Below are 72089 nucleotides of genomic sequence, written 5' to 3'. Positions count from 1 at the left end.
GAGAGGATTACGCTTGTAGAACCACATCTGAGAAGGCCCTGCTGTCAATCCTCACAAAAGACTCATCCTGAATAGAAGAATACAGAACAGTATTGCAATGTATTTGACTACTGCAATACATGATATTTATGGAACCATATCTCTGATAAGGAGTACAGTAATTCCAGTAGGCTCCAAATTGTTATTTGGGACTTCCTGTAGCTGTCTATTTCCTCAGTACTTTAAAAATAAACTGGCTTCCAACTCAAATTGTTGTTTTAAAAAACCTTTAAAGCCTGAAATAGAACCAGGATATATTGTCAATTCTGAAGCTGCCCATTAATTAAGATTGTCACATGAGGTCCATCCCTGGGTCACCTTCCAGAGGCTGATAGTTACAGAAAGAGAGAGAAAGCCTTCTCTAGGTTGGTATCCTGTTGCTAAATTCCATCTCCCAGACAAATTTCACAGATTCCTCCTTTTAATAGCTATTAGTTGCAAATCTTGATGGTTTACTAATATTAATGAAACATCAATTGAATTTAATTAGGTTTCTCTGCTCTTTGCTGATTTTTTGGACAATTGTGAGAAGATATATGATTAGGATGAGATATGCCAAACATACTGATAACGAAGAAATATTCTATAGGTCATAACCCTATGCCAACATCATAGCAAATTTCAGAACTTCTAATAGGCACATAAGCTGCCATAAATAGTTATGATCAATGAGCTGATCAAATTAAAATCTAATATTTCAGTTTAACTCACTGGTGGATTCAGTGGGTTCCCCCCAAAAAAAACCCAAAACAAACCACAAAGTCATTTGCCTACATAATGCTTTTTCAAAGACTCACATTTGACACTAGAATGGATCACATTTGCATTATTTAAAATATTAAAGTAAAGGTAAAGGGACCCCTGACCATTAGGTCCAGTAATTAAAGACACTATTTCCTGTTTTAAATAGCAGTGGATTTGATACAGGCCCCTTGCAGTGGGTTGTTGGGTCAAAATTAATAAGATTAATTAGCAAAGTGTTCAGCCAGTTCCTTTTATGTCAAAGGATATAATTAAAGTGGCAAGGAATAATATAATTTATCAGTTGAGTCATGCTGGATGATTATGATCTGCATAATTTAAATATAACAGTAGGCCATGCTGCTCACTGCTGGCAATACAGCAAAACTAGCTAAAGCTACCTATTGATGTATTTTCATTACCATCATCTCCAAATTTATTGTGTGGCTGGATTGGGAAAATGTTTACTGCATGAAGAATGCATTAAAGTTCCAGAATTAGAGAACAATTGTGCTGATGAAGCTAAAGGGCATACTTAATTATTTAGAAAACATTTTTCATAATATTTCTAAAATAGAGAGGGAGGTTTTTTTGGGAACATGTGTCATCTTGAACTTTTTCTAAACTCTGGAACTTTATCAAGTATTCACGGTAATATAATGCTTTTTTTCACTATAAGTATGGCTGCACTCATTACTTGGTTAAGCTAAGTGGGAAGTGACCCTAATTAACATACCTCTCTATGGCATGGATCTGGAATCAAAGAATCACAGGATGGTTTCCACTTGCACAACAGACATCCCCTTTCTTCTCCTCTGCAGCAACTGTGCACCCTTGGGAAACTCTCTGGAGCAGAATTTGAAGGTGCATGGAGGGGGGAACCCAATTTCATGAGTGCAACTCCATACACTCATTGTTGGATCCAATTTATAGGGTTGCATTCAATGTAGCACTAAGCAAGCTGTTCTGTCGGCACAATGATTTTTCCCCTTCTGCAATGGTACAATTCTCCTCTCTTCTCCCTGTGCACTCCTACATCTGTTCTTGTTAAAGTTACAAGCACAAAAATACAAAATGTAAGAAAATACAAAAAGCAGCTGGAAAACCCCACTTTCTTAAAAACTTAGAAACTAGAAACTGCAAACAAACAAACAAACAATCAGCACCTTCCTGACCCACCCCCAAACACAATCTGAAGCAGATTTGGGGGACAGCACAGAAAGTGTGTGCGTGTGTGTGTGTGTGTGTGTGTGTGTGTGTACATGCATTAATGGTACATTATTTAAAACAAAAAGCTACTGTCAAACTAAATATGACATTTTTTTTTAAAAAAAATTAAGCATTTAAATGTATCCTCACCAATTGATTCACCATTGCAGACATTTCTAGTGGCCATGACTGACACATCTAGTGGCAAAAATATATCTTTCATTCTGTGTGCTAAGTCAATCCACACATATGGCTTTTCCAAATGGCAACTACTGCAACATGGAACAATTTCAAGTAGCCTCCGCATACATTGTAGACCAGGGATGGGGAACTGGTAGCCCTCCAGATACTGTTGGACTACAACTACATGATCCTTGACCATTGTTCCACACCTGATGGGAGTTGGTGTCCAACAACATTTGGAGAGCCACAAATTCTCTATTACTGTCATGGGTCCTTGCCCTGAAATCAGATTGTGAAAAGCACTAGACAAATGCCAACATCTCCTATGTTTTATGTCACTCATCTACTCTAAAGATCTATAAGCTAACTATCTATCATCTATCTATCTATCATCTATCTATCTATCTATCTATCTATCTATCTACAGGTAGGTTTGCCATGTTTGTCTGCCCTAGTCAAAACAAAATAAAAATATTCTTTCCTTAGAGACCAACTAAGTTTGTCATTGGTATGAGCTTTCGTGTGCATGCCACACTTCTTCAGATATCTATCTATCTATCTATCTATCTATCTATCTATCTATCTATCTATCTATCTATCAATCTATGTACCTATCTAATCTATGTATCATCTATCTATCTTATTTTCAGCCAATGTAACAACAATAGCTTATTCATTGTTCTCACTTGTATCACTGATATTCTTCTCCATTAGATAAGGGGTTAAATATTTTAAGATAACCCTTTATAGTTAAAAACACTTCCATTTATAAATTTTCTTCTATAAAACAAGGACTGGTTTTAAAAAGTCATGCAGAACATTTATTCTGAATGCAGACAATAACTTTGTACTAGGGGCGAAATAAACTTTCCTCGAGATATTTGTGGATGGTCAATAAATCATTTAATCTACTTGAGTTTATTTTGCACAATAATGTCCAACCAACATGGGGATATGCCTAAATCTTCTATTGACATATAGTAAACTCTCTCATTAAACTTAATCCATTGTACTGCAAATGTCACTCCCTCAAGCGTTGCTTCCAATCAATATCTTTTACTCTCTGCTACCCTGCCAGATAAGATACAGTTTACATACAGAGTATTGGCTCTGGTTCCATTAGAAGATAATAGCACACACATTGAAATCCTCAAGGAGTTTACAATGGAATAAAAACACCCAATCTGACAGCCACCAAGTCCCCCCCTCTCTTTGGAAAGGTATAGCAATCATAGGGAGGGGGAAACTGTTAGGTTTCTCTCTAAAGATATTTCCTTTTGCCTCTCATGTCCCAGTTGTACAACATGGTTTTGTGTGTCCTCAAAATACAAAGAAATGGCATTGTTGAAGCTTCTCACTTGATATATGAGCAATATATTGTGCTCCACTAGATCATTGAGTATCATGATAAGGGCAAAAAGGACTTCTCTTGAGAAACTGAAAATTAAACCATTTGTTACACATCTCCTTTTTCTTTTTACATTTCTAACAACAATTGCTTTAGGCAAGAGGTGCATACAACAGATGCTGCAGCCAAACAACACTTTCAGATTAATTGTATAATGTTGTAATCCTTGCCTGTATGCTGTTTGTCTTCAATGAAGTTATTTAAAATATCAACTGCAAAACAGAGAAAACACTGTTTAAAAGCTAACATGGGTCAGACAATAAAAACAGCAAGGAAAATAATAATAAAAGATTGCTTTCAGTTTTGCGAGGAGGGAGGTCAAAACTGGATGAACTTAATTATAGTTGCATTAGGGTTCTTATTTACATAAAGACAAATGTTTTACAAAATGTTTAGGTAGTTAATAAACATACTTAACTTATGGCTACAATCCAAAGCATAATTACTAAGAAATATATCCCATTAAATTCAGGGGACTTCTGCGTAAACCTTTATATAATTAAAGTTAAAGGGACCCCTGACCATTAGGTCCAGTCACGGACGACTCTGGGGTTGTGGCGCTCATCTCGCTCTATAGGCAAAGGGAGCCAGCGTACAGCTTCCAGGTCATGTGGCCAGCATGACTAAGCCGCTTCTGGCGAACCAGAGCAGCGCACGGAAACACTGCATAAGAAGTCACTGAAAATGTCAGCAGCACAAAAGAGAACAAACTAAGGTTGCTAAAAAAGAACAACAGGGCTTGTTGTTACTTCTGTTCTTCATCACCCACATAAAAAGTTCTTATTGGCTTCCTGAAAGCAGAACTTTCCGTTTCTGCTATTTCTCTCCCACAAAACAAGCAGCTCTTAATGGCCTTCTCAAAAGAGCCTTTTTGGTCCTGATTCCATACGTTTGCTGCTTTAGTACACGTGGCCATGTATTTTCAGTGGATTAAGTCTGTGCAGCCAAAGGAATACATATACTGTGTAAATTTACTGCTTCCATTGATATCAGTGGGAAGCTCATTGATGCAAAAATTCCTCTATGTGTAAGATATTATGGGTTCAGACTGCATTAATATAGTAAAGTAACTTGCTGATAGCATTAATAACCATAGATTGTGATATTTTTTTTATTAAAAATGTTTGAGGGAAATTCCATAGACTCTGTTCAGAAATGATACTGTTACACTGACAGAATATGAACATCAACTTTTGGAAAATCCTGGAGTGAGTAAGGGGTTTCCACTGTAATGTTTGAGGGTTTTGTTTTGGTGAAACTGCTGCCATGTAAGATAGACTATAGCTACTGTAGATCTATTAAAGAAAATAATTAAATATTTTAGATGAAAGCATTGATTTATTGTATTTAGAAGCTAGAAAATAAAATATGAAGCAGCATTGGATAGTCTGGATTAGGGAAAACACTGAGGGATTTTAGGGTTTGTTAAAAGCGTTTCAGTAGAAGAATGGTGGGACGGGTTTACATTACCCAAATTACAGCTGAATATCACTTTGTGAATTCTTTTGGGGGAAATTTGGAAGTTCTGTCAGAGAAGATGTTAAAAGTAGTTGCAAGAATTTAGAGAAGATTTCCTAGGCAGGTTTTCACAAGTTCCTTTATGATATATTTCTAGAAGAGATTTGGATATACAGTATTATGAGGTGAATAATCAAATCACTAAAAATGGATGCTCAGTGGGTAAACATTAACAGATTGATGTTACGTTGGAAAGAGACACTGAGATGCCATTGGAGTCAGTCCTGGGTCAGCACTCTTTGGCTCTTAAATCAATGATGGATGAAGTTGTGTACTTAGCAAAATTGTGACTGATGTCAAATAGTAAGGTAGTATAAATTGTGCTAGGTGGTGAGCAAAAAATTCAGAATGATCTGAAACTGCCAAGCTGGGTTCATAATGAAATAAAATCTGACAAGGACAAATGAAAAGTGTTGCACAGAGGAAAGAAGAATCAGATGCAAGAGTATAGAGTGAAAGATCACTTTGTGGAGAGAATCATTGCTAAAAACAACAACAACAAAATCATTTCTGAGGAGCAGCACACAAAAATATGCCACAGTAAGCTATGTTTAAAGCAGTATGCCCTTTAAGGCCCCACAAAGCAACAATGCAACTTGGCTTGACACTGGGACAATTCAAGGACAATATGGACAGGCGAGCATCATATACCCAGCACATATAATAATAATCATCACACCACTTGACTTGGTACTGACAAATCAAGGTGGATGCATTAAAAAATGGAATTGGATTCTGCTAAGTCTTTGAGAGTAAGAAGGTATGCTTCTAACGAAGCATATAAAAAATAGGAGAGTACTGTTGCACTCAAAACTGTTTTGCAAGCTTCCATAGGCATCTGGTGAGCCATTGTGAGAATAGGTTGCTAGATGTCTTGGCCTGATCCAGCAGGGATATTCTTATGATCTAAAATAGGCGAGTGAGCTTCCTTGGAAATATCTTGAAAAAAAATTCCAGTGTTAAAATATTGCAATAATATTGCGATGATAGGAGCCTTTTGGCTTCCTTGATTTGAGCTTTATGAGTCTTTATTGTAATAATATTTTATTCCTTTTTCAATATAGAAAGTTACATTCGTTACTCAGCAATTATATTCCAATTCAGTAACACTAAAGACTTCCTGTTCTCCCAACATCAATGTTTATAACTCAAATTACATACAATGACATTTAAGCTCCCATCTTATCTAATTTCACCCTCTTGTAGTATTTCCCACTCACTCATTTCCATTTCCCAAATATAGGTTGAAAGCAAGCATTTGTCCCTCCCTTTGTTACCACCTACCAGTTCGAAAGCACATCAAAGTGCAAGTAGATAAATAGGTACCACTCCAGTGGGAAGGTAAATGGCATTTCCGTGTGTTGATCTGGTTCGCCAGAAGCGGCTTAGTCATGCTGGCCACATGACCCGGAAGCTGTATGCCAGCTCCCTCGGCCAATAAAGAGAGATGAGTGCCGCAACCCCAGAGTCTTCGGCAACTGGACCTAATGGTCAAGGGTCCCTTTACCTTTACCTTTGTTACCTTAACGATGCATACTTAGAGGGCCATTACCAAGAAACTTGTCTGCTACTCCAGCAATTGGCTCCTTGTTGGATCCAGGAATTAGAAGGAATTCAAACACACAGCCTAACCTCCCCACTCCCAAACTCACAACACTATGTACCGTTAATTACTTAGAAGAAAGTCCCACTGAACTCCAGGGGGAATTCCTCCCAGGTAAACATGCACAGGGCTACAGCCTTGATTTCCCAATTTTCATGCAAAATGTTGTCTTTATTCTCCCCTTACTCTGCTTCCATATTTTATGGAAAGTTCTGAAGGGGGGTTGGGGAAAGAAGCATCTGAGAAGATAAATGGCTAATCTTGGCATATTATGCTTAAGAGTGAGGAGAATAGCAAGCACTGAAAAGGGCTAAACAATGTTCCTTTTTGAATAAATACCCCTGATTGATATTTGCTGCAGTAGGCCAGGTATTATAAAACATGATTAGGTCTGGCGTACTACTGATGTATTATAGATGGAGGGAAAGTTAATGGCATAGTTAGCCTGGGCTTGCTTGCCTTTCTTTTCTCATTTTCTAAGCTGCAGTGGCATAGCCTTTAGCCAATAACAGCAACTCCCTACTGAGCTTGCATTAAAGTGAACAGATGAATGGCAGCATTTTAAAGCAGATCTGATAACCCATACATGCTTGGAAGGGTTTAAAGTGCCCACATTGAACAGAGAAAACTACTGGGCACTTGGGGATTGCCATATTTTTTCTAGGAAAAAGAGAGAAAAGAATAGAAAATATGTTTAGAGATCAATTGTACCACTGAGAATATTCGAAGGAGGTTGGGTGGGAATCAAATACTGTAGGGAGGAAAGTGTTTGATATCTTATTATCAACAGCAGCCAGCAGAGAGGGATGAAGCCTAGGTGAAAGGTATGGTGTCATGTAAAATTTCTGGGGCTCATGAGAGTTGTAGTCCAAAATATCTGGATGACACCAGACTAGAGAAAGCTGGTATAAAGACAACACTCTCCCAGCATTGCTCCAACCCTGTGTGGCATTTGTGTGCCCCAAAATGGAGGAAAGACTAATTGTTATAACTGCATTCTTCTAAGTAATAGCCACATATCAGTAATAGCCACAAAGACTGCATAGTGGGGTGGAACTGGGTGGAACCATATTTGAATTGATGCCCTTTAGGAATAACACCCTCAGTTGATTCATTATGACCTTGTTGCACTACTCTTAGCTGCAGCCCTCTTGAAGGTTGCAATCCACTGAAAAGCAACAGAATTGTCCACGGAAGGCTGGCTGCATTGCAACATCACCCCATATGGGAGAAAGTAAAGCTAGCTAGTTGCACAGCACAGAACTACATCAAGGATGTAACATTTTAGTACTGGATGAAAAAGAACATCATAGAGATAATGGTCAACAAGATGGGAAGAAATGTCAGCACATCAGTGGACCTTTTGGATCACATAGCAACCAAAGGAGCTGTCTTCCCCTGATCCCTAACCTCTCGCTCTATTGCTTTATTCTGGTTTCTTTCCATCTCTGCATGACACATGACATTCATTGTCATTGCACAGCCCATGCTTGCGCTCAACTGCTTTTTCATTCTGAAATTGTTCAGAAGGTGCACTTGGATTTTATCAATATTGATCTCCTTGTTTATTTTTGAGCATGATAGTCAAAATCCTGATCATAGGGATCTGATTATGCAAGAATGGATAGATTTCACGAGTTCAAGAATGCTTTGTTTGCACCTAGTGTCAAAGTTATTTGGGTGCATCTATTATCTACCATCTAAAAATGCATAACTATGCAATCATTTTTTCCTCTCCAGGGTGCTGTGCTAAATACAATGGGATAGACCATAAGACAAATGGTAGTGTGATGCAGAATTCTATGTTATTTGCAGGTGTGATTAAATTCAAAATGTTTATCAGAATTTGGAATAGGAACACAAGTCTCTTTTAATTTTTTTTAATTTCATTTAGACATAAGACATGCAACAGTTACATAAAATGATAATCAAAAAGCAGTATATGCTCAGATAAACATTTCTGATTATATTGACAAAGTTGTGTTATATACCATACTTTTCTGTGTATAAGACTATGTTTTTTTACTCTAAAGTAATGTTCAAAATCTGGGCTCATCTTACCCTGTTGGTATACACAGATATTCTCCCCCCATTTTCTTAAATCAGAGCCTCCAAAAGCCATGGGGGTGTGCAGGGTTTATGTTTGTAGCATAGAGTGTATATGTATTTTCATTTGGTTGATTTTGTATCAGTATTTGTTTGTTTGTTTCATTTTCATTTTCTGTACCATATATTTAAAAAATAAAAAAAATAAAAACAAAGATTTATATGTTGTTGTTGTTGTTTTTTAAACCACCACCTGAGAGTTTGTTAAAAAGGACATTATAGCCATGGTATTTCAAGATTTTCCAGTTGAATTTTCATCTCCTCAACAGTAAGTGGTCATCCATCTTTGTAAAAGTCTTTCAAATAATAACTTTTTTTTTCCTTTCCACAAATCTATATTATAAGTTCTATATTTATTTCTAAAAATCTGGTGGAACTGTATGGAAAAAAAATGAGAAACCTGGGGCCAAGACCTTTGCCTGGTTTTTCCAAATTTTGAAAGTTGTAAGTGTGGATAGATTAGCAACCAGTGTAGAGTGGAGTTTGGTTTTTTGTTTGTTTGTTTGTTTCATTTTCAAGTATTACTTTTGTAGGGACATCATCTATTTCCAAGTTCTCTAAGTCTGTCATGTGACTATGTCACTCTTTTTTCAAAGAGGGCCAGATTTGATGATGTGAACATGCATGAGGGCTGACCTAAGTTGAGCCTTTTTTAAAAAAACAAAACAAAACAATTTTACCCCAAAGTTGTTGAGCTTTTTAAAGGATTTTTACCCTGGGACATATACTGCTACGGGAGCCGGATTAAATCGACTGGTGGGCCGGATTAGGCCCCCAAAACTTTGGAGATGCCTGGACTAAGTAAATAACCATTATAATAACTGTTTAAATTTGGGATTTCACAACTTCCTACAGTTGGATATAATACAATTTTGTTAAGTTGTCTGTGCCATTTGGACACAATCAAATCTTTCTGCTATCTTGGCTCAGTCATTTAGTACAACTTGGTGGATGAGCCAAGGCCACATTGTTGTTGGAGAAATTCATGACATTATGTCCCTCCCTCATGTGGTTCTTTCAAACAGATTGAGGGTGGGGAACATTTTCCACTTGGCAGGCTGCATCCTTACCTCCCTCTATCCCAGTGGGCCACTTTGACAGGTGGGTGGGGTTGCCAACCTGTCATTCACCTACTGGATCTAATTAGGATGCTAGGCCAGAGGCTCCCCACTTCCGAAATAGAGCATAAGCATTTGAATGGAAAAATGGCCACAGGGATGCTAATTCACATGGTTACTATAAAGCAGGCATAGGCAAACTCAGCCCTCCGGATGTATTGGGACTACAACTCCCATCATCCCTGACCACTGGTCCTGTTAGCTAGGGGTGGTGGGAGTTGCAGTCCCAAAACATCTGGAGGGCCAAGTTTGCCTATGCCTGCTATAAAGTATAGATCTGCTCAGATTTAGCCAGCTATTGGTCTTGACCAGGCATCCCCAAACTTCGGCCCTCCAGATGTTTTGGACTACAATTCCCATCATCCCTGACCACTAGTCCTGTTAGCTAGTGATCATGGGAGTTGTAGGCCAAAACATCTGGAGGGCCGCAGTTTGGGGATGCCTGGTCTTGACATTGCAAATTTCTTTTGCAATCTGGAAGGGTTTTGTTTTTTTCTTGATTGTTCAGTTTGTATATACATGGCTAAGGTGAAATTTGAATACGGCTTTTTCATACCAGTAAGCATTTTAAAGTAATGTTCAAGTATATATATATATATATATATATATATATATATATATATATATATATACAGAGAGAGAGAGAGAGAGAGAGAGAGAGAGAGAGAGATGATGAAACAATATATATATATATATATGTATATATATATATATATTGTTTCATCATCTGTGTGTTTTTTTATGTACTACTCAGAAATGAAAATGATTCAACAGTATAGAAATGTTTTATATATGATGTTTCCTTTTTAACTCATAATTCCACCTAAAAAATAAAGTGTGTCTAGTATAAAAAGTGGCACTGCTCCTGAATCCAGTATCTGGCATGGGGAGCTAGTCAGATGGAGAGACTTAAGTATGCCTTGCTCTGTGGTGGATTGCAGTCATTTTCGTTTTGCAGGCAAAGTCCCCTAGTAGAGGTACTAGTGATGCACTTCAACAATTCAAAGGATCATTTTCTCTTTCTCTTTCTCTTTTTTTCTTCTCAAGGAACTGCTAAGAGATCTAATAGCTCCTTGAGGCTTACAAGAAAAAAGGATACACCCCAGGAGGTCCTCTTGGGTTCCTTCCATCAGGTCAGTTATATGTCCTATTTGTGGAGAAAGACACAGCAGCCTCATGGTGCAACTGCTGTGTGCCCCACGACACTTCCTTGATTGATGGCAGGTAACAAAATACTTAAAAGCAGGGGGCAGAAAGGAAATAGGTCCTTTCAAAATCCTTGCCATCTTTCTGCTATGTGTACCTGCAACTTTGAAACTTTTTATCTTTTTGCCATAATTTTTTTATTGAAACTTTTTCCTCATGCCATACAATAAAAAGCAAACTAATCTAAATGAGGGGACCCAGGTGGCGCTGTGGGTTAAACCACTGAGACTAGGGCTTGCTGTTCAGAAGGTTGGCAGTTCGAATCCCTGTGACAGGGTGAGCTCCCGTTGCTTGGTCCCAGCTCCTGCCAACCTAGCAGTTCAAAAGCACGTCAAAATGCAAGTAGATAAATAGGAACCGCTACAGCGGGAAGGTAAACAGTGTTTCCATGTGCTGCTCTGGTTTGCCAGAAGTGGCTTTGTCATGCTGGCCACATGACCTGGAAGCTATATGCCGGCTCCCTCGGCCAATAATGCGAGATGAGCGCGCAACCCCAGAGTCGGTCACGACTGAACCTAATGGTCAGGGGTCCCTTTACCTTTACCTAATCTAAATGAAAACAAAAAAGGGAGAAAATAAAATGCAAAGTTGTCTTTCAATGGTAGATCTTAACTCTTGTCTCACAAAAGAGTGGATCCTCTCACCTCTCATCTGGGGGTGATCTTCCCCTTCTTCTCTCAGCTACCCACCCTGGGAGCTCTTCCCTTTCCTGTGTCCTTCACCAGCCATCCACCACCTTCAAGTGTGTACAATCCCCAGAGTTATGTCAAATAGAGGACACATGGGGGGGGGGAGGAAAAAAAGGAAAAAGAGAAGGAAGAGAAGGAAGTTAAAAATTATAAAACAATATTCCATAGTTATTTACTTATTTTATAGTTCTTAATAATAATAATAACAATAATTTATTATTTATACCCCGCCCATCTGGCCGGGTTCCCCCAGCCAGTCTGGGCGGCTTCCAACAAAACACTAAAATACAGAAATCCATCAAACATTAAAAGCTTCCCTAAACAGGGCTGCCTTGAGATGCCTTCTAAAGGTCTGGTAATTGTTGTTCACACATAGTTCCATATCTTCTGATCACATTTTCTGTCGGCTCTGATTTTCAATCCATTTTTTCTTTTTAAAAAAGATCCTTCCATTTCCGCTTCTTCCATTCTTTTTTCCATGTTTCGTTCCTCTAGGCACCAGTGTGAAGATCTTCTCCATTTCCTCATTTATGGCCTACAATTTTACCATTCCAATCTCTCCTTTATCAATATTGTTCTCCACAAGCTTTATGTCGTCCTTCCCTGGTCCATTAGCATCCACAATTCTATCAATGTCAGCTCTGATCTCTTTTAGTTGCTCATCCAATAATTACTGTAAGATGCCAACTCTCCAATGGAGTGTCCAACAACGTCTTTGTCATGCTGAATGTTCTTAGACTTATTAAAGTTCAATTCACTTTAAGGTCTTTACAAAATCTGGCTTAAGAGCATCAGTCACCAGTCTTCACCATAAGGCCTTCACAGTGTTCTTTATCAAACCACATCCCCACCCACCAGGACCCTGAAGAATTCAGTTTCAATTTGAAGACGACACTTCATCAAGGAGAAAGAAATAAAATAAAATAAAATGAAGATTTCTAACAATCAGAACACCCCTTAGCTGTTAAAAAACTTTCTTGGTCAAAAACAAAACATGCTTTTGTTTTGCTTTCATCCTTTTGACTACTCCTAAGCTAACAGTCAGCTCACACTTCAGAATTTCAACCAGCAGATGGATCACCTCAGTTGTGTTTGATAACAGTTTCAAAAGTAATTAGAGAAAGGGAGAGCTTTGCCAACCTTATGCCCTAAGAGCTGACCCTGAAGGCTATAATGTGTTTTTTGAGCATCATGGAGGTTCTTCTGCTCTAAGTCACTCACCTGCATCCAGGTCCCCAAGGCTTCTCAGTCTCTTGGCATGGAAAGTGGCTTTTTCAGAGCATCAGAGATTCATCCCTGGTTCTCTCTATTTTTCCAGCGAGAATGTGATAACCAAGATTCATGGCTTGCGTATCATTAATCACCATGTAATTATACGCGTTGAACTGTCAACAGAAGATTTCTACTCTGCCATTTTCCTCCCCAGAACTTCAAAACTTTGAAAATCACAGTTACACAGATGGAACACAAGTGTGGATGAGCTCTCTAGGTCTGCCTTCTGTTGCTATCTCTGCCAACCTCCACGAGTTGGAAGGGGACTGTTTGATGCCTGCTTCTACTCAGGTGTTCTGTTTCTATTCAAACAGGTGCCTTATGTAGGAATGGGTAATATAGTGTCTCTCAGTTTCTCATTTTTCTACTCTTATATTCAGTTCTCCACATTCCCAAATTAGTTTGCATTTAAAACTAAACTACACTAAACTAAACTAAAAGCCCTCATGAAAATTCATCAGCATTTTAGTATGTTTTTTTTCTGAATATATACATCTTTGAATGCAATTTTTCCCAATGTGCACATTTTTACAATGCAATTTTCCTTAATAAAATGCTTTTTCGTATCTTTTCCCCACTAATATATACATTTGTATGCACACTTTATTATATGCATTTTTTGCACACACTACTTGGCTAGAAGATTGCATTGGAAAAACCAGGCTAAGTTAGGCACAGCATGGAACACAAGAACATAAAAGGAGCCTTCTGGAACAGACCATCCAGTCCAGCATCCTGTACTCACAGTGGTCAACCAGGTACCTATGGGAAGACCACAAACATGACCTGAGTGTGACAGTACTTTCTCCTTCTAATACTTCCAGCAACTCCTATTGAGAACCATAGTTCCTCTGACCATGGACACAGAGTATAGCCATCGTGGTCATGCCATTTTCACCTGTGTGTTCACACATAAAGCCTTTCCACCCCACTTTCAGCAAATATGAATTTATTTATTAACTTTATATCCTGTCCTCCCCCCTCCAAAGGAGCCTAGGACAGCAAACACACCAGCAATAAAACAATCAAAATGTCTAAAATCAACTGAAAAAGAATTGCAATACAGAAACATCCTGGAAAGGAGCTCTATTTAAAAGATTTGTTGAAAGAGGAAGGCATTTGTTAGGCATGAAACAAAAGAGATGGTGCCTGTGTAATATTCAAGGGGGAGGAACTTCAAAGGGTAGGCACCACAACACTAAAGTATTGTGCAGAATGGTTCTCCTGATAATATGGTATCTGTTTAAGGCACTTGCCTGTAGAGTGCAGTGATTGATTAGGTGAATAATGGGTGAGGAAATCTATCAGATATTCTGGTCCCAAGCTATTTACAAAAGAACTCGAAAAATAAAGATTTGGATGATTTTTTAAAATTAAAATATATAAATTCATATGCATATGTTCACAGCATTTTCTCTCAAAGTACACCTATCAAATGTTAAAATAAAACACACACACACACACACACACTCCCCCCTCTCATTTTAGCCAAAAATGGTGGTGTAACATTTGAAGTATAAAATTTAGTGTTCTGATCTGCATTCTGATCTAGAAGGTGCAAATAAGGTCAATTACTAATGAAATCCACAAAAATCAAATTCCTGAAGCATCCCTAGCTGGATCATTGAGTCCCATGTGTTTGTAATAGCCCTTGAAAAGCTATGTAATGACTAAGAAAAACAGTAAAATTGCAGACTTGCACTTGAATATATTTTTTAAAGCATAGTTTATGCTTTATTCCAGGATAGTCTTGAAGCACAATATTTATACCCAAACCAGTTTTGTGACTATATTTTCCCCTCAATTCTATCTCATTGGGAAATATTGTTTAATTTGATTGTTTCATATTTTCCAGTAAATAGCTTGCTGGGTCCAAAAATGCATTTTAAAATATTAATGCGGCTGAAATGATCACAAACACAACATGTTCCAAAACTTGTTTATGAGTGACAGAAATAAGGTGACATTGTTAAATAATTTACAAGGACTTTGAGGACCTTGAAGAAATGGGAAATGGTGTATTCAGTAGGTAGTGTAAGAAAATCACAACTAATTAGGGAAGGAGCTTTCAAATTAAATGTATTGGTTTTGGGGGATAAAGAAAAAAATACAGATCTGCAGAAGGATGTGGTTTCCAAAATATTTTAAGAATGCTGCATGATAATTGCAGCAACTGGTAAGGAATGGAAAATGACTCCTTCAAGTCCATCTCCTGAGCATTCATATTGGTGAGAAAACAGGTCTCTGAGTTCAAGTACCTTGATAGATGCCATTTAATAGATTAGCTATTGAATCTGATAGGGACAGATTCAGATTTGTCTTGCTGTCCCTCCAAACCATCACCAACTTCAGTTTCCTTGATGGTAAGTTCCATCTGTGGGGCTACTTTTAGAATTCCTGTCAAACTAACCCAACCAATCATGGCATTCAAACCACAAATGACCTTTCCAAAGGCATTGATTCTGCTAAATATTCCCTCTGTGGGTGCTTGAGGCTCACAGGAGAAGCAGCAGTAGCACATGGTGCAGTGGGGTGGAGACACTTATCTGATCTCCTAGGAGATGAGTCACGCTACTTACTGAAACAAGGAGGCAGAGGGAAGAGATGGCCAAGGGGTGGTGTAGTGAAAATGCATCAGCAGGAGCCCCAGATTGACTCTGCTAGTGTGTTTGCCTCATTACCCCTCCCCGCTCCTCCCAGTGAGAAGCAGTGACTCACTTGCCAAGTGGTCAAGTAAGCACTTCTGCCCTGTCATGTCATCCCGATTGGGAAATAGGCAGTGCACAGGTTGAGAGTTCATGTCAAGCTGAGAGGATACAGAACCTTGGACAGCTCCAATGGGCTCTACTAAGGCATGCTATCTCCATAGAGAGCTAGAGTCAACTGAAACATCACGCCAGCTGATCAGACATAGTGTTTGGAAGGCTTCATTGCCCTGGAGGTGTGAAAGGGTTCTCACCTCATTTTATAACCAGTGACTTCTGCTAGGCTGGGGCCACAAGAGATATTTGAGGGGATTCCAAGAATGATGGAAAGGCTGTGTCTTCTGGCCAATAAGGTACTGAATGACGTACTGTTGCTTCTTCCTGCAAGAAATCATCATTAAGCTTGTGCCCATTTCAACCCTATGATGCCATATTTTATTCCATGTGATTTTTTTTTTATTACACAGCTATTTCTTTGTAGTTATGTTCATCTGGTAAATGGCAGCAAGATAAGGGATAAACTTATTTGACAGATACCTTGGTGAACTACAGTATCAACACAGACACATTACAAGACATCACTCTTTTCCTTGCATTGTTGTTGTTGTTGTTATTTAGTCGTTTAGTCATGTCCGACTCTTCGTGACCCCATGGACCAGAGCACGCCAGGCACTCCTGTCTTCTTTTCTTCCACATATCCTAAAATTTACTTCAGAAACTCCATTTGGAAGCTATGTGCTGTGCTGCACCTCATGGTGATTTAAGACCTGCCATTTATCAATCCAAATATCTCTTAAGAGAAAATACAGCTTAAACGTGTGAAGCACAAAAACACATTGAGTGGTAGATAGAAAATTTAGATCAATTCTCCTGTTTAGACCTCTTCATGGATTTGAAGCACACCTTGGGCTACATTTAAATAGAAGAAATCTATTTAGAACTTTAGCAGCTTTAATAGCTGGAATTTCAAGAAATCCCTTTTAAGGTATTGCTTTTCAATCAGCATATATTTTTATACTCAGTAAGACCTGGCAAAGTTTTAGTTTATTTCTGGCTATTGCAGGTTTGTCTTTTTAAACAGAGAAGTACTGAACTGACAGTTTGTTTATTTAGTTAACTGAATTTTATTTATTGTATGCTGCTCAGTGCAATATGCTCTGCTTTACAGTGAATAGTGATGCAGGTGGATCAGTTTATATTGTTGTCAGCAAGGTAGGCCCAGGCATATATTCTTGGATGACAACAATGATTTACCCTTGAGAACAAATCAGGTCTTTTAGAATGAAATCATAGTACCTCTTTACAGTTTTGTTCTAAGGGGCACTGGTGCAGGAAGAGGAGTGGGGGGGAGCGCACCGCCCCCAGCAGCGCAATTCTGGTGGGGTGCCATTGCGGCTGCCCACCCACCCGTGCTGGGCGCCAAGCCTCCAGGATGTGTGCCATGCCCCTGTGGGCAGCTCGCCACACCCCTGGGATGTGCGCCAGCCCTGCCCCCACTGCTCTCTGCCCCCCTGTGCCGGAGCATGAAGCTCCACCACTGCTAAGGGGCAGTTGAAAAAACAAACGAACCAAAAGCTACTTTGATTAATTGTGCTTTCTTGATCTTCATAAATACTTATCTTAAATGTATTTAATTGGAAGCAACTCCACTCATTTCAATTGGATATTCCTAAAGAGATATCTGGGATTGAAGTTTCAATCCTTATTTGTTAATCATGAAATGCAGGAAGAAATACAATCCTTAGGGGAGGAAATAGATAAAAATAATCCCTCTGGTTTTTGAGATATCAAATCTTGTCGAAACATATATGTATCTATTTTCACATCCAAGAAGGCTAGAAACTTGTAGGTTTTAAACAGCAATAGCAACAAAGATTATTGTGAATCTGAATTTTGTAGTCAATTCCAAATCCTGCTGATTTTCAGCATATGTTTAGAACCATAAAAGACATACTGTAGCTTTGGTATTACAAAAATAAGATATCAAGGAAACTTGCTTTAGAGCCTGAAGATATTTAACTGCACATGAAATTATAACATAAGGCTCCTTTATTTTGTTTTGAACCTAAGAAAGGAGATTTATTTTTCTCTCATTCTGTACCAATTTCACAATCTCATGGATTTTAGGTCAATTTCAGTAATGGACATCTATGCATGCTTCCCCAAGGAAAGCACTAGGAACTGTTGGCATGAGCACACATAGTGAAATGTACTTTTGTGCTTTGCAATGCATTTTTTTGTACACTTTATGTTCTCTGGAGCCCTTTTAAACCGCATGTGTAAATGGCAAAGGGAAAACTAAGGTATCATTTCACAGTCGCAGTTATGAGCAGAGAACTCCGAGAGGCATGAGAAGCGAGGGTTCAGTTATCATGGAAAGGCAGTTAATTACTGGCTAGATTTACAAGGCTGCTCAAGCAACGTATGCAGTGCGTTTTCTAAGCATTATTAAGAATGTAAGCTTAATATTGTTGTGTCAGTACAATATTGAAATTATGCTCTTGGGGGTACATGGTGTTTGGAACAGAAGGGTTGCTTCCTTCCCTCCCACCCTCCAAGCATTTAAAAAAGAATGAGTCAATAAAAGCAAATTATTTCCAAAATTGGCTTAGCATTTTTATGTTCCTTTGAAGCTTCTGGCACATATGTGCAGCCTGGTATTGCAGAGGAAATAATGATGTTTGAAATGGATGAAATTCCAGTACAGCTACTGGACATTGTCTTTTCAAAACAAGAGAAATCTTTACAAGTTGTTTCTAAAGGTATTTATTGTGGAGCAAAATAACGGCAAGGTCAACTGGAGATACTTGCACATAAATATGCCTGAGAATGTGCAAGGGAAGAATGCTATTCAGAGTTGTTATGGAAAAACAGTTGGCAATGAGCATTGCATAGTTTCATAGCAATAACCTGGCACAAGAGATAGAATTGCAACATCAGTTACCTGCCAAATGCATATCAAGGAAAAATAATGATATGAAAAATTATTATTATAATGATAGACCTGCACCTGTTATTTTGCATTGTAAGCCAATGTTGGCTACATTTCAAAAACCAAATAAATGTTGTAGCTGCACATGAGAATTCACTGCCAATCAACCTGGTCTCTTTATTGCCCAAAGCTGAATGTTCGCAAGGCTACAGGTTTTCCATCTGTTACTGAAAAGAAGAATACTTGGGGTGTAGTCCTTAAAACACCTTCTGCAATGCAGTCTCACTTACCCAATAAAGGCTGCATTTTGCATTTCCATGGGAGAACTGTGCTCTGCCTTTCTGTATATTTGCAATGTATTAGGGTGAACATAATGCAAAGTTAGCCATTTTAGAGCTATGATTCAGTGAGTTTAATTAAGCACTAATCTAACTGACAAACTTCCATCAGTGTTACAAAGGGGCATAATAAGATCACACAATTAAAAACTGGCATGCAACAGCATAGTGATTTGGACTTAGTTCGCCTGAATAGAATTCACGAAGTCAAAAGTCACTTCAAAAAAAGGAAAAGGAAAAAATCCATGACCAAAATAGTTATACAAAATGTGAAATTTCAAATGTGTTCTGTAATTTGAAAATCTATTACGAGTGTAGCCTTGATTGTGGCTTCATCTCTATGCTAAAAGTTTGGTGAAAGGTTGACCACAGCTGCTAGCCCTTTCTCTAAAGCCTACTTGTTTGGAGTAACGTCTGAAAGGGGGCCTTCTGTGGCTGCGTAACGACCATTACAGTGCATAGCCCTAGGCTCTCTGCATACTGGGAAGACAGCTGTATGCTCATAGATTTACTTTTCAGATCTCACAGTAAACTTGTTGTATATTCTTGGGGTTTAGGCTGACAGAGACAGGCCTTCTATCTCCTTCATACATTTAGCATGGACATGTAGAAAAAATGTTTCAAATGGGTTTGTTTTCTGGGGTATATTGCTCAGTGGGACTTCCCCTTCCTTTCCTTACACAGTAGCACCCCCCAATATACTTTGGATTATATGGGGGGCCCTCTGAAGCAGATTTGGAGGCATGGGGCAAGAAGAAGAGGGGAAAACCTGCTCACATCATATTGAATAACATCCTATGTTTTCAAGTTTTTCCTAGTCTTACATATTTTTCAATTTTTTTTCAAGCAGTGAGAAATCATCTCAACAACAAACTTATGCTTTCCTGAAGTTTGGCTGTAATTCTACCCTTCAGCTGTTGCTGTATATTTAAAAATATTACTGATGTATCAACCAAACAATTACTAAAAAGGAATTCTAATCCACCTTGCATGATATGCAAATAAATAACAAAGATTTTTCCATATAATAAATTATGGAAATAAATAATGCTCACTGGCAGCTAGCGAAGAAGACTCAATTCAAACTTTGGGGTATGATTCCCGTCAACCCCAGTCAGCATGGTCCAATGATCAGGGATGATGGAGGTTGTAATCCGCAACATCTGGTGGTCAACATCTGATGTGATGTATAGTTTGTACCTTGGTGTATCTACGTGCTAACATTTCAAATGATTTAATGAACAGGAAAGGTAAATAATTCTTTTTCAAACCAACTGCATGCCATTTGCTTTGAATTTTGTTTTCTTCATAGTGCTCATTCATTGCTTCCACACTGAGTTGACAAATTACACGAATCATAACAAGCTTTTGATAATCGCAGTGATCATCCGAATGTATGAAGCTGCTGGCGATAGTCACTGCATGGTGAGTCTCCACAGATGATTCTTTCTGACTACCTCAGGCAGGCTCCCTCAAAATGAAAATCAATTTTCTGAGAAGTAATGAGTGCAACAATTCTCCACATGGTGACTGACTGATGTTGGCACTCTGAACATGTGCTTGAGCTCACCCACAGAGGATAGCCACTCTAAATATTAACAACCCTTTTAAGGTGTGATTTCAAAGGATTTCTTCAGTCATGGTTCAACAGACCAGCTTTTGATCCTTTTCCAGTGGGTTGGCTGCACAGCACAATTTGGTAGGACTTTAGCACAAGGCAAAATGAATGAGATTAACAGTTACTTCAAGGTTTATGACTGTCATGATTCTGGATTAAATACGCCCAAATGTAGCACACTTTCAAGAAACAGATTAGTGCCAAATATTTCCACCATGGCAACATATTTTCCATAGAATGGATTACAGGCTGAACATGTTGAATACAACTGTTGTGAATCTTTACTCTCTCTCTCTCTCTCTCTCTTTGCTGCAACCTGTCTCAATTTTTCCATTCTATTCCTGAATACAGTAATTGTTCATACGGAAGAAATTAGAAAAACAAAGCATTGAATGTATGCACCAAGCAAAGAAATCTAGAGACTCAGATAAAGCTAGGAAGACTTAAGGCCAAACAACAGGGAGGACCAGAGTCAGTGGTACAGTATCTACATGTCGTAATGCCTCAGGACAGGAAAGAATCCCAACAGAAATGCTGAAAGCTGGCTTCAATTCCTCCCTTGTGACACACCTTCACAGCCTCCTCTTGTAGTGTTGGAAACAAGAATCTGTGCCACAAGACTTGCACAACTCTAGCATTGCAGAACAAAGGTGACTGTCATGACTGTAACAACTACCATAGAATCCCCCTGCTGATTACTGTGGGGAAAGCCTTTGCCTGTGCAGTTCTTAACAAATTACAGTCACTTGCTGACAGGGTATATCCCGAGTCACAATGCTGCTTTAGAGCTCAGAGGTCAACAGGTGACATGATTTTCTCTCTGCACCAATTGCAGGAGAAATGCCAAGAGCAGAGATGTCCCTTGTACATCACCTTCATAGACCTGTTGAAGGCCTTTGACCTCATCAGCCAGAAAGGACTCTTCAAACTGTTCAACCAGACAGGATGCCCACCTAAGCTTCACAAGATGATTGTGTCCTTCCATGAGAACATGCATGGCAACATTCAGCATGACAGCTCATCCTCAGACACACTCTCTATAAAGAGCAGTGTGAAACAGGGCTGTGTTTTTGCTGCAACGCACTTTGACATATTTTTTTTCTCCCTGATGATCTCCAGTGCCTTCAGCTCAACTGAAGGCAATGTGTATTTTCATTTGAACATTGACTGGGGTCTGTTCAACCTAACACGTCTCCATGCCAAGACAAAAATGTGGTGGGTCTTTATCCAAAAGATATTGTTTGTAGATGATGCATCCTTGACAGCACACTCCACGGAAACTCTACAGAGACTCATCAACTGTTTTGCCCAAGCCTGCGTGGAGTTTGGCTTCACCATTAGCCCGACGAAGACCAATATCCTGGGTCTGAACGTCACCAGAACTCCATGAATCAGCACTGGTGACCACATGCTTGAAGTGGTAGACAATTTCGTCTACCTGGGTTCCACCATAACCAGCAATCTCTCCATTGGGAGAATGTGATGCTAACATCCAATACCAAGAAGGAATTCTACCAGACTTACGTGATGAGCACACTGCTTTATGAGTTGTGAATTGCCACCAGAAGCAATGCTTCAAAGCCTTCCACATTTGGGGCATAATAACACAGAACTGAGTCTCAAACAAAGATCTGCTCTCCCAAGCCATATTCCCAGTATGTTTGCACTCCAGTCTCAGGCATGTCTGTGCTTGCTCGGTCATGTCTACAGAATGAAAGATGGAATCTGTTGTTGTTGTTGTTGTTGTTGTTGTTGTTGTTGTGAATTGAGTCAAAGGAATTTATATCTGTATTATTATTGTCTGTATTTGCATTAGGATAAAGTAACTGCCTTTTGGTTCCAGAGATTACAGCTACTATTGGTTCATTTAAGCTGCTGTATTTGGATCCTCTGTCTTATTGGTTTCCTCCAAAAGGAAGCACTGTGATTGCCTGATATTGTTCCCTCCAAAATGTATCCCTTTCTAGCTAGTCCCCTGTCCCTATAAAAGTAGCTTTGCTCTCCTCAGACCTCAGTCTTGTTTAAGGAAGTGTTACTAGAGAACTGTCTCCAGCATATTATGTCAAGAGAGCTGAAATCACAAACCCCACGTCACAACAACTGGCGATGAAGGTGGGATCCGGAATGCTGAGGAGCAGTTAAACGCAGCCCTGCCTCAGAGTCTGGATTGCAACTGAGAACAAGACTCAATGGCCAGCTGAGAAGACGACCCTGCCCCCTTAGACCTCAGTCTTGTTTACTTTAATAAAGAAGTGTTACTAGAGAACCGTCTCCAGCATATTATGTCAAGAGAGCTGAAATCACAAACCCCACATCACAACAGTTGTTGTTGTTGTTTAGCTTGAAAATTCACTTGGCTTTCCCTGGTTTGCTCTAATAATCAGCCTTTACTAAACATATGAAGACATTTCCAGAAAGCTTCTGAACTCGTGGAATAGAGTACCAGCAAAAATGCTAAAATGAATTCTAACCCACCTTGCATGATATGCAAATGAAAAACAAAGATGTTTCCATACAAAGTCTGATAAATTCCCTCTCAGAACCAAATGCTACTTTGTAATGTATGTTTACTGTTTGCTATTTCTCAATTCATAACATCATATGTGATTTTACAGCTCTTCATAAAGTGAAGAAGAAGATTTTTCACATTGCATTAAAGCGCTGAAGTCAGAATTACAGTAACTGTTAAAATGTAAGATCTAATTTTGAAGAACTGGAATAGTACAGGGTTGTGGAGGAAATGGACTTTGTTTATACAGTCTCTGCTTTTATTAACTGTTGTCTATTATACTGTATGAGAATACATATTTTTCTTGTCTGTTAAATTATTTAAATTCTCCTCCCCTGCCCACCCCAAACTCAGTACAATGTTTGGAGGCATTTCGCTCCACCCTCCAACCCCACAAACAAGTGTGTTTAGGATTGCATCCTAACAGCAAACTTCAGGTCACATTTCCTCAAAAGTCCTACTGAATTCAAAAGGGGAAAGTACTTAGGAGTACAGGCTTAGTGATTAATTTAATGATAGCCCTATTTAGGGCCCACGTTTTGTGTGGAAACCATGGGATTTAGCAGTTAGACATTCTATCTCATAGAACCATAGGATTGTGGAGTTGGAAGGGACCCAAAGGGTAATCAAGTCCAATTTCTGAAATGCAGGAATCTCAACAACAGCATCTATGACAGATGGCCATCCAACTTCTGCTTAAAAACCTCCAAGGAAAGAGAGTCTATCACCTTCCAAGGGAGTCTGTTCCATGGTCAAACAGTTCTTACAATATGTTGAGAAGTCTTGCAAACCATACTGAAAGCTTTGGATCAACAAATGCTTCCTTGTTACTCTGTTGCTATTTGAAAGACTGGTCTATCTCGGAATGGATGTCTGCTCTACTCTCATTAATGTCAATCTGGATTAAGCTAGAGATTGAGGCCCACAGTGATGGTGTATGTTTCATTCTCTTCAGTGTCAGGAAAAGTTCTGAACAAACCATCTTGACACAAATATGGGTCTTCTCAGTGGATGCTCCCAGACTTTGGAAATTCCTTCCTAGAGAAGTTTGCTGCTACATAATACCTTCGTAGTCCAACAGGCTTTGGGGAACTGACTGTTTTTACCGAAGGGGTTGTTGTTTTTATTTAAATGTTTAAATGTTATTTTTATTGTAATTATCTGTAAGTTTTTAAAAGAACATATGTGTACCGTATATGTGGTTAATTGTTTATTAATTCATGTTTCCCCCCATGTTTGTTAGCTTTTCTTATTTTAACTGTATGCTGCCTTGAGTCCCTGTCAGGAATATATATATATAAATGCATATATAAATATGTGTGTGTGTGTGTGTGTGTGTGTGTGTGTGTGTGTATAATACTGTACCTCAAGGATCACCTCTCCCCATAGGAACATATGAACCAACCTAGACCATGTTAATCATAACCTGAGACCTTTCTTTATGTGCCTCCTCTGTGAAAAGCCTGGAGGGTGGCAACATGAGAAAGGGCCTTTTCTGTGGTGGCTCCCCACTTGTGGAATGCTATCCCCAGAGAGGCTTGTCGGGCACCATTGTTACATATTTTTAGATGCCAAGAAATTTTTTTTCCTGTATTTCCTCAGGCCTTTGGCTAATTAATCTGTGGCCTTTTAAACTGGGAGGGAGTTATTGTTAGTTATTATGATTATATATATATATATATGTGTGTGTGTGTGTGTGTGTGTGTGTGTGTGTGTGTGTGTGTTTATATTGTAAACTGCCTTGTGATCTTTGGATGAAGGGCAGTATAGAAATTTAATAAATCAAATTAAACAAAGAAGTAATAATTATAGTAACAACAACATCAACATGGAACATTCTGTAATGGAAAAAAACAATGAAATCCCTGCTTACCTGGAACTCTGGGTACACATTGGAGCTTCATGAAGCTTTTGAGCTCAACCAATGCTTGTAAAGATGATTGTTCACTGAGTACTTAATTTTACAACATACTTTTATATGCTATCGTTCACCCCCTCGCTATTCTTCTATTTCTATCTTCATTTTTAATCAGCGGCTAACTCCAGCTAGAAATCCTGACAATCTCTTTCTTTTAGAATTCCCAGTATGTCACTTCTGTCAGATAATAGAAAATTCTCTTTCATTCGTTTAGTCACTGCCATCCTCTAGGAGTTAGACAAACTGTGGGAATCAAGGCTGGTATTTTGACTGAGCTAAACAAATGGTGGGAAGGGGGGGTGATGGTTTGATAACTGAAAAAAGAAATGAAACACTGGAAATACCTGCAGAATACTCAGCTACAAAGTAACAATTGGTGGCATTTTGTTAGAAAAAATAAATCCTTTATTTCCAAATCTGCATGATTAGCTGTTCAAAAATGTTCTTACGTTACCCTTTATGCCTTCTAAAAGGGTTTATTATATTAAAAGGGAAGACATTTGACTGTCTTTCTTTTTAAAGATTAAAAATGGTAGAATTGTTGTCTTGCAGTAGAATTTTCTTACTAAAAAGGCACTGCCGTTCTTTTGTTGGTTAAATGTATAGTAGTGAATAATTTATTTTACAGCAAAATGCCTTAAATATTAATCTGCATAGGCCACAAAATCTCTTGAAAGTAGCTCACTAGATAGAAATACTTTGCAAATATATAATGTCACCAATTGCTATTTATGTTAGATTTAAACTACCCAGGATGCAGTTAAACTACCCAGGATACAGTTACAATCTCCTATACATTATATGGTCAGCTAGACTATTAAAAAGATGCCATCGATAAATATATTAAGTTACTTACTGGATCATATTTTAATTTCATTCCTGTAATAGCCCGGCATTTAAGATGATATATACATTGGTTAAATATTATGAGAAGTAATAGAATTTTGCAAAGAAAAGTATGGTTTAACTGACATAATAGGATAGACACTAGCTGCTACTGTTTTCTTTTTCTTCCTGTCATGTTATCTTGATAATACAGAAGTAGAGGAATTGAAACCTCCAATGCAGGTATTTAATTTAATTTATTTATTTACTTATTTTATATATGGCTTTTCAGGCCACCTTTTAAGAAACAGCCCTCACAGGATGTGTATCTGTATGAGGATAGAAATATCTGATATAAATATGTAATAAATAACCAAGGCTAAAATTCTCATTTTCTTGGCCCTGAAGTAGCCTCACTAATTTGTGAAACTTACTCAATGGAGTTATTGGGCTCTGGGCTAAAATCCAGAAAACAATCAAAGTTTTAACAGTGGCGGCAGTCAAATATGTAACTTTTAGAACTCAGCTTCAAACTGGTTGCTTCAAATTAGGATATAAAAACGAATAAATGATTGGGGAATATGTTGCAAATCATCTGTTTATAAAGCAAATTAAGATGAAGATACTGGACATGTCATGTTTGCTTAAAGTAGCAAGAGTGGCTTCAAAAACAGTGAAATACGAAGAAAAGAGCATTATGACATACTAAAAGGGCTATCATGTTCGGAACTCAAATTTGGTACTAGTGGAAATTAAAGAGAATTTCTCTACTAGATAGTATTTTCAGCTCTTTGAAAAGTGCCCCAGAACAAACAAGCGTTCTTTTATGAATCTGCCAGATACGGTGTTGAGCAAGATAAGAGCTTTTAAAATCATCGGGAATGCTAAAGTCATGCCCGTAAATCACATAAGTTATTCAGTTTCCAAGATACAAAGCTATATGGCTCTTCATGCAGTTACAGCAATCTGGCACCAATTTGGTCCCTGGAGCACTGTTTTCAAGATGGAATAGTTGACAAAGTAGTACTAAACAACTCACTGGAGTTTAGATAATTGCTATGTCTTCTTAGCCTGCACATCTACCAACTGCTAACAAAAGTTCATTTTTGCTTCAGTTAATTTTTTAATAACTTTTCATATAGTCATCAGCCTTCTCCAGTATAATGTACAACTTAGATTTGTATAGATATGTGTGAAGCCCCCAAACAAAATGCGTAGTTTTGCAATTAATGAGCCTCCTATAAACATGTAAAAACAATGACATTTGAGGTGTTATATGATATCCTAGTTGTAAAAAGTTATGTTATGTAACTGTTCTCTTAAAATATCTTCATGGGTGTGTGGCTGTGTTTACCATTGCTCTTATGCTATCTAAGGCTGGATCTACACTGACCTGTTTAACATGATTATAACAATATTAGATATGTCGTTCTAAAATGTCACAGCCCATACTTGTTAAAGTGGGGTGTCTTTTTTATACCTCCCCCCCATCAAAACATCGTCTCCCTGCTGCTGGTTACTGGTTGCTCTGCAGCGCCCTCTGGTGTCACATTTATCAACGTTAAAAGTTCATAATGGGTCCATAATACATCATCAAAACCCTTCCTTAATGTTAAAAATCATGAGTTTAGATCCGCCCTAAGTCGTATTCAGAAGAGACTTGTTGAAATTAATGGACATGACTCATTTAGGTCAATTAAGGTCAATGAGTTTACTCTGAACATAACAGCTAGATACAAACCCAATCTCTGATTAAGCTTTATAGCCTTTGATATAAGGTCATGGTTACATGTTGCAGCAGGGGCCAAAATGGCCTGCCTGTATGGTTGAGCCTGTATGGTTAAGCATGTTGCCCTTATGAAGAACAGCACAGAGATAAAAATGGGCTGGCAAGCCTAACAGCAGGCAAGGACTCAAAGAACTGTGGTTTCCAGGGGATCATTGTGCCAATTTGCAGATTATTAATTTGGAATCCTTTTCTTAAAATTCTTGGATTTTACCCAGAACACTTCATAGTGGGTGGGTGAGGAGACTAATCTTAGCCTCAACACACACTCCTGCTCATCCACAGAAGCATCACAAATCTTTCCTTTCAGAGCCAAAGTAGAGATGATGAAGAAGATTTGTGCTGAATATTTTACATACCCCGTGGTGGCCTTCCAACTAATTAGCACCCCTTTCCCAAGTCCACTATTAGCTCGATATGGGGTGTGTGTGTGTGTATGCAGAAACATCTATTGATTTCTTTTTCTTTCCCACATAACTGCCAACAGCTTTGCCGCTGGACGGGAATTTCCAACTTTGTACTTAAATGGGAGGGAAATTGCAGGGTTTCCAGGAGTCTTTGTTTTCTAATACAAAGTCAACTCATTAAACTAGCTGTGATTATTTTGACTGGAGAACTGGGTTCATACAATGCAGAAACCTTTAAGAAGTTGGAAGAGGCACAATAAATGTGATAAAATATGCAGTGTATCAAGGAAGGTAAGTAGCTCACAATCTCTAGCACCCAGGAGCTGTCAAATGGGATACATATCGGGAAAGCCCAGCAACTGATTGTGAAGGGATGACTTGCATTTTTAAAAAAATTAAATTGAAAAATGTGACGTTGAAATCCTTCTGATATCTCAGCAGTCGTTTTGATCCAGACATGCTGTGAGTATGATGTTTATTAACCACTTGGAACATGTGAAGTGGAAAGGCTGTTACTTTAATCATTCTAACCTTGACTGAATCAAATCTGTTAAAAGTACGCAGTGCTGCTTCCTCAAGCCATTTCTCCTTCCCTCTGCCCTCGGAGCACTGCCAAAGGAAGCCTTTCGCTTCATTTGTCAGATACAAAACTCAGAATTTGTTCTTCCAGGCTGGATTGTCATATGCTGCTGTATTAATTAAGGAGCAAACTTCAAATGCTTCCACTTCTGGGCGACTTGGAAGCACATTAACCCTCCTGGGCAGCTTTCCCAACTGTTATCTCTCTTTCTCACCATGCCCCTATCTTCAGCATCACGCACAGGCGTCTCTTTTTTCGCTTCTCTGCAGTGGATTAAAACTTATCTCTGCTCAACAATGCCTCAAGATCGCTTAAGCAGCCTGGCATCTCTTTCTTCTTTGGCCTGTCACAAAGACAGGGACACATTTGTCAGCATTGTTTGGAGATTTGGTGATCTTTGTAATTTATTGCAGAGAAGAATGTTGGTATTAAAGCAAACTGCTGGATTTTTAGTCAAACTCAGAAAACCAAACAAATAGGACTGAGATGTACTGTAATGGAATCAAGTGGAAGGGCATGAAGCCCTTGCACAGCACACAATTGTTGGCATCTATCTGTATTGGGACACAATGAAGTCAAATCCTGTGTTAGCAGTACCAAAGTGACCTCCCTGGGGTGCAAGCCTGGGCACTGTGTATGGAGGTCATGGGTTGCCCAGATGACAAGACTCCCCTCTCAGCCTCACTGATGTGGTCCAAAGGAAAGCAGAGCAATATGCTTGGCACCAGCTTGGCTTCAGGAATTGCCAGAAGGAATGGCACCATCCAACTGTCTTAGGGACTCCACTCCAGATTTGTGTGGGTTTTACTTCTTAGCCTTGTCTTCTCCAGAAGATATCCTGCAAGGCTTAGGACCAGAGTTTTACTTCTCCTAGATGGACTACCTTCCCAAGTTGACAAGCCCCATCTGCCCCTAACTTCCCCTCTACAGCAGAAGCTGCCTTCTAGAGCAGTGGACCCACTATTGGTTTTGTCCGCTCAATCCACTGGAACATGTCTTCACCTGCAGGGAAAGTCCTTAACACACCGAGGATTTGAGACCCTCACCCAGTGGAAGCCATTCCTGGGGTGTGGTCAGTGTCACATGGTCACAGCTTCTAGGAGCCATAGGTGACAGCTGAGTGCAGGGTGGGGAATAATGGTGCCCCAGAAGGAGCACAGCATGTCTCCCTCCTAGCCCATACGCCCTGCACAGTATTATCTTGATTTACAACAAATAGACTGTGTTCACATTGTCGTTTATTCCATTTTCATTACATTTACCTAACTGTTCTTTTCCACATTCCATTTCCAGAACTATAGTGAAATTTCATTTGGGCCTAAAATAATTATGTTTAGCAGCAGCCAGGATCAGTTCTGCTGAATCCACTCTGCTAGCCTGTTATCTTCAGAGCAGAGTTTTACCAAATGAATGACCTTTGCTTTTTTTGCAGACTTTGTCCCTTCTGGATAACTGCAGCTGAGCTTCTCCACAATATACCCTGGAGAAAGAAACATTTAAATTTCGTGGAATCTTCATTGGGTGACAGCTTCACCAAGAATTTGCACAACAGTAATCCTTTCCTGTGTTGAAATTAGTTCAGTGCAAGATTGGGTCGGCAGCAATATTAGGTGTGATTCCCTAGGCAGTAAATGTAACAGAAAGTGAGGGAACCCAATTCTTTTCACACAACCACCTGCCTTGTTTGGTTCCTCCCTGCTGTTGTTTAGCGTCTGCTTTCTTTATTGCATTCAGAGAGGGAATGTTCCTCCCAATCAATAGAATCAGAGCGTCATTCACAAAATACCAAAATCAGTGACCTTTCAGGCTGCAACAATTGAAAAGATTTCTCTCCCTCTCCTTTCCAACAGTAAATGGCCTTTTCAGTCTTGTTCTGCATTTATTCTGCAAAGACAGCAGGAGACTGTTTCCAGCCTGGTGTTTATTAGTTTTTTGTGTTCAGGATGATTAGACAAAACAAAAGGTATAACTGTTGCTTTTCAATGTCATGGATTTCTAAAATGCATTTATAGTCTCCATAGGTCACCCTTGCTGAGTATTATTCAGTGCTATGGCATGCCAATTAAACTAGTAAGTATCAGTATGGGATGGTAGCTCAAATGTATTACCAACAAATCACAGTAGATACAAGAATGAAGGTAGAGATACTTATTATTGGATAACGTTGAAGTGATCTGAAGGAAAACAAACACACCGGCGAACATTTCTGTAATGTCAATCTATAAAAGTGTACTCCAAAGTGATTGGCTAAGCGAACCACCAGGAACCCTCAATTCCATCACTGTTGTTTGATTTTGTTGAGCAATTTACAAAGGAGCTGTACACCTTAAGAAAATAGACTTGGGGGGGGGGCTGCTTGTTCAAGTCCAACTAATAACTAATAGTGAGCAAGCGAACATCCAATACAGTTCAGGGGCAACATTAGGTACCGTGTTTCCCCCTTTTTAAGGCGTAGTCATAAAATAAGCCATAGCAGCATTTCTAAGCATTTGAGAAATATAAACCGTACCCCGAAAATAAGCCATAGTAATAGGCGCTGTGCGGAAGAGATCACTGAGCTCCCCGAGTCAGCAGCAGCAACACCGGCCGCAGCAGTGTTTGCTGAGTCCTTTCTTGCTTTTGGGACTTGGTTACTGTGCTGGCTTGGGATGGTGTGTGTGCAATTGCTGTTGCTGCTTCGTGTTTTTCAGCTGGATTCTCTGGGTTCTAAGCACTTTTCCCCGTTTGTTTGTGAAGCAGCACTCGGCTGCAGCCCCTGCCTCTCCCGACGGCTGCATGAATGCGAGGCTGGAGTTGATCGCTATCTCCTTTTCCATTTCTTTTGTCTTTGAGCACCCGGCCCCGCCCCCTCTCCCCTTCGTGGAATGAAGAACGGAGTTTTAGCAGCATTTCCTCATTATAAAAAAAAGGTCAGGAACTTTTACTTTAACCTCAAAAATGGGATATTTCCTCTCTCTAAAAACAACTCTGACCTGAACACCAATAAAATGGGGGTAGATCACCTCCAGTTTATAAATCCGCAAGTAGATCGCAGTCTCCTGGAAGTTGGGCTCTATACTTTGGCTGATTGCAAGCCTTTGCATCTTTAAAAAAACAAAAACCATGCGCTTCTCAGTCTTAATTTTCCTTTAATTCATCCCCCTATACCCTCCTCCAACCATTGCCTCCTTCCATTCCTTACCCCCCTCCCTCTCTCCCCCTTCCCTCACTCCTGTGCGATCTCATTTAGTCATATACTTGCTTTTTCTGTTGTGTTGTCTATTTTATATTTAATATTATTACCCTTTATGATGTTATTTTTCCCCTTGCGATAATTATTTATTTTTTATCTTTAACTAACTTTCCTTTCCATATTTTTCCATATATAACTCAACACTTTCCCATTCCTTCTTAACTCTTTGGATAGAGTGCCCCCCCCATTATTGTTGTTAATTTTACAATTCCTGGATTTTTTATGGAACCGAACAGCTCGGGTGCTTCAGAATGTGCCTTCTGTTGCTACAGGGCTATGGGGCTTCACTATTTGACCCCCCCCCCCAGGTTGGGATTTTTAAAGTAGTTCTGTGGGTCCCAGGGCACAGAATCACCCCCGATCCTTTCCTTTGTCTAAACAGACCTCTTCCCCCCTGACTTTGGAAGGCTGTGCTTCAAGGGTGATACCAGGGGTTTTTTAAGACCTGTGCCTCTTAAGGATTGTTACGGTCCATAACTTCCATTGCTTTCTACAGGGTTGGGGGTTTAAAGCACTGCCACCCCCACCCCACCCTGCAGGCGCTCGGAACTGGCAGCGCCAACAACGCGCCCAGCAATGTGCAGAAGAGAGCACCGAGCATCCTGAGCCAGTGGGTCCCAGTTGTACCAGCACTTTTTTTAAAAAAAAAAGACACCCCCTGAAAATAAGCCACTGTGTGTTTTTTTGAGGGAAAAAAGTTATAAGACGGTGTCTTAAAAAAGGGGAAACACGGTAGTGGTGGAATGATTCTAATGAGGAGTTGGGGGCACATAGTGGAAGATACTTCTACCACATTAAAAGCTGGCTTGCACCAGCCACATTTGATCAGAGGCTCCCTGCAGACCTTCCCTTTGCAACAGGGACTCAGAAGGCAAGTATGACTCTCATGGGATACCCTCACCCAAACTTTCAGAGTCCATGTGTTGAGACAAATAGAGCAGCGCTATTACTTCCCTTGATCTGGACACTATACTTATTTCGATGCAGCCTAGAATAGCATTACCTCCTACAGCTTCTGCATCACATGGTTAACTCACGTTAAGCTTGTGGTCTACTAAGACCCCTAGATCCTTTTTGCATATACTACTGGCAAGCCAGGTGTTTCTCATCTTTCATTTGTGCCTCTGGTTATTCTTGCCCAAGTGTAGAACCTTACCTTTGTCCCTACTGAAATTCGCTTTGTAAGTTTTGGCCCAGTTCTGCAATCTGTTATGGTAATCCTGAATCCTGATTCAGTCTTCTGCAGCATTACCTACCTCTCCTAGTTTGGTGTCTTCTGCAAATTTGATGAGCATCCCCTCAGTACTTTCATCCAAGTTGTTTATAAAGATGTTGAACAACAATGGGCCCAGGGCAGAAGCCTGCAACACCCCACTTGTCCTCCCCCCCCCCCCCAGAATGATGACCACTCTTTGGGCTTGGTCAGTCAACCAGCTACAACCACCTTAGCAGGGAAATCCTTCTGTAGAAGGATTCATCTTTCCACTTCCCTTTTCCTTTTCCACCGATAATCTCAATGTCTGGCTCATTTATTGAAAAATCTTCCAAGTGCTTGGAATTTGCCTAGAACATCAAGGACAGTGAAATTATGCCAAGAAACTCAGCACGCAGCTGAATCAATAGCAAATGAAAGGTATACTGGATTAGAATTAAAAATAAGAATAGAGGTGACTTTATAGTCATATGCCTTACCCAGCTCCAGGCTGTAGAAAAACTATAATCTTCCTTTATGTTCTCAAGTGACAAAACATGATTTATAGCTCAAAAATGTTTTAAAATGGATTTATAGCAGTTGTGCTCATGAAAGCTGCCTGAATGACAGCAGACCAGATTGAAGTATTCTATTTTTAAAGAGAATTGTGGCTCAGGCAGGAGTGGCCTTAACTCCCCCATCTCCCTGTTTTGGGGTCATTATTAGGTAACAGCTGATAAACAAGACACACCTGAAATTATCACTACACATGAAAATATGTCTTCATGCTCCATTCCTTGAAATAAAAGCAAGATGTGATACTATAGTATGTTACGTCATATTTCAGAGAATAGGCTGGTGACTGGAAAAACCATTCAAGAAAGCCATGAAGTAGTTCCATTTTATTTTCTTATATAAAATAAGATTCCCCACCTCGCAAAATGTTCAACGTTGTGGGAAGAAAGATTTGAAAAAATCACACTTTGATTTTTAGCAGCACTATGCTATTAGCAACACTAGCATATGAACATCTCAGCTCTAAAGCTACACAGAAACATTTTGTTCGATGTCAGTGGGGCAGCACAATTCATCTTTGCTGCAGGCTAGTTCTCATAGAATTGAATATCACCTCTCATGGGGTGCTTACATCAGCTCTCTTGAACTGAAAGAATGGGGAAGCTGTGGGGTTGGAGGGGCCAAGTTTTTCCTGTCCTTAATAAGCTCGTTTTGGTAGTGGTGGAATCAGGTCTGCAGGGTATGTTGACAGTGGGGCAGAGCTAGTTCATGTGGTCCTTTAGCCCCCTAACATGGTCTTCCAATGTGGAGGGTTGTATGAGCCCACCCTAGTTTAGTAGCATCAGGCTTACACTGACATAAATAATGCTCTGGAAATAACAGATGGTGTGTCTGGAGTGCTGAACTTACAGTGAGAAGACCCACGTTCAAATCCTTGTTCAGTCATTTCACATACCAGACGGCCACATAATTTCTCTCTATCTCTCTCGGCCTACCTCCAATGGTTGTTGTAAGGATAAAACTGGAAAAGAGGACACTATGGGATGGTATTCAATGCTAGTCTGACTCAAAGTAGACCCACTAAAGCTAATGGACATGGTTAATTTTGGGTTATTATTTTCAATAAGTCAACTCTGAGTGGAACTTAGTTGAATACCACCGTATGTATGTTCAAGCTTGTTGGTACAGGGATTTGATACTTGCTTTGGGTGCAAGAGATTCTGAATTCAATTCCCAGACCAGCTTATGTAAAGGGGGGGGGGAGAGAGAGAGAGAGAGAGAAGAGAGAGAGAGAGAGAGAGAGAGAGAGAGAGAGAGAGAGAGAGAGAGAGAGAGAGAGAGACGCCACAGTTCATTGACTGTAGTTCTATGGCAGAATGCATGTTCTAGCAGGGAAAACTGCTTTGCAAATGTTTGTATGTTGGACAAAATTGCATGTGAAAACATTTATAGTAGGAGAAATTCACACAAGAATTATTGTGAGTTTTCATGAGAACTTTTAAAAAATGGCAAAGTGATGAGCAACTGTGGAAAACTGAATTTAAGACAGGAAAAAATGAGAAATGGGCAGAAATGAAAATTGAGATATTTTTCCATCCCTAGTTGGCAGAGACTGAATTCAGGTTCCCCCTATTCCCAATAGGCATAATTTTATCTTCAGATATGTGCAGTGATCTCAGCACCAATGCAAGGTTTGTTTGCTAACAGTATGAATCCCTTTCTCTAGTGCAAAATGATATGAGTAATTTTATACAATTATAATGACCACGGATGAATAAGATAAGAGAGCTATTTGATTTATTTATCTAGTGGTGTTTCAGTATAAATGATGATTACTTCAGTATATTTTCAGTCTTGGAGAGAACTATCCTCCCCCGATCAAGAATGGACTTGGGATCATAGTAATAAAAAGAAAACCCTTTGCAATTTTTGGCACTCTGCTCTACCAATTACTTCCAATATATAATATATAATTCCAATATTTTCATTTTTCTAGGGAAACAAACAATTTATAAATTTTAAGAGGGACTAAATGACAGTAAGCTTAGTTATATATTTCAACAACACATATAATTCTGCCTGGATTTCAGCTGTGAAAAGTCCGTGGTACAAACCACTAACGATAATTCACAGAGCACTTTTAATTTGGAAAGTGCTTTCAAATCATTATTACAATTGCTGTATTTTATTTGCATAAAGGAATTGAGCATTAGTTCCATTTAGTAAGTGAAGAACTACTGAGGCACAAACGTATTTGCAAGGCCATCTAGACCAGAGGTGTCAGGAGTGGGTGGCAAGAGCTAGTCAGCAATAACTCATCGCATCAGTGAAGAAACAAGACAGCTCAGGAGACCAGGCCTAGAAAACACAGCAACGCTTTTCAGTATGAGGCAGTTGGGCGGACTGAAGGTCCCCATCTTCCCACAGCTCCCTAAGTCTCCTCCTCCCCCATTGACTCCTTCTCAAACAATCTGAGGCTCCTTTGTCTTGCCTGTCTTTGCTCCTCCCTCTTCATACCTCTTGTGGCCCCACAAAATCCCCTTCCAGATTTGTCCCTATATTCACATTTTGGCCACACACTACAGTCCTCGACTTGAACATTATTCAGTGCAAACTTTGGTTGTCAAATTGTTATCTACTTCTGGCCTAGAGAATCCAGGTAGGAGGCAAAGGTAGGAGGAATTGACCTAGTGTTAGCAAGAACCAAGTCACACAGACTCTTAAGCTACCACATACAAATGTAATAATAAAAAACTGAGTCTCCAATTCTAAACATACTTATGTGGTAGGAAGTCTTATTGAAGTCAATGGCTGTTAAACCCTTTGTCTCTGTTAAACCCTTTGTATGCGTTAAGTGTAAGGCAGTTTGAGCAACTGACTTTTCCCTTCCTTTGTGGACCATTGTATCCCTGAAAAGCCTTCCCAGAAGATCAGAGGAGAGGGTACTGAACATTGTCTATTATGTCAGAAAGAACTTCTGTGGGGAAGTTTCCTAAAGACTGGCAGCCAAATCTCGCACCAGTGGAGCAACTTGCTTTTGAAAGATAGATGGAGATTTAATCAGGATTTTTGTTTTAAGTGTTAATGGATGTATCTTTGTTTCGTTCCTATTTATTTTGGGACTGATCTATTAAATCTATTTTTGTTTTACTGCGAGTGGAATAAGGAACAAGTGGAATAAGTGCTAGACAGATAGAAGAAAACTAAAAAATCACTTGAAATGTGCTGTACCCAAGAGCACCAAAAATTAAACCAGATACTTCTTGTTTTTGCTACGGATTTTTTTAAAAAGGTCTTAGTTTGAGATGCCCCCAAGTGAGAAAATCCCTTATGATTAATTTGAATGTCAAAAGTAAACAAATGAAACCACACTGGAGCAACTGTCAGCTTAGTTATCAATACAACAAAGGCCCTATGATAAGTTGTCAACAACTTATTTATAGAACAGAAGATACAAAAAATATATGTAAATATTATAATTCCTAGTGAGGCTTATATCAGCTATGCTACAATGTCTTTGCGAAGTTCATTGGGGGGGGGGGAGTCTACACTTTTGTTTACATGCCATAAAAACAGATGGCTAAAGCTGTAATTTAAAAGAAGTATACCTTTTAATAAAGGAATGGCTCCAAAAGATTTTACTAAGAAAGTTCACCAATATTAAGACAGGTAGGAAGCCGTATTGGTCACTGATGCTTGTCAGTCTCATTCTGTAGCAGATTGAGTAGGTATGGGGGAGAAAATAACATTTAAAGGCAAATGTATCAATTCACATTTTCTGAAACAATATGCAAATTAATACACAGCCATCCATCACACTGTGTACATTTCTGAATTGTGCAGTGTAGTCCTTTAGTCAACTAATGTGTACAAAAATGCATGTACTGGGATAAAGCATACAAATAAAATGGCATAGAACAGAAACCTGAGGCACCCCACAAGTGAGAGCCCAGGGGTCTGAACACTCATCCCCCACCATGACTTTCTGAACACGGCCCAGGAAGAAATACTGTAGCAGTCAAATGCCATATATGCTTGTGTGTGTGTGTGTGTGTGTGTGTGTGTGTGTGTGTGTAGTGTATTACAAAGATGCCACAATTTCTAGTAACATTCAGTGTAATAAAACCAAATCCAAAGTATGCACTGGGACCCCTGAGATGTCTCATCATTTGGAGCTTGGTATGTAACAACAGAATGAATCACAAGCTCAACTAATTAGGTAGATACATAACATCCCTGCTTTCAGAATGCCCAACAGAATTAATACAAACTTCACTATGTTTGCAAGAAGGCTTGTCTTCCTGTAGTCCACTTATGCTCTCTAAGTATACACAAAGTCTTGTTGTTGCTGCTCATTTTCTGTTCCTTCCCATCTGTTTATTCTCTGATACTCCAGTCCCTTGTCACTTCTCTTTGTCCTCCTCTTGTGTTCCTTTCATTTTTACAGCTTCTGCAAATACCCGGTCTCTTTCCTTCTCTAAATGGACAGGTGGCAAACCAGCTGGCATCAGAATGCAAAAGTCAAAGCAGCATAGGATGTTCGACATCAGAAAGTGGGTATCAAAAGGTAAAGACGGTGCATGAGGGAAATCAGTAGGATGAGATAAAGAATGGAATTTACCATAAATATGCAGCCACAGGAAGCATCAGCTAACTAACTGGTGGAGAACTTCCCAAATCTGATTCCTGCATTTTGACTAAATGGTTATTTGCATCATTTAAATGTTATACAATTAGCTAACAAGAATATTTTATTTTCAACAGGGCTTAAAACAGAGGTCAATGGATAAAGGATTTTCTGTTATTGCTGGAGCTTGGAATCAATTTATTAAACTTCACAGCTTAAAAAAAGTTTATTAAAATGATTTTTGTCAAATGATTTTTGGAACTTCACCCTCAGAGCATGTCTCTTCAGATTACACTTTGTCACTGGCCTCTTCGTTGGTCATCAAGCCTGGTCAGCACCAGTGCAGCTTAAACCACCAACTTAAAGACAGGAGGAAAAGGACAGTTTCTTTACAGAAAGGCAGAAACAATGCCAAAACAACAAGAACAAAGGTGTTTAATTTACTTTCCAAAACATGATTTAATCACCTTCAAAAAAATGATTTCTGAACTTGCATTCCCAGAAAAAAATAGACATTTGAAAGATCAGTTAAAAGCAACACTACTATCACTCAGATTTATAAGTATTATTGGATGATCATTGTTTGATAAGATTAACCAATGAGCTGGAAAATACACACAGCAGCTGAAAAAGGAACTAAAAGCTGTTCACGAATCCTTTCATTTTTCACCCACTGCATCCTTCGCATACACCATCAATCAGCACAGCCATGTTGTGCCTTGAGGGAGCGTCAGTAGGGGATAGATGTGTGCTCAAGCAATGCTTGTAAGATTGCAACTCACGATAAAGTTGTGAGAGTTCGCAACTCCATTTCCTTTCTTTTTGTCCACTTGTCAGTCTCAACACAGTACACAAACTTGGGTCTGAAGTTTATTTTCAGTCGAGCTTCTCCGCTGACCGATACCTACAAAGGAATATTGCAGCCAGTATACCATAACAATTAACCTTAAAACCTATGAAACTGATAAAGCTACATAGCACTTTCTCAGGTTGGGCCTGAAAATGGTTTTCAGAGACAAAGTTTGGTTTGGAAACTTTCCTCGAAAATGTAAGCCAAACAGGCAAATGTAATAGTATGCAAGTTAATACACTCTGGTTGTATCTACACCATAAATTTAAAGCCCTTTTATGCCACTTGGATGGGCATGGGTTTCCTCAAAGAATCCTGGCAACTGCAGTTTGCGAAGGGTGGTGAGAGTTGTTAGGAGACCCCTCACAGAAGTACAATTCCACAAACCCTTAACAAACTACAGTTCCCATGATTCTTTGGGGGAATCCATGGCTGTTACAGTGGTAAAAATATTTGGAATGTAAGGTTTGGATAAGATTATAAGTAGCAGTTATGGGAGCAGAGCAAGTACTTAAACCTAAAGTTTTATGTGTCTATAAGATTAGTTATGTGAGGTCAGAATACATAACTAGTCAATTCATCATTTTTTATCCTTGATTCTGAAGTCTGTTTCTATAGTCACTCAACATGAAAATTAACAGAGCAATGCAAAGATTTTTACATTTATTTAGAAAATTGTAACTCCTCTCAGCTTGAAGTCAATGAGGCAGATAGTATGCTCATAGAATACATTAAATAAAATATCTATCAGTTTCAAAATGTACATTTAAACTTCATAAGATAAAATCATAAGTTATGAAGCATCAAATCTAACTGCATAGTATCTATCTTTTACTTCAATATCATATTGATGTGGTTATCTTCCTGAAACACATTTCAGTTCAATTCTTATCCAGTTCCCGTATATTGTCTTTCCGTGTTCCTTTACTGATGGTACACAAAGAAATTACAGGAGATTTGATGTTGTTATTATCAGTTGTATTAGTATTTTATAAATTTATAAACTACTTAACAAGCTGAAGCTCTTGAAGTTGATTACAGCAAGATAAAACTGAAATAAAACACATAAAGTGCAAATTCTATAAAACAATACAATTTCTAAAAATTCTAAGATAAGAAGGCCATTCCTACAAGGTCGATAAACATTTAAACCATATCTAGGGACGTGCCACTAATATTCCATAAATATTCCAGAATTAGCCTCCACAGTCGTTTATGGACTCACTGTTAAGACCATCTTCATGGAAGACAATCTTATGCAGCTATGACACCAAAGAAGGGGGGAGAAGGAGAAAAATGACTAGTCACACCTCAGGGAAAGTAATTTTAATTTTAATTTAATTTTAACTCAGTAAGTGTCTAAACATCATGAGGCTAGGTGCCTGTTTAATTTCAGGTGCAATTCCAGTGATTTGGGGTACAACACTATGAGACCAGTTTCTAGTACAAACTAAGCACACCTCTGGGACATACTATACTCTTAGCTGTGCTCCATCCGAGGAGTGCAGTTGCCAGACAGGATTATATGGGGCAAGGTGGTCCCTCAGGTATTTTTTGCCTGTGGGTGGGTATTTCTGGCCCCATTGCCATTGCTTGAGGGTCAGGCAGCCTCAGTGGCTCCAACCCTATATGATCAGGGATACCCTATTTTCTGTTGTCTGTGCTCCGGTAACTCTGGGTTAGCTCACTGCAATGCACCATATATGGGTCTGCCTCTGAAAATGGCTTGGAAACTTCAGCTGGTGCAGAATTCTGCTGTTGTTCATCGAGGCAAGACAGTTTGAACATATTACACTAACCCTGGCCTGATTACACTTGCTGCCAATTAGTTTCTGGACCCAATGCAACAAAACCTTAAATGGCCCAGGACCATAATACCCCAAGCACCGCTGATCCCCATATAACTTGACGTGGACTCTGTGGTCAACATCTGAGACTCATCTTTGTGTGCCCCCTCACAAGAGATCCAGAGGGTGGAAACATGGCAACAGTCCTTTTTTGCGATGGCTCCCCACTTGTGGAATGCTCTTCCTGGGAAGGCTCACCTGGCACCCTCATCAGGGCAAGCCTGGGTGGCGCAGGGCCGCCAGGGGGGCGTTGCGCGGCTGCACCCACTGCAGCGATGCTGCGCGCTGCACCCGCCAGACAGCCACGGTGGGAAATGGGGTGGGGGGGCGGCGCTGGAGCGATCATCGCACCACGGTGCCCGGGCGCCCGATATGCTTAAGACGGCCCTGACCCTCATTACACATGTTAAGATATCAGGTGAAAACATTCTTCTTTAACATTTGGCCTTTGGCTCATCAAGCAATTTATGGCCTTTGGAATGTCTGTCTCAGGCCAACTATTGTTTTTTGCGATTATGTTCTGCATTTTGGTTTTTTATTTTGCATTTTTGTGTTGTAAACCACCCGGTGATCACTGGATGAAGGGTAGTTTATAACAAACAAACAAACAAAATGTATGTGTAGACCACAAATCTTTATATGACAAATTTGTAAGGAATGATTTCAAATATGTATTCAGAACATGCCATTTACTTCTTTTTTAAAAAATACATGTCAGCAAAGACAATCAACAATCACTTGCAGTGTTCCAGGTATCTATTAAAAGGTATGTGGAAACCAAATAATTTCCTTTCCCAACTATCCTAGTATGAACTCCAGTCTGAATAGTGGGTGCATTTTAACACCATGCATGTTAACTTCACAGCAAAGCCATCATATTTTGAAGGCTGGGAGATCTTCTCAGTGCAAACTGTTTAAATTTCTTTTCTATGCTGCAACCCAAAAGCAAAGTGTGTGAGCATGTAATTTCACTATCTGTCCTGGGAAATCAAAATGTATGTACCCCCCCCCTTTTGCCCCATTTCTTTTGTGTCTCTTTCCTACTTTCTGATTACTTTCTCTCTTTTTTCATCCGTTGATTCATGGCATTGGGAGCACATTGAAGATACACAGTGGCTAGGAGGTCTGTTCTGATTAATGCTCTCCCTTCATATGGGGCAGATGGCAAGACACTTGTTATCTTGATCAATTCATTAAATCTGCCATATGGGACAGGTGGCTATCTTTCTTTTATCACATTGGGGAATACGGGGACAGCATCATTGCTGGGAGACCAACACAATGTACCAAACAGGCTCAAAGATTAAAGAACCAATGACTTGTTTGGAAGAGGAACAATGATGGCTGGCATCATTCTACAAGCTTCTTCAAAAAGCCATTTGGCACCTGAAGGAACACAAGAAATATTTTTAGATAGGATAAAAAGAAGAGAAAGATTCTGTTATTTTTCTCCAAATAAAGTAAGAGTTTTACTATAGAGTGTAGTAAGAGATAGGTAAAGGTAAAGGGGCCCCTGACCATCAGGTCCAGTCGTGTCCGACTCTGGGGTTGCGGCGCTCATCTCGCTCTATAGGCCGAGGGAGCCGGCGTTTGTCTGCAGACAGCTTCTGGGTCATGTGGCCAGCATGACAAAGCTGCTTCTGGTGAACCAGAGCAGCGCATGGAAACGGTGTTTACCTTCCCGCTGGAGCGATCCCTATTTATCTACTTGCACTTTGATGTGCTTTCGAACTGCTAGGTGGGCAGGAGCTGGGACCGAGCAACGGGAGCTCACCCCGTTGCAGGGATTTGAACCGCTGACCTTCTGATCTGCAAGCCCTAGACTCAGTGGTTTAACCCACAGCGCCACCTGGGTCCTTATAGTAAGAGATGCAGTGTAGTAAGAGATACACTGCAAGAAAAAGCAGAGAAATAAAAACAAAGGAGGGAGAGATTAATGGGAATGTTCTTTCTGTTTTTATCTCCTCCCTCTTTCCCCCACCTCTTCTGTTCTACCACGACCTTCTATTGGACGCTGACCTTCTATAACTGGACGCTGAGGAGTTGTGGCTAGAGTCTGAGAAGTGGGCACTGGGAGAAGGTGGGTTGGAGACTGGCTTGGAGGATGGGATCAGTGAACTGGGGAGACCTGTAACAGCCAGGAGATGACAATCAGGAGAATCTGCAGGATTGGAGAGTGAAGAACAGGTGCAGGTGGAGGGAGAGCTATGTCAGGTTGGTGGAGAGTCAAGGGCTTCCACACTTCCTCTTCCTCCTGCCCTCACCTCTCCTGCTCCACTGTCTCCCAGGACCAGGCAATGATTGAAGAAGGAGGAGCAGAAACAGGTTACACACAGGCACAAACTTCACCTGCTTTCTTGAAGCTCAGATCGGGGAGATATGTAAACTGAGGTTGGGGACTGGAATCTGTCTCATCAGGTGCATCCCTATAAGCAGCTGAGAGATGTAGGTCTGATAGATATGCCTTTTCCTAACCTATAGGTGTACTTTTGACAATAAAGCCTTTTGACTGACTGATCTTTGTTTTTTGGATGGAGAGAAGGCACTGTGGTGGGGGGAGAGTGCCCCCCCATACCTCACTCCCCCAAATAAATATGTCCCCTCTTTCCATTCCATGGACCAGTTTCTCTCTTGCCTTTGCACTTTGGTTTACAAGCTGTAGACTGAAGCTGCTCCCTTGCAAAGCTGGGAGCCTGCCTATCAGGAGGCAGCTGCACATGCAGCATGGAACTTGAGTGGGACAGAGGTGTAGAAAGCAAGAAAAAGTAAGATGTCATGAACTGGAGAGGATAAATGCTGTGGTGAAGCAGCAAGGGAGGGAAATGGAGGAGAGAAATGAAGTGAGGCAGAGGAAAAGCAAGGGGTATAAGATGGTGAAGGAAAAGGGGCAAGTTGATTGCTTGCCTGCATGGAGAATAGAAAGCGGTGTGTGAATATGAGGAAACTGGCCCAGGTAAAAGGAGTCCCTCCTGAAGTCTGATTTCCTTCTTTCCATTTCATCTCCCTTTCTTCACCACTTGCTTTCCCATCAGTGCCTGTTATCTTTTCAGTCTTTTAAAGGGAAGATTCTTGTTTTCTTTTAAGAAATCAACGTGGAAAATAGCATAAGGTATGTCCTTCCATGGACTCCCCCCCCCCCCCAGATCAGGACTCACAGGCAGCCTGGGAAACTTCAGAGTGCTTGTGAAATGTTTAATGAAACACACACACGCACAGCAACACCACAATGATAATGAAGATGGATATTGCACCCACCGAAATATGAAGAAATTCTAAAGCATTCCCAGAATGAGGCAGAAAAACGGAATTATTATTATTTTTTTTTTGGTAGGGGAAGAAATTATTTGAGGCGCCAGAAGACATGTTTCCTCACATCTCTAACAGACAGAGATAAAAATGGATGGGCCTTTCCCGCTTGCTTTGTATGGGCTGCCACTATACTTATTCATAGCTGCTCTGTGTTTTGGTAACCATCATGAATTTCAGAGCCTCAAATGCATTTCCATGGACTTTGACTGTCCAAAGCCAACAGTGAGAACACTATAATTATGTGTGTAAGGGTTTATTTATGGAGGTAGGGTGAATTATGGAGTTTTGATGGATTGCGGCTATCCATTTTACCAGTTTTGCATTTCTCACACAAAACAAAACAACAGACACCACCGCAACACTTCATAAACTTCCTGCCCATTTCAGTCCTATAGGAAACAAATACTTCTGTTGTTATGAGAGCAGACGGTCAGAATAAAAGCTGAAACACATCACAATCAAAGCTCAGCTGAATCACTTGAAGGCATTCCCAGAAAGTATTAGTACCATCTCCATTAAGCAGCAGCCATTTCTATTAAAAATCACCAAGCTTGAATAAGCTCCCTAAGGGAGCATCTTCCTCATAAATAGATTTTCTAATTAAACATGCCTTAATTGGCATGTACTGTGTTTTGAACAATTGGAACATAGGAATATGCTCAGATTAGCTCCATTTCAGCTGCTAAATATCATTCGAATTTGAACAATTTTTAACTAAAGGCATTTAGCCCGTCATCTAGGATGCATTTGCTCTTATTAAGATGTGCCAACTCTAATATATAAGCCTTCTAGGGACAATATTAGATTCCACCACTCAAAACAAAACAAAACAAAACATTAACTGTGTGCTATTAAGACTCTGGGTAAAACCAGTTGTTTTCCTTTGGTTACTTTTTCTGCTTTCACACCAGCCCCTGATATGTCTGTGTAGCAACTGAGCTGTATCTGGTTCTCACTGTTTTATTTTCTTTGATGGTTTCTTTAAGCAATAGAAATTATTGTTTAACAAATCATCTAACCCCAGCACATAACTTCTCTTAAGATCCTAAGGGACATATTTCATTTTATTAGGGATTAAAACTCAAATATTTCAAATAAACACCCAAACACTCCCCGAATGGCATGCAAACCCTTTTGTTCTGTAATGTTATATGCCAGCCAGCTGATTTTCATTTATCAATTTATCTCGGCAAATATAAGTGCTAACTGTAGCTTGCGGTGATATGTTTTGAGCCATTTCTGTTAATTTTTGTTCTTTAAAAAGCAGCCTGTTTCATTTCTTTTCTGAGTCAGCTGTCCAAATAAATGGTGCACAAGGACGCCCTGAAAAATATTGATTTTGCTTGTCAGACTCTAATGTGCAGTCACCATTATTCTTTCAAATCTTTTCAAAAGGAACAAATATTCTTCAGCTGCCTTGTCTGCTTGCCTTTCCACCATTAAAAAAATGTTTTGTGGTCCAAAGTTGTTCCTCCACTACCCCCATTTGCATGAATATTGAAGCCTCTGCTCCATAGCACCAAAACTGTTTCTTTTGCTTTGGACAGCAGTTATTTCATTGATAAATATTTTAAAGAGTATATTCAGACACCTTATTCCCAAGAGGTAGTGATAGCAACCGTCTTGGGTGGCTTTAAAAGAGGATTAGAGAAAATCATTGAGGCTATTTATCGAAGCTAGCAATGACTAAAAGCCACAAAGACTATGTTCCAGCTCCACTGTTGCAGTATACCTCTGGGAATTACAGGGAGAGAGAGGGTTGTTGTGCTCAGGTTGTTCTTGTGGGCTTCCTGTGGCCATCTGGTTGGGCACTGTGAGAAGTCCTGGACTAGTTAGGTTCTTCCTATGTTCTTATAATCATGAGTAAATAGAAGAAGTAAGCAGGAAGAGTGGAGATGAGCATTCTAGCTCTACCCCAATACCTTCACAAGTTGGAAAACAACCATCTGCATTGGGAAAACTTCTCTACTCTTGTGGGTTCATTGTGTGATGTAGAACTCCAGAAATTTAGGACTCCAGATTATGTATGGTGAATCTCCGTGAGGATACACGGTTCCTTGTGTCACACAGTTTCCCTCCAACTCATGGAGGTCAATAAGGACGTCTCCTAAGGCTGCTTATGGAATTGATGATATACATCAGTGTCAAAATGGTGGGCTTTTCCTATACTACTGATCTCTGTCTACTCAGACAGCAACTTATCTCTATCCATACCCCTGTCTTCCAGACATGGTCTTTTCTTTCAGGCAGAATCTATGTTCTCTTCACAACATTTTTCTTCAAACAAACAAGTTTTCAGCTGTCACTTTTCCCTTTCCCTTTCAAGGTTCTGTTGTCTGTTCCTCTCTAAATTCTCTAGTTCCTATGGCAACCAAAAGTAGTTATCAGCCTGCCTTTCAGCCTAGGTTAGCTTTTAATTGGCCACTTCTCACACAGGTATTTCCTGCACCAAGGGTTTTCACATCAGAATGACCCCTTTCAGTATAGACATATCTCTTTTTCTTTTTTGAGCACGGGTTCTCTTCAGACAACATTGCATTTAGTGAGCATGTGAGCAGGGCTGTGCTGATGAGTCCTGCCAACCCAGCCTACCACCGGTGAATTCAGTGGACATCTGGAAAGGGTGTGCCATCATGTGCAGGAGTTCATGTGATCAGGAACCCACATGACCAGGGTTCTTAGGTCTGTGGCAATCTCTGCATGTACAGCCATATAGTCAAACATCTCCTTTGTAGATGTTCCTTCTGAGTGTGGGTACACTTGGAGGCAGGGAATGTGATGCCCTTCAGTCAATTTTTTAGACATTGGCCATTACAATACCCATGCACTCACAAAGCAAGATAACAGTCAAATAGTTAGAACATCAATTCTCGGAGCTACAGATTAACAAAACTAATTATTATTATTAGTAGTAGTAGTAGTAGTACCCCCGCCTATCTGACTGGGTTGCCCCAGCCACTCTAGCTGGCTTCCAACATATACAAAAACATAACAGAAGAAGGCAATAGACAAAGAAGAGGAACCTTCAAGTAGTTCACAAGGATACCAATATATCAGGTCAAAAAAGTTTTTCAGGAACAGGCCAAACATAATAAAATACCTGCATGCTAACATAAAAGCATGAAGGGCAAACAAGGGGAAACTGAGAGGTATGGCACAGAGGAAAAAAATGATATAAGGAGAAGAACTACCTGACTGGTTGGTAAGCATCGTGATTTAAACCCTATTAGCAGTAGGTGAAGAAGGAAAGCCAGGATTCAGAAAGCAATGAATAAGCCATGAAATGAGAAAATGAAGAAGGGAAATTTGAAATCCATTGTCTGTGAGCTGCACCACACAAGATGAATCTCCTATGCAGATATCAGCTCTACGTAATGCAAGAAACTGTCATTGTTATGGGTGACAGGTCTATGGACGAAACATTTGCTACATATGGATGCCATAGGAACCTGCCAGTTAATGACTGCAGCTTCTCTCCAAGCTTGCATGTAGCAGAGTAAAACACATTTGTTCATTCCCTGTGAAAGTGTGTAACCAGGGCATACTCAAGTTTCTGCACAGAAATGAGAATATGTTTCTTTTGCAAATTTGAGCTCGTCAGAATTAAGGGAGTTCAATTAATTGATTGAACAGGATAAAATACCTTCAGAACTATCATATGCATTACAGCTTGCTGTGGGTTCTTGTTTTACTGTGAATACCCTGTTCAGGAACATTTTTGGGGGGAGCCCGGAACGTAAGATTTCTCTAAGACTCTCCATTATGAAGTCTCTCTGCATTATAACAAAGAAACAAACTTAACCCCTACCACCAGTTGAATGTTTTCAATCACCAGCATTGGTATGAGTGTGGTTTTAAAGGTTATAGGATATTAAAGACCAGAGATATTCCACATTTCTCCACTGTTAGATATGTTCTTTGGATATGATGTGCCATTGTCAACTTCTCTGTCCAAGAAGGTTCAAAGCTGGACCACCAGCCATAGCTGGAAATAGACAATATTAGCCACCAAGGCCATTTGAGCTTCCAGTGATAATGCTGTATCCAGGATTATCCCCAATCTCTGAGCCTGCTCTTTCCAGAGGAGTGCAGCCCATTCTAGAGCAGTCTGTCTCCCCACCTCCTGGACATAAGAACTCAGGAAACATAACACCACTGTCTTTTCTGGATCCAGCTTCAATTTATTGGCCCACATCTAGTCCCTCACCACCTCCAAGCATTGGTCTAAGGCCACAACCAATTCAAAAGGAGAAAAGAGATAGATATTGGTGATCCTTTGCTCCAAATTTCCTGATGACAGCTTCCAGTGACTTTAGACAGTTGTTAAACAGGAAGACAGTAATTACAAAAAGTAATACAGCACAGCATTGTGCTGCATTTAGCACAGATAAAAAGTTCTTAAATGCTGCAGCACAGGAGATTTTATTTGCTAATCCAACTGTATGCAGACAATTTGAGTTTCAAACTATTTTATTTGTATAGAAAGAAAACCAAAGTTTGCATTTATTAATGCCCCCCGCCACAGGTTTATAGCAAAATCATTCTCCCATTATTTTCTGGAGAGAATTTGAAGGCTCTCTGGAAATATCCCACAGATCTCTCTCTCTGTGATGGATCCTGAATGTTGATTTGTTCTAAAGCAAGATGTTGATAAAGAATCCCTGCTGAAATATGTCATTTTATGAAAAGGAAAATGTCAAACATCCCTTTTTCTTCTTCTCAGAAAACTCTGTGGGGCTGACTGCAAACTCAGTGGTAATTTCTGTACACAAATTTCAGTTGCTGTTTGGGTGACCACAAACAGGAAATTGATGTGTGCCATCAATATATGCTTCTATTTTAAATATTTCTGTGGTCAGTTTAGACATTTACAGTAGGCACCTCATGATAAAGACTTGTATTAAATCTACAGAGGTCTTCCATGAACAGGGTACCAACTAATTTAAAGTCTCCATCCCATTCGTAAACCACTTAAATGGCACATTCTTAAAAAACAAACATACCATGGTTGAATCATGTGAACAAAGAAAAAAGAGAAGAAACTACTTCACAATATTTCCCGCCCTCAAACTTATACAGAATTGATTTGAAGCATTGCTATTCCAGATCTGAAATCAAAGTAATCCTCCAAGTTTTCCCCTCGTCTATGTGTTGTGAGTTTGGGGGATGGGACAGGGTGAGGTGGGGAGGCTAGGCCATATGCCTGAGTCCCTTCTAATTTCTGCATCCAGAAAGGACTCAATTGCTGGAATGGCCAGGCCAGCTTCTTGGTGCAGTAATGGCCCCCTAAGTATGGGCCAGTATGGTAACAAACGAAGTAGCTCTGTGCCAGAGGACAAATGGTTGCCCTCCAAGGGTGAGTATGTGAGAGCTGGGCTAGAAGCAGGAGGCCAGCAGAAGCCTGAGAGGGAGAGAATTACTTGCTTTCTGTTTGAATCCAAGGCTGTGGCTATGAGAGAAGCAAGACCCTTTGGGGGTGGGTTTCATGTTGAGAGTCCCTCCATCATAGGCTCAGGTTGTATGTGTGTGTAAATAAACCATATAATCATAAAGACACCACAGTCTCCGCTGTGCCTCATTCCTAGAAACCCAAACCCTGGAACCCTCTGGAATCTCACACCGTTCAGAGACTGGGGTGGCATACAAGAAGAAATTGCAAACTACCCCCACTCTACAACTAGGCAACAAAAAACAGAGTTCTAAAATGAAATTTAGCATATTGACTTATTGCTAATCAATACTTTAAACAGATAATGACCATTTTATTGACAAGATACATACGATGGTGATATTATTTCTGAATCTTCAGTGATAGCTGCAAATATGTAGCTCTTACACTGTTTTCATGGCTTTAAAGGTCACTTTTATTGATACAGCCAAGCCTGATGTATTATCACGGAAGCACAAAGGTATAGGAATTCTTGTACATATATAATTTATTACAAAAAAATAACACTGGCAATTATTTTGCTTCTTTAGTGGCTTTTTCTTCCAGTATTCTACCCAAGATTAAGTGTGATTGAATTTCACCTCTTGTCCAGCAGTAGAGTTAACATAATAGTATTTTTCCCCTGGTATGGAGATGGAAAATGACCAGAAATGTAACCACACAGTTGCATTTCTATAGTAAAATTATGCTGTTTCCTATTGTGATATCTGCTTGGTCCGAAGAGGTTTTATTTACGCTGAATGCCTTATGTAACAGTTTACTGCAGCCCCATTCATCTAAACGCCTTAGCTTGCATTACAAACATTTAGCATTTCAGAAAGCATTATGTTAAATTGTACTGTATTAGGGCTACATAGGAATCAGAGGGTTGTCTTCTCCCTCTTCATGGGAATGACAGTACATATTTGGAAAAAATGGGTACATGACCCTGAATAAAGAATGGTAATTTCTTTTGGGAATTTTTTACACACTATTACAAGTGTAGCTTGGAACAGACCAACATCGGCTGAATAATTCCACATGGTATATTAGAGCAGTGAGGCTATCTGAAGCTTCATGTACCCGTATGTAAAAATAGATGTTATACATGGGCTTCAGCCTCTTAAGAAGTGTTGCAGGAATAGTTTGCATAACAAGGAACACAGGAAACTGCCTTATACAGAGTCAGACTATAGGTGCCTTTGATCACCAGCAGCTCACTAGGATTTCAGGCAGGGGTCTCTCCCAGTCCAACCTGAAGATGCTAGGAACTGAATCTGGGACCTTCTACCACTGGCCTATGGCCCTTTCCATTTGTAATGGCTAGTGTTAACAAAAGAGGGTTATTTGCTTATGTTTATCCCAAGCCTGTATGGAAGTGAAAGCTGAACCATAAAGAAGGCTGATCACCGAAGGATTGATGCTTTTGAATTATGGTGCTGGAGGAGACTCTTGAGAGTCCCATGGACTGCACGAAGATCAAACCTATCTATTCTTAAGGAAATCAGCCCTGAGTGCTCACTGGAAGGACAGATCCGGAAGCTGAGGCTCCAATACTTTGGGCCACCTCATGAGAAGAGACGACTCCCTGGAAAAGACCCTGATGTTGGGAAAGATTGAGGGCACTAGGAGAAGGGGACAACAGAGGACAAGATGGTTGGACAGTGTTCTCGAAGCTACCAACATGAGTTTGACCAAACTGTGGGAGGCAGTAGAAGTCAGGAGTGCCTAGTGTGCTCTGGTCCATGGGGTCACCAAGAGTCGGACACAACTAAATGACTAAACAACAACAATCCCAAGCCTAATTCAGCAGCAGTGGTAACCACCAACCATTTCATTTGTGACTAGAAGCAATTTGGTTACCAGTGCATGCTAGCCTCCCAGTCTCCGTTTTTAATGTACTATTGTCATGTTCATGAAGGTAAGAGAGAGGGAAAGTGCAACCCTGTTACTTCTGCTGAATCTCTGAGTGGCTTTTGATGTCATCACCCATAGCATCTTACTGGGTTGGCTTCATGGGTTAGGATAGAAGGCACTGATTTGCAGTGCTTCTGCTCCAGGCTATGGAGGGTGGTTAAAGAGAGTTGGACTGAATGACTGTACCTACCCCCGCCCCCTGACAGTTGTGCTCCGAAACAATGGAACAATCTTGTCCCCAAGACTGTTTCAGATTAAACTGAATACTGGGTGGATCTGGGAATTAGCTGCTCTGGACAGAATTGTAGGATCAGGCAGGTGAGGCTCAAAGATCCCTTGATCCATCCATTGTTACTGAAGGAGCAAGAGACCATAGGCTGAGCCTGTATTCCCATTCCAGTTGCTCCTCCCAGACAGGGATTAGGTAGTGATAGATAGATGACAGATAGACAGATAGACAGATAGACAGACAGACAGACAAGACAGATAGTAAACTTACTTCAAACTGTGTCAAGCCAAGTCAGGTTCTGCACTTCTGAGTCAAAGTCCTACCCTAACAGCACTACTGAAGGGCAATGAGGTCTGTTTTCTGAGCCTCACACATGAAAGGGAGCATATCAACATTGACGAACAGTACCGTCTCTTTGGCAGGAGAAGGAAGGAGAGCTTCAGCTGAAAATTCAGTACTTATTACCTCTCAGAATCTTAAGATGGTCCTGATTGGCATATTTTCCATGTGACACCCTTGGCTACTCAACTTAGTTGAGTTCATGTAAGCATGTTTTGCCCCACTGAGTTGGGCAGACAAATTGTTAGTCTTTGGCAAATGCAAACTGTAGAAAAATGTGTGTGTGGGGGGGGGAGCACACTGTGAATTAGAACTTGGCTGCACATAAATATTTGAAACATATTTATACTTTGGCACATATATTTGACGAATGCTCACACTCTTTTTAAAAGGGGGGAAATGTAGCTGCCACATGGGGACATGCTTACATGTACAAGTTTGGCTCAGGAATGTTGACTAAATTTTCACAGAACATTGTTGCTTATTATAACATTTTTGATGTTTCTTGTCCAATTGCTAGACAGCCACCCACATACTCAGCTGCCATAAGGTAACTGTGAGCTGACAGCTGTGTACAAGCAGCTTTTAACTCTGTCTGACAAAATCTCATGCTGATACTTCCACCTAGACCATAAATGCAGTTCTATAAGGACAGCAGGTCAAAGTATCCTAGCTGCAGAAACAGCTAGAGTTTGTGGTTATTATAAATAAAATATCACCTTGACATTTGCTTCAGCATAATCTCCCAGACCCCTTTCTAACCTTTGTAAATGAATATACATATAATAACTGTTAGATTAAGGAGCTTTTGTCTTGGATGCTGCACCTAAGCTACCCTTGAAACAGAAATAATTACAACTGCCCTTCAACTAAACTGTGATTTAGCGGCAGAAGAATGCAATTAGCTACTATTTCACTGTGTCTTCTCTGTCTTTGAAGAGGCAGATAATCTTCTTTGATGTTACTTTGTTCCAAAAGTACATAGTGGATTAATATACAGGCCTTAGGTGGTAACCTTAGAAACAGAGAATATGAATTCTTGAGATGGAAGTCCACTAGAGCTGAAAATTAAACCATTCCCTTTGTTCTTCTGTAATGAAATAAAGCTAAAGATTCAGCCAAGTGCATACATAAGTAAAGTTAATAGAATTCAAAATATATCTTCATATAGCCTTCCCCTCTGTCGCCCTGAGTTCAGATTGTGACTCCCAAATGTAAGACAAAGGCAAATTGTGAATCACATGGAATAGAAATACAAAGTGGCAGGCAGATCACACATGGAACCCGAGTCTATTCACATGTTACTGAAATGGGAGCATCTTCTAAAGGCATTTTAAAATGACCACATGGAATCATATTTAGGGTTAAAATAAAAAAGTGCTGTGTTTTATTATAATCACAATCATTGACGACAACAACAAAAGATTCAGTCAATTTATGTCGCACACATACTAGCTGCCCAACACTAAGCATACTTACTCAGAAGTCAATTCCACTGAGTTAAAAAAAAGACTCACTCCCTTTAAGAAGCACATTTAGGACTACAGCCTTTCTTGAAAAAGTGCAGCTCTTAGAGATGTTTTGACATCGAATTAAACATAACTTAGTCAAGGTGGTTTTTCTCTGTCAGAGACTGAAAGTAGATCAAATCTGTTTGTAGTTCAGAAGTCCACCCCCCCCCTTTACATGCACATTAAAGGGGAGTTCAAGGGAAAGAAATTGAACTAATTCATTATAATTATTTATTCTGATGTATAATATATTACAGAGGGAAATATAAATTGTGTTTAAAACTCAGCACACCATTATTCATGTGTACTTCTAATTGAAAACATGCCCTTTCTCTGGGCACCCATGTACTGGATTGTAGATAGCATTTGTTTGTTTTCTAAATGAAACAATTTCCCGAAGATGGATTAGAATACTAATATTTTTACTCAAGACAAATTTCATCATAAGTCTTATATGTGCGTGCGAAATGTATATCTTTATACCATTATTTTTTAAGGTAAAGTTTGTCATCATCATCTTTCTGTCATTGTACCACAAACCCATCTCCCAGATTAATTTAACATTATTATTATTATTTTTTAAAAAAATCATTATCATCACAGGGATCTATTACTGTGAGGTCAGAAATCCCTTTTAATTTCTCTTTGTTGCTCCATTAAGTAGCACACAGTTACAAACTAAACAGAGATGCAACTTCAAAAATAGGCAGTGCCATTTTTCAGCTGAAGCAATTTAATGGTTGAAAATGGTTGAAAAAAGTTCCTTCGAGCAGCACCTTAGAGACCAACTAAGTTTGTCATCGGTATGAGCTTTCATGTGCACCAATGACAAACTTAGTTGGTCTCTAAGGTGCTACTGGAACGAATTTTTTAAATTTTGTTTTGACTATGTCAGACCAACACACTACCTACCTGCAATTTAATGGTGTTATTTACAATTTGAATAAGGCCATAGAAAGGGGTTGCAGGGACTTCTTTCTTGATGATAGAGACATTTTCTTTTTAAAAGCGACCACTGACGTCCATCCCTTGCTTCTGCAATATGGATGGTGCTTGAAAGAAATTTCTAGATAGACATATTGATCCCGAATCATAGAATCATAGGGTTGGAAGAGACCACAAGGGCCATCCAGTCCAACCCCCTGCCAAGCAGGAAACACCATCAAAGCATTCTTGATATATGCCTATCAAGCCGCTGCTTAAAGACCTCCAAAGAAGGAGACTCCACCACACTCCTTGGTAGCAAATTCCACTGCCAAACAGCTCTTACTGTCAGGAAGTTCTTCCTAATGTTTAGGTGGAATCTTCTTTCTTGTAGTTTGAATCCATTGCTCCGTGTCCGCTTCTCTGGAGCAGCAGAAAACAATCTTTCTCCCTCCTCTATATGACATCCTTTCATATATTTGAACATAGCTATCATATCACCCCTTAACCTTCTCTTCTCCAGGCTAAACATACCCAGTTCCCTAAGCCGTTCCTCATAAGGCATTGTTTCCAGGCCTTTGACCATTTTGGTTGCCCTCTTCTGGACACGTTCCAGCTTGTCTGTATTCTCCTTGAACTGTGGTGCCCAGAACTGGACACAGGGCTCCAGGTGAGGTCTGTAGCACCATATGCATTAATGCTGGCTTGGAAAATTAAGAGGGTGTGGAGTTGGGACAGAAAAAGTTGTTGTGTTAAAAAAAAATCAGCAAGCCTACCCAGACATATAATTTAGTCACCTTCTGCAAATTGGATTAATTGATATTATATTTGTTTTAATGTCAATAATTTGTGTGTGTGTGTGTGTGTGTGTGTGTGTGTGTTTCATGCATAGCAGTGAGTTCTATTAGATGATGTTTGTGGTCCCTTCCAACGCTACAATTATATGATTTTATGACCAGAAATTCTTCCATGACTTTGTTAGATGCAGCCTACAGAACTGTTAACCTTTGTTTAAAAGTGGTGTCCACACTTAATTAACTGATACAGACAAGAGTATTTAATAAAAAACGTGAGCAAAGGTTGGAGAATACCCAAAAGGAGTTGAAAAGATGAACTACCAGAGGAGAAATAATAGGCGGAATTGTTGTAGAAGTTCAAATACAAAAAAAGAACGAACTGACTGTTGAAGAAAATGGTCAGGAAGAAAAAAAGGAAGATGGGTCAATAAGATAAATAAGCTGTAATTGTACAAATGAATAAATTTCATAAAGGTAAAGAGGAGAAAGCTGAGATCCCCTGAGACGTTTTCTAACAATAACAACTAAATAATAATAACTGAAGGCAGGGAAAAGCTATGGGGTATGAGCAAGAAGAAGCAAATTAAAAGTAAGTGGCATTTTGTAAGTGACTTTATTTACGGAGTAGTTGAAGGCAAGTAACAAAAGGGAGAAGTAATTCACAACTTTTCTATATTTTTCTCCTCCTTTTCCCTCTGCATTTACTTCCTTCTGGAATTAATGCACACACAATTACCCGACTTCCTAATTAGCATATTACTTTTGGACATCATTTTCTTTTAAATACTGCTAAATGGCACTTCTCATTAACTGAAGCTGGGGAAAGCACCAATAGCAGACTAATTTCTGTACTTCTTAAAAGCGTGCCTGATAGACTGATCATTTCCAGCTTCTAATTTTGCATGTTGAGGTGCTACTGCTCTAAAACATTGCAGCTCCCTTTGCTTTCTCATCACCTCTCCCCCCCCCCAGTTAATGCAAAAATCTAATTGCCCTTTTTATTCCCTGCTTCATAATAGCTGCCATTGGATAATGGAGGAATCAATCAAACATATTTTCTTCATGTCCCCGCAGCAACTGAAGTTTATTATTTTTTACTCCACTGACACTGAGAAGGCTGAATCAATATTGACAAAACATCAGCTCCTTTTTTGAAGTTAGGCTGTGATGGGTCTCAAAACCTAAAAATTTCACATCTGACCAAAACGTGAAAGCAAATCTTGGTGCCCTTTTCAGACAGTTTGCTCTTGATATATAATGCAAAATGTTTTATTTATTTATTTATTTCAGTGGGTGGGAAATTTATGTCATTCATATATTGAATAATAATTAAAATTATTATCGCTTTCAGGTCATACATGGGTGTCATATACACATTTACTAGAGCAAAAGCCATTGATGTTGTTAACCAACTAGTCTGGTAGTACAATACATTCTTTTGATAAGGTTAAAAGTTTATTTGTTATACTACGAAAGCTCCTACTCTCATTGCTATGTGGCGTGTTTTCTTGCACAATTCTGAGATTCTGAGAAATATTGTTAGCTGAGATAAAGCAAAAAAGAACCCAACAACCAGTCATTAGGGATTCAATGATTTGATACAGAATGAAAAATGAAACAGTGAATAATTTTCCAAGTTATTCATGTAAAGTATAAGATAATCATGAAATGTTGCAAAAACAGCAGTCACATCTCTAGTGTCAATGGGAACACTGTCAACATGCAGGGGGCAACACCAGCGATGATGCTCAAGGGCCAACCACACATGGAGGGAGACCATGAATTGGTGGTGAGAGACGAAGTGTATTCTCTCTCTCTCTCTCTCTCTCTCTCTCTCTCTCTCTCTCTCTCTCTCTCTCTCTCTAGCATTAAAACCCTGTGATGTCATTTCTTAGTAGGGGCTTTCCAGCTTAGTTGTCATCATGATGATCTCATTCAGAACAGGCAGAGCAGAGGTTGTGGGAAGGCACCATAGATTCCTCTGTGAGGTGCATCTAAGGCATCCAGGGATCATGGGAGCCACAAATCCCCTGGCCCCATGGCGCTTCAGATACACTACACACCCCCTCCTGATGAACACCTTGGTCATTTTTGTAAGATGTCTGTGAATTAGACTCAAAGATTTCTACCCATCATTATTTTTTATTTTTTTATTTTTTTGTAGAACTAGTGTTAATTCTTGATCATCATGGCTCAAGCGTACCAACTTGACCCCTGGACGGTTAAGTCCAGTCAAAGGCAACTATGGGGTATGGCGCTCATCTCGCTTCAGGCTGAGGGAACTGGTGTTTGCCCACAGACATGCTTTCTGGGTCATGTAGCCAGCATGACTAAACCACTTCTGGTGCAACGGAGGACTGTGACGAGTGCCAAAGGGCACGGAAATGCCATTTACCTTCCCACCACAGTGGTAGCTATTTATCTACTTGCACTGGTATGCTTTCAAACTGCTAGGTTGGCAGAGGCTGGGACAGACCAACGGGAGCTCCCCCCCTCACCCGGATTCAAACTGCTGACCTTACGACCAGCAAGCCCAAGAGACTCAGTGGTTTCGACCACAGCACCACCCACATTCCACGGTAAGCTGGCTCCTATGTCATGGCTTCTTTTTCAAAAAATAAAATGAAATAATAACCGTAATACAGGAAAATGAACGTTTCAAAGGAGGCATTCTCAAAAGGAATAGCATAGCAAAATGTTGCTGCAGAGAAGGACATGAAATACTTTATATAATCATGCTTTAGTTTGCATAAATGTTTTTGCCTGGAAGGTCACTCCTCCATTTGGGATTACAATGTATAAAAATGCACAGCGCACTGTACAAGTACATAATCCTGAGACAGATAAGACTTCCGAAATAAATAAAGCCACAATCTACAAAGAAATGTAATCGACAATAAATGAAGATCAAACTGAACAAGGCTGTAAACAAAGAGCATGTAAAACGAGATATCACAATTAACAGATTTTGATATCATTACATTTGCATGGCCGTGGGAATTCACTCTTTCATAAGCAGAGAGAGTAGTGTGATTTAAGCACTTTTAAACTAGAAAACTCATTTAGTTATTTTATGGGGTAGGACACTTAGCTGTAAATTATTGCTACAGGTGTGTGAGAGCCATATAAATTGTCTCTTATGATATGACTACTTTAAAATATACAGTCAGTTAACTGCACTGGCTGAATTTAAAGTACCTGATAACTATTGGGGGTGAGTATGATGAAGAAGCTAAAAGTAAACCTGGAAATCAGAGTGCTTGGAGGAAAGAGAAGAGAAGAGAAGAGAAGAGAAGAGAGCATGCAGTGTTTTGACAGAGGAAAGTCAGGTTTTTATTCCAGTCAGCCAAAAATGTCAGGCGGTATCAAGCAAAGGACCATAGGTAAAACAGTCTCTGGTGTCTCAACCGAAAGCTGGGAATCTTTATTCCCTGAACCCCTGAAGAGCTGCAGCCAGACAGATTAGAAAATACTGTGCCGGATGGACCTATGGACTGACTCAGCATAAGTCAGCTTCCCATGTTCTATGATTATTCAAATAATGAAGTGGCTGCTTTCAGTACGGTAGTTGGATGTGTCAGTGTCACCTTGCTGTAGCCAGCAAGTAATATGTGACCAGTACTATGTGCAAGATTAAATTTTGTATAGGCAATTGCAAACTGACCTTGCAATGACAGGTGGAAACGGCATAATTCCTTGCGTGGCAGTGGCTCTTTCTGACCGATCGACTACAGGCAGAGGAAATATACAGACATAGACACAGAAACAACAAAAGGATCACATAGCCCAGCCATCATTCCAGGACCTTAGATGAGGCAGTACATTCAACCTAAGCTAATTTAAAGGGTTTAGGAAAGCATACGATGAGATGGGAGTCAGGGCAGTTGGGGAAATTCACTACCCTCCAAAGGTCAGTTTTATTTCATAAAGGTGTGTTGGGAGGGTACATTTAGACAATTTTGGAGGTGGAGTGAGCAGAACTCACCAGCTGCCTTGTGATTCCCCCCCCCCCCCCAATGCCCCAGAGTAATGCTAAGTTTTAAAATGGCATTCTGAGGGTGAAGGTGGCACTCATCCATGGGCAGGCACCATTCCCCTTTCCAATTGCTTCTGGAAACAACACCGACTCACAACACAGCATTGTAGACACTCTGAGAGTGACCATGTTTCCCCTCTGCAGTTTCCACCTTAGAGCATTAGGATAACATCAAGTCCCTCAGCTCCTGGGGGACTCCATGCTCTATTTGCATCCTACACTTGTGTTGGCACAACACTGTGGGGGCATCTGCATTACCAGATATTTAGAGGAATGGATGCAGTACTGCAGACATTGGACAGCTTCTTACGTACTTAAAAAAAGCAAACTGCATATGTTTCTGCCTGGATTTTAAAACATTTTCCATTTCAAATTCACACAGAAATGGGAAAGACATAACCCTTCTCCTATGCAGAACTGGGATGAACTTTATGTCTGTCCCTATTCCCACTAGGAGAAGTCTCTTATGGTTAAAGGGGCCATGATGCTTTATCATCCGTTTGCTCCAATGACATCGGGAAGATGGTGTGTCAACTGTGGTTTTTAAACTGGCACAAAATGAGTTTCGTGGGTAGTGGGGCTTATGAGATGAGGGTCACCCAGAGTGAGCACTGAGGGCAATTCCTTCATCCTGCCCTGTCCCTCCTCAAAATCCATGGTGGCTTCATTATAAAGGCCAGGGTCATTGTAAAGCTGCTTGATTAATTGGGAATGCCTTTCTAAGTTGATTTTTTTGAAATTGTTTACAGAAAGGAAGTTTTGTTACAAAGCCTTCCTAAATGACAGATGAGGGTTTTTGGATTTAAAATAAAAGCATATTTTAAAGAGAAAAACAGAAGCCTGAATTGTTCAAGGTGAATTGTGACAAACATGGAAATACAAAATTAAAGTAAGTAGCATATTGTCCTCTTCCAAGGAAGTCAATTGTTCAGACTTCTATGCTTTCTTGCACATTTTCCTGTAATAGCAAAACCTGTCACCCACATGCTTCATTTTTTGATTTATATTTTTTATCATATAGTGTGCAGGAATTTAAGTAAGATTTTTTTAAGCTTTCACTATTCCGATAATTATTCTTTGAGCAGTTGATGGGAGTTTTTAATTCTGATTTAAAATGTTTAAATATAAACAGCATATGCCTGAAGGATGGATTTTTAAATGTTATATGTACAGCCCAGTAGGTGTGCTTTTTTAACAGTTATGGAAGAAAAGGCTTTAAGAAATTCAGGTGTCCTAGCCTTCCAATATGTGTGTGTGTGTGTGTGTGTGTGTGTGTGTGTGTGTGTGTGTGTGTGTGTGTCTGATTCCAACTTACTTTGGGTGGTTAGAGTAAGGCATCTCTGATAAAATGATTAGAGCGGCATGGAGAGATTGGGTGGCGCCAGGGTGTATTACCACATTTTTGCATGAGGGGGTGGTGCCTGCCACCTTGAAGAAGGTGGTAATGTGACCATCCCTGAAAAACAGCAACACCCTGCAACTGATAGTATTTAACAACCATCACCCAGTCACAGATATATGCTTTGGGGGCAAGAGGATCATGGTGGTGTAGTTGCAGACATTCTTGGAGGAAACTGAATACCATTTGCAGGTGGGCAGTTTGCTGTTGCACTCAACTCCTGCTTATGGGCTTCCCACAGGTATCTGGTTGGCCCCTGGGAGAATAGGATGCTGAACTAAATGGGCCATTGGCCTGACTCATATCCAGTTAGAAGGCTGGCAGGGCTTTTCACATTATTTATCATGCCATCTCAACTGGTTATCCTCAACGGTATGTATGCTTTTCTGGATGCTGAGGGTATAGCTAAAAAGTCTAATAGTAGTGGTAGAGGCAACCCCTATTATGACTTGGACTGATATTCAGAGGAAAATGGGTTTCACTTGTAAAGGGATGAAGTTTTCCAAAACGGGGGAGTTTATTTTGTTTCGACAACAGATTATCAAATACCAAGGTTCACCTCAGTGTGGTAATTATTTAACTCCTTTCATTTTTGCAGCATTGTAAAAGGTGCATTATTTAATTACATTAGCAATAATGTGGTAAATGTGTACAAAACCACTACAGCTTGGGCACAACATTTCTACTGGAGAGGATTCGATGGAATGATGAAAATATTTATTAGCCATGAAAGCAAAAATGAGCTTCCATGGTCAAAGGCAGTATACATCACTAGGAAACACTGGGGACAAACGACAAAGGAAGGCCTTCTCCTCAATGTCCTCCTTTTGTGCACACAAAGTTGTCTGCTTTACTGGCTGGCTACCACTGGAAAGTGAAAGTGTTCTACATGGTGTGATCCATCAAGGCAATTCTGATGTTCATTGATATGGAACTCTGTTCACTTCTTCCAGACAGGAACATTCTGAAATATCCTTTACAGTAAATGACAGAGTCGGCGTCATGTAGAACTTGTCACCAGTCAACTAGATGAGCTTCAGAGTTAAGTGCAGCAAGTGGAAGAGATGAATTTCAAAAACAGCTTGGGTAAAACACATTTGCAGTGCTTTCCCCACAAATGTTCCAGCTCTTATGTACACAACATTTATTTTGAAGTGCAAATATATCACCCACAGTGCAGCATAAAGCAACACATGGTAAGGCAGGGCCAAGTCTTCCCCAATGCATTGTAATGAAATAATATTAAACAAGCAATCTGAAATCATTATGCAGACAAAATTTTGAATGTAGTGTCAGTGAGATACTTGCAGTCCTTGTGCATATGGGCAAATGATGAAAATACAAAGCCACCTGGGATCATAAGTAGACAATTTTTCCAGTGTTATTTGCTTCATAGAAGTACATCATGTGCAATAATGTACTTTTTCTTGAATGAACTGGATTAGGTGTTGGCTCCAAATTTCATTTTAAAACACACACACACACACACACACACACACACACACGTCAGGATTTCAGTTTTAACATTTTGACTTGATATTCCTTTAGGGATTTTCAGCCTTTCTTCTTAGTTTCCTGGAAACTAAATATAGCCGAGAAGTTGAGAAGTGGATTCCAATGTCCAGATGTATTACAAGTGTGGGTCACTAGCTCCCTAGAAAGTAGCAGTGCTTTACATTCAGTAATGCAGGGATGGGGAACCTTTGGCCCTTCAGATGGCAGTTAGATTCCATCTTTGTTCAGCCCCAGCTACCATGGGCAACACAGGAATGGTGTCATGTGTTTGATCTCAAGAGTAAGAAGCAAATCAAATACTGTATAGGCAATAACAACCAGTGTGCTGGGGTTGAACTGTCTCCTGGCACCAGCACTGTTGCAACTTACTTGGAAGGGCTGGAACAGGCTAAAGTGATAGTGAGGTTGGGGCTGTGCAGATGTTCAGCAGGAGCACTGTATTGTCTCTGACAGTGTAATCCATGAAGCCCAACTTTGTCACCAGTCTGCCCCAGCCCTGCCTAGATAAGCTGCAGTGATGTTGGTGTGAGCACTACCAAACTGGCCACTACTACATTTATAAATGAGAAACTCTGGTATCAATTTAGTATAAACGGAAAAGTAACTGGGTGTTTAGATATTTCACAAAGTTGGTGTAATCGAGGACAATGCCAAGTCAAAAATCCCTCAGTTGAAGGGTGTTTCCACACTTATAATTTATAGCGGAACAGTTGCTGTTTGATCCAACATTTTTAATAATCAGTTTGTAGGTGATTATCTGCACCTTTGGTTACATGTCATTGTTTAGAGAGTGAGTACTGGGTTGTCCTTTCCACCAGTGTTTTTTATGGGGGTACTCAAGGGTACCAACACCTTTTTTCTAGAAGAAAAGCACTGCTTTCCACACTAATGGTGGGTTTGCTCTAACTGAGAGAAGTCCAATGACTTTTACATACCCTCATGTTCCTCCAGCCAGTAAATGTCAGAGTTATGAGATAACCCTTTTGCAGCTTCTAAGATGTTATTTAATGCCTAGTATTCCAGAATTATAATCTGATAGGAGTATAGGAACTACATGTCTGCCTGAGCTATGGTAAAACTGGTTATGATGATTACATTTTTTCTGCAGCCAATGATTGCTGTCATGGGTTGTACTTCAACTCATTACCATTGTCTCTATCTGGCATATCTCTCTTCTGAACTGAGTTTACAAACTGACAGCTTGGACTGATCAAAGGGATGTGGTACAATACAAATGTCTCCAAAACCACAGTCAGCATCTCCCACCTGCTCCACACAGAAAGCAAAACTTTGCTTCAACGTATGCAACACAAGTGAAAACATAGAGGATCCAGTTTGGATCTTTCACAGAAGTTAGATCAGGCATCCCCAAACTTCGGCCCTCCAGATGTTTTGGACTACAATTCCCATCTTCCCCGACCACTGGTCCTGTTAGCTAGGGATCATGGGAGTTGTAGGCCAAAACATCTGGAGGGCCGCAGTTTGGGGATGCCTGAGTTAGATTTTCTGCGGTAGTAGAAAATGCATGTTTTCTTAGTACATCCTCCCTTCCAAGAATACTAGTTTAATAATCACAGCGTGAAATAATAATAATAATAATAATAATAATAATAATAATAATAATACAGTGTTGTTGTTGTTTAGTCGTTTAGTCGTGTCCGACTCTTCGTGACCCCTTGGACCAGAGCACGCCAGGCACTCCTGTCTTCCACTGCCTCCCGCAGTTTGGTCAAACTCATGTTCGTGGCTTCAAGAACACTGTCCAACCATCTCGTCCTCTATCATCCCCTTCTCCTAGTGCCCTCAATCTTTCCCAACATCAGGGTCTTTTCCAGGGAGTCTTCTCTTCTCATGAGGTGGCCAAAGTATTGGAGCCTCAGCTTCAGGATTTGTCCTTCCAGTGAGCACTCAGAGCACTCAATAATACAGTAGTCATGCCATTATAAATGGTAAGTGTGGAAAGGCCATAAGAGAAGAAAAATGCCTTTCAGTTTAACAGACTTTCCCCAAAGCATGGGACCCAAACCAAAAGATAAGAAAGGAGATTTCCATTAAGCATTAGGAACAACTTTCTGACCGTAAGAGTAGTTTGATAGTGAAATGGACTACCTCAGAAGGTGGTGGACTCTCCTTCATTTGAGGTTTTAAAACAGAGGTTGGATGGCCATCTATCAGGGATTCTTTAGCTGTGATTCCTGCATTGCAGAGGGTTGATCTACATAACCCTTGGGGTAGCTTCCAACCCTACAGTTCTAAGATCCTATGAAATCTTACGCCTTCCAATGTATACCTTGTGTACCACATAAGCAGTAAAGAAGTAAAGAGGGAACAGTCTCACTGTGCTCACTTACAGCTTAAGTTCTTTGCAGCCTTTTTGGTGGGGTGTGTGGAAGGGGCAGGTGCTCCCCCCCCAAATAATCTATGCTGTCATCTTAAATATATATATATTCAACAGCTGAGAAGGGATGTGATTTATTTATCGGATATAAATGCAGAAAGAACCTGATTTAAGTTCTGATTTCTTTCCAAAGAGGCAAGCAATCTATTTCAAAGAGCACATAATTCTATCAGCATTCTTTGCAAAGTTATATCAAAAGGCAATGGGTGGATGAAACAAATAGATGGAAAACAAGATAACAGACAAGTGGAGATCTGAGCAGCTACAAATATAGGGTTAATCACTTAAAGTGCACCAGGTTTGTTCTTCTGCAAATGTTGTGTTATTCTGAACACAGAAATAAAAATACTTCTTTTTCCCCAATAACTTTTTTTCCCATCTGGATGACACTTCTGCAAAATGTCTGCTTTTCTGGGATAATTGCACTGCCTTTGCAATTATCCCAGCAGAACTCTGTGCATCAGGTTCACATCACGCAGTGAGGACCAAATGGCACCCCTATGCAATTATGTGAATGTACTGAAGCATATTATTATGGAAACTCTGGAAGAGTACCATTCATTCTCACCGAAGGGATTTCTCCCCTTCATAGTGTGTTTAATTTATGCTGTGGTTCTTTATGTCATAATATTCTAGGTGTGAAATGAAGTCCCATTGTCTACAGTGGGGTTTACCCCTTGGTAAGTGTGTTTAGGATTGTGCTCCTAATCTATTTTTAGCTACACTAAGCCTGCAACCCTAAACACACTTTCTAGGGCATTGATTGGAAACTTGTTGCTCTCCAGATGTCACTGGACTCCAAACTCCCATCAACTCCAGCCAGCATGGTCAATGGGCAGGGATGATGGGACTTTGGAATCCAGCAACATCCAGCAGTCCTACAGGTTTCTCATCTCTCTTTAATGGAGCATGATACAGAGGCCTCATTGTGATTTCCTTCTAACTAGACACCCATAGATATGTCTAGTGGGGCATACTTCTCAGTGAAAATGCAGAAGATTGTGTTGAAAATGTGACTATCAGTTGCACTAAAATCAATGGCACTATGACCCCAAATCCAAAACACATTTATTTTAATGTTGATTAATTTCATTATGAAATAAATCACTTATATCTGATGCATTTATGTCTACCTAAGTAACAGATCTGGCTTAGAGTCAGTGCAAATTTTACAATGTAAATATAAACCGAGAGATGAATAACCAATCGGGGAATTATCCGGCATAATCCCATAATTGTATGCCATGCGCACAAATTATTCACACTGTCATTAGCCAGTGAGAAATCAGGGTTCAGACAGATAAAACATTCCCTCATGTAGCAAGTTAATTGACAGGACAATTCTATACATGCCTATTAAAAAGTAAGCTCCATTGAGTTCAACAGGGTTTACTCTCAGGTGAATAGGTATAGGATTATTGTATAGAATTAGAGCACAATGTTTACTTGGAAACTTCTTAATGAATTTAGAGGGGCTTCCTACCAGGCAACTCTGGTTGGGATTACAGCCTTAATTACAAACTGTATCTTCCCTATATAAATAAATATTGTATTATATTACTACTATTATGACACACTTGAATGTGAGTTGGAAAGATGTTCCTTGGTGTCATTCATTCATTTTTTCTGAACACTTGCACTACTTTACTGTACTTATCAAAACATTCTAGCATTCATAGGGATACTGGCTTTCATAAATGAAAATATTGTGCTTTGGGATTTTCTAAGGCACAATATTTGTCTACTACTATCTTCTACTACTACTAAAGCACAATATTTGTCATTTTTACCTAGCAAAAATAGATTACAGTGTGTAATTGGTCCTATTACCTATGTCTGCTGATGCAAATGTAAATGCCATATTTCATTTCCAATGAATTTTTAATAGGGAAACTAGTAGCTTAAATTTAATATTTGGAATAGTGTAGAGTAAGCTTTAGAATTCAGATGAGTGTGAGCTATACCTATAATATATTAATTTTATTAGTACCACATTAGAAAGTCAGATTATTTGTGCAAAGGAAGATGGAAGATATGTGAATGTTTCTGCCTCTGCCATAAACACTTCCAGCTCTTAGATGCAAAGATCAATTGCCTTAGATACAACAACCTCGACTGCTCGCATAAAGCTTGCATTTTCTTAGCATATGTGGTAACTCTTCCTTCTAGTTTTTGTTTTTTGTTTTACTCATATGTTTTACTCATATGTTTGATATACATCTTAGGGTGACCTACGACCAAGTCATCTGTGACTGTGGCCAGGTGACCTGTGTCTTCAGCATTCATACTAATTTGTTTGCAAGAAAGTTAGATGACACTGCATCAAAGCGTGATCCCATTTTCCCACTCTGTTTCCCTATCACTTTCCTTATCACAAAAGGTATAATATTTGGGGGAAGCAGGTTTGTTGTGCAGGAGCTCTAAAGCAGCTCAAACCTGAATTTGTATATTACGGTCAATGACGAGTATCAACCTGAAATTGTTGGTAAGTGATTGAATCCCACTGTCAAATAGCAAAAGCCTGGAAATGTCCTAAATCTAGGAATGGGAAGAAGGTAGAATTCACAAGTCCACGTGAAAAACGTTTTAACTCCACTTTCTCCATGCCATGTATAATTATGTAAACCTCTATCATGTTGCCTCTTACTTGCCTTTTCTCTAAACTAAAATGTTCCAAATGCTGCACTGAGGAGTCAGTTCATACCCTTGATCACTTGGGTTGCTCTTTTCTGAACCTTTCCCAGCTCTACAATATCCTTACTTAGGTGATGTGACCACAACTGTTCATAGGCCCTATCACAGCATGGACTAGGACTAATGAGCAGTGTGCCCTCGTAAAAAGAGTTGTGGCCTGGGGAGGTAAATTGCCTGGGGAAAGTCCCAGATCCCAGGTAGATGTCTAGAGATCCACATGTTGTCTGATGTCCACCCGTCCACCCCCGGTGTATAGAGATAGCAAATAAACTGATTTCTTAATAATATGAAGTAGTGAGCAAACATGTTTACAACAAGTTTAAATATCAATAAGAAGTATAATTTTAAAGTCAATGAATTTGTTCTATTCTCTTGTTTAGAGGGTAAGATTCCAAGAATGAATAACTGCTAGTGGATTAAATGCCAGTGCCTTAAATGGCATATCTCACATTTTGTTATAAATGCAGTATGTGGATAATTGATGTTGAAAGCTCCAAGGCATTACAAAGTAATTATAATGAATAATTATTTAAACTATCTGAAATGGAAGACTCTGATATAGATCTTGAAGGAAGTAATTAATAAAGACATACAAAAGCACCAAGCTTATAGACAGAAATTTTATGATGGCAGTCAGCTCTAAAGATGCAGGGGAAGTTATTATAAAACAATGGGAAGAAGCAAAAGCCCTATTTAAGAATTATTTCACTCACTAAAACCATATCTGCTTTCAAAAAAATTAAAGTAAGTCCCAAGTGCACATCAATTTGTTCTTAGGTCAGAAAAGCTATTCTTTCAATAAGTGTTCTCATTGATGAGCAGGGTTGTAAGAAAGCAGATATTTGCATTCCAACCCGTTTTTTTAAAAAATCACAATCAGTGCTGTTTTCATGCTGTTGTGCTTCTGTTTCCACAGAATACTGCATTATTTGTCTCATTGGTCACTAGTGAATGTAAGTTACATTCATTTCAAAGTAAACAAAACTTCAAAACAATGCAAATAAGTTATTGCTTATCATTTGCAGACATTAAAAAGTGATGTGAATGAATATTGTTCTCATTTGCTTGACTGATTTCCATTCCCGACCACAAACTAACTCATCAACAACAACAACAACATCATCATCATAATCATTTATTTATTTATACCCTGCCCATCTGGCTGGCTGGGTTTCCCCAGCCACTCTGGGCAGCTCCCAAGAGAAAGCACAATAAAATGTCAAACATTAAAAACTTCCCTAAACATGCTATCTGCAGGAATTTTCTGCCTCTTTTCCATTTCTGTTGGCATTCTCCAACATCCCTATTGATATTGGAGTCCAGTTTGATCCATTCCACTGCATCTGAAGCTAAAAGATGCTTGTCTTTCAGATAAGGATGAGAATTAAAATAAGCAATACCAGTACCTTTTATTCCCAAGAGTGGTGCACCGGTTTCCTGTAATACAAATTACATTTGACTTGTTTCCAACATTAGGAGGTCGAGGCAGCCACCAAAATCAATGCTACTGCTGCCATAGACCACAAAGTAACTGTGTAATGCAGCAATGGGAAACCTGTCGCCCTCCAGAGATTGTTGGACTCCCATCATGACTGACTGTTGGACATATTAGAAGGGACTGAGGAGAGATAGAGTTTAACATTATCTGGAGGGCCACAGAATTCTCATTCCTGGAGTACTGGAACAAAGGTGTGTGTGTGAAACAAATGAGTAGCAACCAAATTAGGATTTAATTAAAAACACAAAGAAACTGAAGTATAATTTTGCACAATTGCCTCAAATGACTCTTAATGTCCCACAATCATTATCTGCTAGAATTCCTCCCCACTCCCCTCATACACACCTTATTTCTATTCCCTGCCTTCTTACTTGATAATGGTAGTAGTGAAACTTTTTTCTCTCCCTCTGGTAATTACAGGTACAAGGCAACCCGAGAAAAATAGATTTACAGAGGACTGCTGATATTCTCAGTAGCCATTGAGAAATCTAAATTTTCAGATATAGTTGTGCTTGTATTGCTGCATTGCAATGTACCAGGTGCTGGAATGGAAGATCTCCCACTGCTATCAACATCACTGAAGTGGGAGAGAATATAGAGAGACATTCAGGGTCACCATGACACACAGAATCAGATTGAAGTCTGATGATACTGATCTAGAGCAGGGGTCAGCAAACCTTTTCAGCAGGGGGCCGATCCACTGCCCCTCAGAACTTTAGGGGGGGGCGGACTATATTTTTGGGGGGGAAATGAATGAATTCCTGTGCCCCACAAATAACCCAGAGATGCATTTTAAATAAAAGCACACATTCTACTCATGTAAAACACGCTGATTCCCAAACCGTCCACGGGCTATATTTAGAAGGTGATCTGGTCCCCGGGCCTTATTTTGCCTACCCCTGATCTAGAGCATCAGACCTCTTCTGACCCACCTCACAAGGCTGTTTTGGGACATTTTACTGCCCTGAGATAAATTGGAATTTAGTCTGGAATATAAAAATGCCTCCCTCCCATTATATTCCACTTCTCACTATAAAGGTGTCTTTAAAAATAATAAAATGCATGATACATGCATGCAAATATTTTGAGAGGAAAATACACATTTAAATTTAAACGGGTTCACGCGTTATGGGAGGGGAATCAGGATGACCCTGGGGTTGCTAGGCAGATTAGGCAAAATGGCCACGGGATGACTTGGCATTTTGGTGCTGTTGCTGGGTAGAAAAGCTTGTTGCAGGTTGGAGTAAGGATCGGCCCCTAGCCTATAAAAACCCTCTGCGTGACTATATTGGTTTCCCTTTTGCCAAGCGCTTCGGATTTCCTGCCCGCCCACCTCCTTTTTTTAAGGATGCTTTGCAAATTGACATTGCTGTGCCTGTCATGGGGTCGCCTGCCTTGGGGCAAGGGCCTGGTAGGAATTTTGCCATCTGGCTGATTGGCTGTTGCCATTTGGTTTTTGCCTACTGCATAGCAAATCATCACAACTTGTAAGGTTGGCAGTTAGGCATTGATTAAAATTGGCTGGAAAGAGATTGGCTGGAAAGAGGAGTATGGAAAGGCTGGAAAGTTACGCTAAATTGCTGCTGCTTATAGAGGTATTCTGTTAAAGGAATCCTGGGGCTCGAAGGGCTCTCATCAGTACCCCGTTAGGGGATTGGGCCTAACACAGAGCAAATTGAGCCTCAGGGAACATTCGAGGGAGGACAAAAGAAGGGCTTGGTACCTGGCTCCGTCCTCCCTCAGGGAATGTTTACCTACTGACTTCCACAAAATGCCTAGAGGATGTCAGTGCAGAATCTGTCCCAGGGTGGGGGACAGATGGGTTAACCAATGCCTAAGCAACCACTCACATTTGATTGTATTTTAATAAAGTTGTGGCCAAAATAATGCCAGAAATCTTAAAACTTAATTAACGTGTGTGTGTGTGTGTGTGTGTGTGTGTGTGTGTGTGTGTGAATTTATTGGGGGGAATTCAGTGACCTCGACACACAATATTGGAATGATAGTTTTGGGGGGATTTTCACCTTTTTTAATGCACATATGTAAAATAGTCAACTATCAATGGAATGGAATAATTAATGTAAATATTGAAAATGTCTGGGATAGGAAATATATAGATTGCTTCCCTAATTCCTAAATCAAACTGTCAGGTTCAAAGGCAGCAAAATAAAAATAAAAAAATAAAATTGACAACTACTGACTTTGTACCTTGCTTATGGGGTTTCCGGAATCACCTCATTGGTCATTTTTGGACACACCGTGATGAACTAGATGGACTTTTGGTTTAATCAATCAGGGCTCAAATGATCATCCTACTCTTGTGTAGGACCCTGGCAGAGACACATGCCCGACTGGCATGTTCTCTCCCTCCTGGTCGATCCTTCGGGAGCTTCAAAAGCTTTCTTCAGCCCAAACATCACAGCGACTGATACCAACAGACATCAGCACACTCAGGGATCCGCAGAGTGTTTGCAATCCACGTAAAAGACCTAAGCAACTCAGCATTTGGCTAATCTACTTTATTTAGATATAAACACACACAGAACACTTCAACATGGCTCCCTCTCTCTCTAACATCAGACAGCAAAGAGAAAGAACAAAGGACAATAGTTCTACTTCACAGAACACAGTAACACAAACATCCGGTCTCCGTCACTTCCCACTCTGTGGAATGAAAAAAAAACACCCGTCATGTGATAGACAACAATCCCATGACTGCAGACACAGGGAAAGAACAATTTTTGGACACACTGTGATGAACTAGATGGACTTTTGGTTTTGATCAAACAGGGCTCAATAGAACCTCTTCATAGGATTGTGCAATCGAACAATAAAAGTGCGGAGAAGAAAATGATGGAACCAGCTGGAAATGCTTTATTGCCAAAATTGATAATTAAAATAATTACAAGGACAATGCCAAGTCAGAAACTAAGCTGAGGAAGCATACTTCAGAAAGCTCCTAGGTCAGTTAATTTTGTGTAGAGGGAAGCGGCTAGATGCCTGATACTTGGGCTGTAGTTACTATAGTAACATAGTGATAAGTTCAACCAACATCAAAGTTGTAGGGATGCATCAGAGTGTGGGCTTGAAAGTGTGTAGCTCAGAGGAACTCTTTTGGCAG

Source organism: Zootoca vivipara, chromosome 4 (genome assembly GCF_965207765.1).
Source record: "Zootoca vivipara chromosome 4, rZooViv2.hap1.1, whole genome shotgun sequence".
Taxonomy (NCBI): domain Eukaryota; kingdom Metazoa; phylum Chordata; class Lepidosauria; order Squamata; family Lacertidae; genus Zootoca; species Zootoca vivipara.
Note: the sequence above shows the minus strand (reverse complement) of the source record.